We start from the raw sequence: 62,938 nt of genomic DNA, 5'->3' as shown, positions 1-62,938 counted from the left end.
GTTTGACTTTTAATATCTCAATTCTTAACTATTTATTTTATGTAATGAGATAAACATTCATAGATAACTTTGTTTGTTGGGTATCTCCTGCAGAAAGTTAATTTTTTTGCCATGTCTTCGTCGCATGCATATTGGTAAGGAAGTGAGATGCTACTTTAATAAAGAGTGATGGAAAATGCATTCAATTAAAAAAACAAGTTATAAGTATGGTCTTCTTTTTGTTTTAATCCATTTCAGAATTGATGGGTTATGGCCTATTACTAAGAAACAGGTCAATTTAGAGGACGAGGAAAAGGAGGAAGACAAGTGAACATGGTAATGGGTGCAGAAGTGGAACTGAGGGATAGCTGAAAAGCAAATGATAGTACCAACAGCAGACTTTATTCAGATCCAAAATACTGTTCTCAATCTACTCAGAAGTTTCCCCAGTTTCCTAGTCCTAACATCAGGAAATTTCCTTTTCATAGACCTCATTTTCTCTTTTCTTCTCCAGGACATATATACAGTAACTCACAAGTCTATAGAGTAGTTACGTAACACTGAGAACATAGCGAATCAAGGTCACCTCTATTATTAATTCTATATAACCTATTTCTAGGAACATTCAAATTCCTTTATGTTCTGTTTTTCTTTTCTTTCTCATCTCAGTTTTTGAAAAAACCTTAGTGAAATGTATAGTTTCCTATAGGAACTATAGGGTTCAAATCTATATGCAGTTTTTTAAAAAAATAACATGGTAATTTGGGAGATCATATAATGTTTGTAGATATTTTTGAAAGGAAGGTACATTAAAGATTTTGTCAAAGCTGGTGTCAGTGGTTCACACCTGTCATCCTAGTTACTCAGTAGTCTGAGATATGAGGATTGTGGTTCAAAGCCAGACCTGGCAGGAAAGTCTACAAGACTCTTATCTCCAATAAACTACTCATTAAACCGGAATAGCACTGTGGCTCAAGTGGTAGAGTGCTTGTCTTGAGCTTCTGAAGAGCTGAGGGATAATGCCCAGGCCCAGAGTTCAAGCCCCACGACCGGAAAAAAAAAAAAAAAAAGATTTTGTCAAGATAGGAGGCAGGCTATATAGTCATTATAGGTATAACTCTTAATGTATGTGATATCTTTAGTTTACAACAGAAACTTTGTTTATAGTGTTCCAATAATAAAAAGGAAAAGAGAAAGTATTTTGAAACAATTAAAATAATATACCACACCATCGCACACTACCCCATACTACCTCCAGCTCAAGAAAACACTGATGATCACAAAATTTAAATATTTATTCGTAAAACCTGAAAAACAGTAGAATATGCTTTACCTAAAAACAGTTTACAGGATTAATAACTATAATGAATAAGCATTACAATTTCTTTTTGTGATGCAGGGCTTATGTTGCAAAGTTTCATGTAATTAATTTACAAACTTGTTGCTCTTACTTCTACAAAAATAGCCATATAATCCATGGTATGAGTTGCGAAATTATTTCCAGAACTCTACAGATAACTGCTATTGAAACTATCAAGAAGGTGAAAATTTTTAACTGAACCATTAAGTCAAAATAGAATGCATTACCAGTAATTGTTACAGTATAGGCACCAATGAAAAAAAATAGCATATGACACTGCAACTTTCTCAAGTGTTTCTATTTGAAAAAAGAAGATGCAATGGCCACTTTGACTAAAAACTATACACTTCTAGAACATCTTCTAGTAATTGGCAACTATTCAGACCTCTTAAAAATAACTTGTGCAAAAACCAAATGTGCAGATCCAAATGATAAAACATGAACTATCAAAATTAATTAGTATCAATAATTCTACATCTACTAAAGTATAACACCAGCTGAGCACTTAGGCAGGCATTTTATATATATATATATATATATATATATATATATATATATATATATATATATATATATATATATATACTGCTCTTAAAGAAAACAGTATTACCCACTTAACAGTACCATAAATACAACTGAAAATTGACTGTACAGTCTAACTTACCTTTGAGTGGACAGAAATCCTCCTGTACTATGTTTATTCTCATATGTACTGGACAATGCTCATTTAAATACCCTTTCAAAGGTTAAAAACAATGCTTATGTGCTGATAATTATGAAGAACAAAAAACGTATAAATAGCTCATAGGAGAATTAACTGCCATATCAAAAAGATGCTTGTGAGCCAGGCATTGGTGGCTCACGCCTGTAATCCTAGCTACTCAGGAGGCTGAGATCTGAGGATCATGGTTCAAAGCTAACCCAGAAAGGGAAGCCCGTGAGACTCTCATCTCCACTAAACTACTCAGAAATGGCCGGAAGTGGAGCTGTGGCTCAAGTGATAGAGTACTAGTGCTGAGCAGAAGCAGCTCAGGGACATATCCAGGCCCTGAGTTCAAGCCCCAAGACTGGCAAAAAAAAAAAAAAGATGCTGGTGTTGAAATTATATTCATACCTGTTGGTCAGGTATCTAATTACATGACAATCTAAAGCTCTGAGAATCCCAGTATATAATAAATGTTATGGTTTCTTCAAGAACTATGAGGCTCCAATCTGTTGAGTTGAAGTTGAAGATGTAAAGAATGAAGCCAGACTAACTCCTGTAGTATAACTGAAAATTCATCCTTGGCTAAATGATATTGCTTTAAGTGTCTCACAGCATATTAAATAATAGTTGCCTCTTCCATCTAAAAGTGAAGATAAATACTGTGCACGAAGAGGTACTTGTATTGATGTGATACTCACTGAGGTGAGCTGCCTGGGTAGAAGTCAACACTTTTCTAGATTTCATTTCTAAGAGTGTAGTAAAAGCTTCTGTTTTTAGAAGGTATGACTTATTTCTACCTCCCTACAAATAGTCACTTTAAGAACATGCTTGTGTAAAAAATGCTGTTTGAAGTTTTATGGTTTATAAAAGATGAATATTAATGATGACTTTGAAAGACCTGTATGTGTCATGAGTATACAGTTAACTGAAATTTAAAGCACAAAAGGTATTCATACTAGTAACTGAAGAAATAATACCTAAAAGCCAAACTGTATCTCAAAATTTACTACATTACAGGTGAAACTATAGTATTAAAAGTTATTCCTTATAAAATAATCTCTTTAAAATATAAAATGATAAACACCATCACAAAATAGTCGAATGACTTCTAAATCTTGAATGTTGCAAAGGCACATGGAACTCATGAGTTAAACATCATTAAGTTTGAAGTAACTTTGGTGGGATTCTCTGATTTCATATGAAACAGAAGCCAGCTACAAGAAATTTCTTAGGAGGAATCTTCTGCAGAACACCTATGAAATGAAATACTTCAATTAGTTGTGTATGTTCATATTCATCACTTAAAAGAACTCTGCAGCCAGGCACCAGTGGCTCACATCTGTAATCCTAGCTACTCCGGAGGCTGAGAGCTGAGGATTATGGTTCAAAGCCAGCCTGGGCAAGGAAGTACCTGAGAGTCTTATCTCCAACTAGCCACCAGAAAATTGGAATTGTTGCTGTGGCTTAAAGTTGTAGAGTACTAGTTTTGATGTGAGGAGCTCAGACAGTGCCCAGGCCCAGAGTTCAAGCCCCACAACTGATCCCCCGACCTCCCCCCCCCCACAAAAAAAGAACTCTGCAATGAGAGTTAGCAAATGAAGTTCTTTTACTGAAGTCCCTTTAGTGTCTGATTTCACATCTTCCAATGGATTGGTCTGCAAACTGGATAACAGATGGTAGTTTCCTGTTCAAACATAGGGATTTTCAGAGGGCTTTAGCTTATGAATGCAAGGGGCTTTATTGGATAAAAAATTTTGGAGTTTTTTCAATGTTTGATTTTACATGCTATATAGCTTATTCATCTTGATCCCAGTTGGCATCATGAATACAATGAAATCTAAAGGTGCACTAAGATGATCACTTCATAACTACTAAGGTAAAGATTGAATATGTACATTTAAATACAAATCAAGTCTAGGAAAATAACTTTAAAATTATATGTGAGAATGGGGTTTTCTTTTGGTGCCAATACTGAGGCTTGAACTCAGGACCTTGTAGTCTCACTTGGCTTTCTTTGCTCAAGGATGGGGCTGTACCACTTAAGCCAAAGCTCTACTTCTGAGATTTTGTTGGTTAATTGCAGGTAAGTGACTCATGGACTTGCTGCCCAGGATGGCTTCAAACTGCAATCCTAAGATCTCAGCCTCCTGAGCAGCTAGAATTACAGGTGTGAGCCACCACTGCCCAGCAAATGTAAGAACTTTTAAAAATAAAACCAAACGAAATAGTTCGAGACAGCATAGAAATTGAAATTATATATAAGGACCTAAAAATTTAAAAGACAATTGAGATAATGTCAGTTACATAACTCGGGCTAGTCTAGAACTTAAGATCCTCCTCCCTCCACCTCTGAGTGTTAGGATTATAAGCATGTACTAACATGTGTGGTTAACTTTTTATATGCGTACCTCAGCTTTACAAATAGTGGCATTTCTATACTTGTGAAGACATTAGCAAGAATGTAATTATTCCTAAATTAAGCTTACAAGAGTTAGAGTAAGGATGTGATCTATTTCCCTACTAGCAGAGAAAGAGAAAAGCCAGGCCATTCTATATTATGCAAACCTATGTGTTATGTCGGAACATCAGAATTCAAAAACTAATGATTAAGGCAGACTTAAAGCCATTTTCAAGCACACAACTCTTTTTTTTCCTTCTTTTTTTTTGTTTGGTTGGTTTTTTTGTCAGTCATGGGACCTGAACTCTGGGCCTGGGCACTGTCCCTTAGCTTTTCAGTTCAAAGCTAGCGCTCTACCACTTGAGCCATAGCACCACTTCCGGCTTTTTTCTGCTTATGTGGTGCTGAGGAATCGAACCCAGAGCCTCATGCATGCAAGGCAAGCACTCTACCACTGAGACACCTTCCCAGCCCAAGCACATAACTCTTAGGAAGTGAGTTTGTACAAATAACTGAAATGATTGCATTAAATTACAAAGGACGATAAATTCACAGCTGATATAATACCAATATACTTTTTCTTGCCATTTTCTAAGTTCTGTTTTGATTTCCTTTTTCAAGTTTTTAAAGTTTTATAATACCAATATACTTTTTCTTTAAAAAAAAATGACACTTCAGGGTCTAGGAAGGTGAAAACAGATGAAAGCTAACAAGCATGAGGTGCTGAGTTCAAAATAACACAAACAGGGCTGGGAAGGTGGCTCAGTGGTAGAGCGCTTGCCTTGCATGCCTGAGGCCCTGGGTTTGATTACTCAGCACCACATCCACATAAGCAGAAAAAGCCAGAAGTGGTGCTGTGGCTCAAGTGGTAGAGTGCTAGCCTTGAGCTGAAGAGCTGAGGGACAGCGCCCAGGCCCAGAGATCAGGCCCCACAACCAACAAAATAATTATGAAAATAAATAAATAAATGACACTTCAAACTTACTTTTGAAATTTTTCAATTAATTTCTTCACCATTTTATCTGTGATCCCAGGACAGGTGGCTTCAGCTACAGCAATACTTTTCTCAAGTTCTTCAATTGCCTGATTCCTGGTTGCATTATTCTCATCCTGCTGTTTAAGCTAAGAAAGATTGATTGCATAACATTTAATATATTATACAACTTAAAATGCATAGCCAATGTTAAAGAAGCTACACTTACTTCAGCAAACGCAGGTGTGATTATCATGGACAAACAGCTCAGAGTCTGCACAAAATCTTGCTCCTTTAAATAAATAACACAGATTACACCCATGAAATTAAAATAATCATTCATGTTTTTCTTAGTTATTCTGTAACAAATGAGAACTAATTTGAATTTCCCTCTTCAAAGACCCAAGATAAGGCAAGTCTCCATTCTTTCTTCCTGTCACTAACTTCCATCCATCATCCAGCAGGGCCTCTAACTTCATGAATAGATTATCTATGATTACTTGGGCCTATTTATCTCTGTACAAAATGTACTTTGACAATATCAATGACCATTTAAATGACTTCTACTGGGGCTGGGAATGTGCTTAGTAGTAGAGTGCTTGCCTAGCAGGCATGAAGCCCCAGGTTCAGTTCCTAACTACCACGTACACAGAAGAAGCCAGAAGTAGTATTGTGGCTCGAGTGGTAGATTGTTAGCCCTGAGCAAAAGAAGCTCAGGGACAGTGCCCAAGCCCTGAGTTCAAGCCCCAAGACTGGTAAAAAATGACTTCTCTTATCTTTTCTTAATTAGTTCAAAACTAATGATAAATGAAGCATGTTATCTACATACTGAGTAAGTCGGACAGGTAGAGGTATTAAATTCTAATAATTTCATGTATCACAATCCCACTATAGTTGGGCAGCCACCTGTATTCTTAGCTACTCAGAGAGCTAAGATCAACTCATTCTAGTTTGAAGGCAGCTTGGGCAGACAAATTGAAGAGAATCTTATCTCTAATTAGCCAGCAAAAAGCAGAAAGGGAGGTATGGCTCAAGTGATAGAGCACCAGCCTTGAATGAAAAAGTGAAGCAAGAGAGTAAGGCCCAGATTTCAAGCCCTAGTACTGGACCAAAACAACCAACACAACTACCACCACCACCACCAGATAATATCATTACATAGTTTGCAAGAGTCTATCAAGAGGAAGTTATCAGGTCCATACCGCCCCATTCTGCAGTTTCTTTGGATCAGGCTTCTTTCGCACAGTGGTGAAACTCCATTCAGGATGAACATTACTTTCCTTGCTGGTGGATTCCCTAAAGAGATTTCCAGCGATATCTTTATAGATTCCTAAATAATTCAGCAAGCTAAAAGCACCAAATCAATGCAGGCAGTATCTGAAGGGATGATTATCTCAATGGTTAAAATTTCACAGTATAATTTTTAAAAAGCTTTGATCTCAGTTTCAGGGGGAAACTGCATTTTTCCAAAGAGTAGCTGCACTGGTCAATTCTAATCCCATATGGAGATCCCTACATATAGAAATGCCTCACCACTACCAATTCCCAGGGCTGAGTCAGGCTTTATTGGATGGCTTTCATAGGTAGCTATAGCTAACTATGAGTAGAACATGTATAAATGAACCTAATATATTTTATCCAGAGAAATGTTGGGCAATTTTTTAATATATGCAGGAATCTGAGTGTATTAGCTAAACAAATTTGTTATTTATTATCTTTGTTCCAGTTCATTTACTAGAAGAATAAGATCTGGCATAGCCTACAAACTCTTCTGGTCAAAATTAAGATAGGGACTGAGAGGTTGAATTATTGCTATAAATGCTGCCATTAAAACAACACTAACTTTTTCAGGTGATAAATACATATAAGTGAATATTTTTTAGTGTACCAGTCTATTCACAGTTTGATACATGGCCAAGAGGTAGGAAAAGCCTGTAGGTCTGTTCTCCAGAGGGATTATGCAGTTGCCACAAAAGTATATGAAAATATAGCTCCTCATTATTCATTGCAAACTAATATAACACCTTTAATCAAATCTTATTCCAAAATTTTGTAATATACTCAAGTATCCACTAGGGGTTAGACCAAGACCATTTAAAACTGGAGCCATTCAGTTTTCAAATTCATTGTATTCCACAAACGGTGACTGAAAAGGACTTTTACAGATTCTGAAACAGTGTGCTTTGCATTTTATGCTAGATTAAGCAGGCTGGATCATTGTTTAAAAGTGTAGCACATTAAAATGGGCTTCCTATGTTTAAAAAAAGAGAGAGAAGTAATTTATACATACGAATCAGAACCCTCAGAATCAGAGTCATCATCACTGTGTCCTTCTGCCTTCCATCTCTTAAATCGATCTATCAGTTCAGTCAGATAAGAAGTCTTCTTGGAATTTTTTACAATAAATTTGTGTTTCAAAAGTTCTTTAGCTGTGGGACGCTAAGGCAAAGCAAAATGAAGGTTATATGACTATTTCAAGGCTGTGATTGCAAAGGATGGGTTTAAAAGACATTTGAATTATTAAACTGCAAAATAGAAAAATATACCTAAAGGAATGAGAATAAGTAAAATGCTATAAGAAAATAGCTACTTCTAGCTTCAAAGTGTCTCAAGGCAATCACATTTAAATTTACTACTTTGGTACCCCAATTTGTTAAAGTCCAATGGGCAGAAGATAGCCTACCTGCCAGCAAGTCAGCAGATCAAGCTTTCTCAAAAGCAGAGATAAACATGTAAAAATATCTCAATACTTAAACAATTTTAGTGCATTTAATATAAATTGAAAAATATCACAAAACCCAGTAAGACTGTAGTTTGCTATCATCTGCACCCATTTTATGATCCCCTGCTTTCAGTATTATTTTCCTATGTCTTACAAATCCTACTTTATCAAGCATGTAAGTATAAATAGCAGACATTGTGGGGTGATTTCCTCCAGTATTTGATTATTATCAGAGTGTTTATTTTCAACTTAAAAATACTTATATTAAGCTTAAACAATTCACAAATATTTGTAGTCTCTAGAAAGTCATAATGTACCATCATTTTAACTACAGTAAAATAAGGATAAAAGTTCCCAAATAAATAAATAAGCTTACTAAACTACCCAATGTATAAAACTTCATGTTGGAGCTTCTAAACAATAAATAAAATAGTTAAATATAAACATAGCTTGTATGAAAAATAAAAAGGGATTTGATTTTTTTTGGGGGGGTCCGGTTGTGAGGCCTGAACTCTGGGCCTGGGCGCTGTCCCTCAGCTCTTCAGCTCAAGGCTAGCGCTCTACCACTTGAGCCACAGCGCCACTTCCGGCTTTTTTCATTTTGCTTATGTGGTGCTGAGGAATCGAACCCAGGGCCTCAGGCATGCAAGGCAAGCGCTCTACCACTGACAAGGGATTTGAAAAAAGTCATCGTGAATATTTATACAGGTACTTTAAATAATATAAAATAGCTCTCTCTGTTCTATTTTAGCTCTCTCTCTCTGTGTTCTATTCTAGCTCTCTCTGTTCTTACCTCTCTCTCTGTTTCTAGCTCTCTGCTCTTTCTGCTCTCTCTCCCTTTTCTAGCTCCTTCCTCTCTCTTTCCTCTCTTTCCCAGCTCTCTCTCTTTCCCAGCCACGTGGAGTGCCAACCTTGCCTGGTCCAACAGGTCTACTGAATAAACCTACCCTACAAAAAAAAAGAAATAAAAAGAAATAAAAAAAAGAAAAAGAAAAAAATAATATAAAATAAATTTCTTCAATCTTTTCTCCTTGAAAGAAAAAAAGAAATGATTAATAGATCAAACAGGAATCTAAGGAGCAAAAAAAATTGACTTAAAAGACCCTTCTCCTGAGGGGAAAGAGAAAAGCAACTAAGGATTTGTTTAAGAAGTCAATAGGAGGATTGGGAATGTAGCTTAGTGGTAGAGTGCTTGCCTAATATGCATAAAGCCCTTGGTTCAATTCCTTAATACCACATAAACAGAAAAGGCCAGAAGTGGTGCTATGACTCAAGTGGTAGAGTGCAATCCTTGAGCAAAAGCTCAAGGACAGTGCTCAGGCCCTGAGTTCAAGTCCCAGGACTGGCAAAAAAAAAAAAAAAGACGTGTCAATAGGAATACAGAAGGGAAGAGCAGGTTTGTGGATGGATCTTGGCTGATTTTCACATGCCCTGTAGGAAAAGCCACTTTTATTATAAGCAGATCTAATAATAGAAAAGAAAAAAAGAAATAGTGGTCGCAATATATACTCACAAATGATGGATCTTTATTCAGGCAAGCATCAATGAACTCCTTAAAGGACTTACTAAAGTCTCCAACAAGAGTTGGAGGATTGTTTTTGGGGATAAGAAACAGAACTCTCATTGGATGCATATCAGAGTTCGGTGGCTCTCCTTTGGCGAGCTCAATGGCAGTAATTCCCAATGACCAAATGTCAGCCTAAAGTAAAAGAAAGAGAAGTACATTACTTTGAAACTCTATTCCAGCATACTGGCAAAAGAAGATCTGTAAAAATGTAGTGTTAACAATTTTTAAAACGGGCCGGGAAGGTGGCTCAGTAGTAGAGTGCTTGCCTCGCATGCATGAGGCCCTGGGTTCAATTCCTCACCACATAAGCAGAAAAGGCCAGAAGTGGCACTGTGGCTCAAGTGGTAGAGTGCTAGCCTTGAGCTGAAGAGCTGAGGGACAATGCTCAGGCCCAGAGTTCAGGCCCCATGACCAATAATAATAATAATAATAATATTAACACAATTTACTTATAAAAAATGGTTGACCTAGGTTCTGGTGGCTCACACCTGTAATCATAGCTACCTAGGATGCTAAGATCTGAAGATCATAGTTCACAGCCAGTCTGGGCAGAAAACTCCAAAAGACACTTATCTCCAAGTAACCAGAAAAAAACCTGGAAGTGGAGATCTGGCTCAAGTAGTAGAGTTTTAGCCTTGAGTTAAAAAGCCAAGCAAGTATGTAAGGCACTACGTTTCAACCTCATGATTGGTACACAAAAGATCGACTTTTGTACTTTGTGCCAGACACTATTCTAGGCAAGGAAGATTCAAGTAGTAAATAAGGCAGACAGATTAATAAATATTAGAATGTCCAATGGCTAAGTTCTATGAAGGAAACAATAAGTACAGCAAGGGGAGAATGAAGAATAGGATTAAGAGAGCTATACATTTACATAGGATGGTTGTGAAAGACATCTCTGTGTAGACAATGTACAAGCAGAGACTTAATTGGGTGGAAGGTTATTTCAGACAAAGAAAGACAAGAACAAATGTCCTGTTTGGGGACCAACAAGGCCATTATGGTTGAAGCAGAAAAGTACAGAAGAACTTGCTAAGAGATAAAGTTGGAGAGGAGACTATGGTCACACCAGGTAGATCTTTGTACATCCCAAGAAGGAGTTTGGATATTATCCAAGTGGGATAGAAAGCCACTGGAATGAATAAGGTTCAAATATTACGGAGCATGAAGGGAATTTATAATGAATCAGCAACATATGACCAAAATTCTTCCTTAAAGACACACTCAAAAAGCAAGGAAAAATAGAGCAGGTTATTAACTCGGATAGCAGATGATTGTACCGATAAGAATAAAATCCTTTTTCCACGTGATACATTACCTTTGAGTCATAAGCTGACTGTTGAATAACTTCAGGAGCCATCCAAAATGGAGTTCCCACAAAGGTGTTTCTTTTAATTTGTGTATCAGTCAGCTGGCCAGCCACTCCAAAGTCAGCAAGTTTCACATCTCCTTGTTCTGAGAGCAAGACATTGGCAGCTAGAGAGCAAAGTACAAAGAAAAAAGAACCTTCAGTTTCCTCCATTGCATCTGTTTTTCTCACGTTTGCATTTGACTGCTGTGTACCTTTTATGTCACGGTGAATTTTCTTTTCAGAATGCAGATAGTCCAGACCTTTCAAAATCTCTTTTAGCATGGTAGCAATCTGGAACTCATCAAATGGACCAGCTCGCAGCTTGAAGAGAAAAACACACTTATATTTCAGATACACTGAAAAAATTGCAGAAATAAAATTGCAAACTGATAGTTTTACAATGAGGGCATCACTTAGATAAATAAAATCGCTGTTTATTAAGCTACCATTTGAACAAATGAGGAAAATTGTTTAAGGTAGAAAACAAAGCAAAACAGTTTTATCAATGGGCTAAATGAATGAGGATCTCAGGGATTAAACTTAAAAGTTAATCAAAGATCATACAAACCATTTTATTTTCACCAAAGAGTGAGGAAATATGGTAAATGATGATCAATTTACATATCTTTGTTTTAGGTGGAAAATAAAAAAGCAGCTAGCTAAATTCTGGGATTTGCTATTAAAAGTCACTACCTATTAGTCTGTTGTTAGTGGCTCACACCTATAACCCTAGTTACTCAGAAAGCTGAGCTCTGAGAATCATGATTTAAAGCCAGCTCAGACAAAAAGAAGTCCATATGACTCTTACTTCTAATTAACCACCAAAAAGCCAGAAGTGGAGCTGTGGTTCAAGTTGTGCACTAGCACCCCTGAGTGAACTAGCTAATAGCATTCAGGCCCAGAGTTCAATTCCCAATACTAGCTACTGGCCCTGACTTGATTTTTAGATCAGCAACAATTTGATCAGACAGGTCAACTAAACAGTTCTTGCTATTTTATATGTATTAATAATACTGTGAGGAACAGAGCCTTTTTAAGAAATACCCTTTAAATTATCCAGGAACGCAATAATTAAATGATTCAGACTTTTATTGTAAAAATTCAAATCATGGTGGAATGATTATTTTTCAAATAAACCTAACACATTTCCCTTCCTTTCCCTAACCCTTCCTGTACCAAAGCCAACAGTTCCAAGTAGAATACAAGGAAAGCAATGATTAGGTTTCAGAAGAACTTGTAATGGAATATCTGAAAAATCTCTCTTTAAAATAAATGGTTATTTTCAAATTCTGGTACCTCATAAAGCATACACAGTGGACTGTACAATATTATTACAGGAAAGGGTGGGAAGGGAAAGTCAGAGGTAGAGTTCTGTTTGCTGGAAGGAGGGACGAGGTGCTGAAAATCAAACACTGTCCACTCTGCCTCACACTGGGAGGGATTCAAGGCTCTTTGGCACCTTGTGTATTTCATCTTTCATGAATGCCATATTTATACTGAATAAAGGGCACTTTCATGTTGAAATTTAACAGCTTAAAATAGAACCTATATTTTAGTCTCACCATTTCATACTAACTGTGGTCTGGGTATACAGTATACTCCAGGGATATCTGTACTTCAATCATCCCTTTCCTAGGTAAGGTTATCTATTTACTTGCAAATCTATCAACTTCCACCCTAAAAGTTTCTATTTAAACAGTAGTGATTAAAAATCATTCAAAGGTGAAAATGAGACACGTTAATGATGGCTGGTAATGAAATTCTGAGGAAGTACCAAATAACTGATGCACAAACATTGTATTAATACTGGTATTTAGTATCACCTGATGATTAAATGTTAGCAGGGATCAAGGAGATATATCCTCGGTTACTTAAAAAAAAATGGGTGAGATCCACATAAGAAGCTTTGTTCTCAAAAGTTTGTAAATTGGCCTGGAAAAGACAGTGTATATACTACCTGATATAGAAAATTTTAAAATATTTAAGTTAAAACAAACAAAAAGGGCTGGCATGGGTGGCTCACGCCTGTAGTCCTAGCACAAAAGCTCAAACACAGTGCCCAGATCCTATGTTCAAGCTCTAGAACATACACTAACACAGAGACACACAGACAGACACAGACACACAGACACAGACAGACAGACAGACAGACAGACACACACACACACACACACACACACAGAAGATTCTTGAACTTGTTATAGTTTTAGTTTAAAATTCCAAATAAAATCTCCCCAAAGTGCTGAAAGACAATGGGAGGGAAGATTACGTGACAAGGCAGGGAAAGTGGTATAGTAAGGTTATCTGATTCTGTATCACACAGAAAATTGCCTCAAACCTGGTAGCTCAAATGTTTTCTTCAGCCTGCTGGTAGAGAGGAAAAGAATAACAAATGTTTTCATTCTTTGAACTGATGCAATTGTCCTCATAAAACTTTATTTATAAAAATAAGCCATGGCCTACTTAGTTTGTAAACCCCTATTTATCATTTGTGTGCTCAATTAATTTGCTCAACTTTATAAATTTCCTTTTCATCTTATTTTGTTATCCTTTAGATTTCTTTTTGCCTATTTTATTGGCAGTACTAGGGTTTGAACTTAGGGTTTCATGCTCCTTACATACTTGTTAGATCACTTGGTAAGGACACTGCCATCATAATACCATCAAACTAGGGATTAAGATTTCCACAGTGAATGTGGGTGGAACATATTCAGTTCATAATCATCTTTAGTGACAGTTACCCCAAATATGTGGTTTTGTTTTGTTTTGCTTTACCAGTCTTGGGGCTTGAACTCAGGGCTTGAGTGCTATCCCTGAATTTCTTTCCTCAAGGCTAGCAATCTACTACTTGAGCCACAGCTTCATTTCCTTTTTAGACTATCAGCAATGTGAGACAGCTGATGTACATAAGGTGTAGTGGTCCTAACGAAAGTGATTATTTAGCTGGCTCCAAAGAAAAATGTTAAACTTTGTGTGTTGGGGGAATGAGTGTTGTAATTGTTTAAAAATACTCACAAGATCCAGTGCTGAGCCTCCACCCAGGTATTCCATTATTATCCATAATTTTGAACCCTGTAAAGACATGAAGCAATTTAATAATTACAAACTTGATCCAAAATAACATATTTGAAAGATCATCTCAAATCTAACACCATGATTACACAATATAGATTTAAAAGTGGCTACAAGTACCTAACTTGGAATCTATCATATATATTTCTTTTGCCAGTCCTCAGGCTTGAACTCAGGGCTTGAGTGCCCTGGGCACTGTCCTTGAGCTTCTTTTGCTCAAGGCTAGCACTCTACCACTTGAGCCACAGCGCCACTTTGGCTTTTTTCTGTGTATGTGGTACTGAGGAATCAAATCCAGGGCTTCATGCATGCAAGGCAAGCACTCTACCACTAAGCCACATTCCCAACCCCAATATTTATTTTCCATAAAACTTTTCAAACTGGAAAGCAAAGTTCTGACTGTATACTCCAACAAATCTACTTAGCCTTTGCTATAGCTAAAAATATTCAAATACTGTTTACCATTAAACAGTATTTTTTATAAAACCAATATCATAACTTTAAATTATTATCTTAGAAATATTGAAAGGAAAAAGATAGTTACATTGGAGAATATGGAGGTAAGTGGACATATGTGGACATATTGCTTTCCAAACAATTTTTGAGGAAGACAGTAGATATTTAGCCTCATTTTAATTTGTAGCTTTCTGGGTTTTTTTTCTGTTATTACTGTTGTTCTTAGGAGTTTTTGGTGGGGGGATGGGGAAGAAGGGGAATCCTGGGATTTGAACTCCAGGCTTCATATGTGTGTGTGTGTGTGTGTGTGTGTGTGTGTGTGTGTGTGTGTGTGTATTATATTTGTATATGTATATATATAGACAATCACTTGAGTTCTTCTAGTCCTATTAGTTTTAATGTACTTTGCAACTTTTATCAGCAATAATTAATAGAAACTTCTGTGCATACATACAATCCAGAAAGAATATTGGCTTTTTCTCTCTGATATAAATGGATAAGAAAAAGAGTGTGTAGTTTAAAAACCATATGATCATTCCAAGTAAAATTAACTTCATTATAAGCTGAACAAGAGGCAATGGAACTCATAGGGGGTGACACATACACACACATTTTAAAACAAGTGTGGGCACACATAGCTGTACAAGATAAATATTGGAGGACTGGAATGTAGCTCAGTAGTAGATTGGTTACCTAGCATATATGAGGTCCTGGGTTTGATCCCCAGAACTGGCCATAAAACAAACACACACACACCAACCAATCAACCAACCAAATGCAACAAAATTCCCCTTTGGAACAAACCACTAACCTCCTTTTTTTTTTTTTTTACAATCATAGCTGAAATACTAGAGACACCTCTCCCTCTCTCCATACCATTTCATGAATGGCATTCCCTGAAATTTTATGAGACCACAGAGCTGACTAGAAGTGGAAAGGTTGGTTTTTACTACACTGGTAAAAGTCAAGTTGTGAATGAATTGTGTTCCAAGACTCGTTTGTAAGTGAAGATATTTGGATTTTTTAAAAACAATTATTTTCTTATAAAAGAATGTCTAGGCCAGGCGCAGGTGGCTCACGTCTGTAATCCTAGCTACTCAGGAAGTTGAGATCTGAGGATCGCAGTTCAAAGCCAGCCCGGGCAGGAAAGATTGTGAGATTCTTATCTCCAATAAACCACTCAGAAAACCAGAAGTGGTACTGTGGCTCAAGTGGTAGAGTGCTAGCCTTGAGCTGAAGAGCTGAGGGACAGGCCCAGGCCCAGAGTTCAGGCCCCACGACCAACCAAAAAAAGAAAAAAGAAAAGAATGCCTAGGTTCCTGATATATCTCAGGAAAATTTTAACATACGTATCCATAATACAGTTTTAGAGAAAAATCACTATAATTTTATACCTTAACAATTTTTCTAGGGTGAAAAATTGTATTCACTGTTGTTTCAACTTGTGACACCAGTAATACATTTCTGACATCTCCATCCCCAGGTGTGGAATGAAGAGTCTCAAACTACTGCTTGAGCCATCAAACTCTAAACTCCCTGGGGAAGTACCCAGGAGTTCAATTAAAAATCTCTAAGCATCTCATGGGGCTGGGCGTTTATCAAGGCAGTGAATGGCCTCCAGTGACATAATGAAGTACTCAGTACATGGTAGAAAGTTGAAGACACAGAGCTGAGTTGACATTGTGGGGGCTGGAGATATCACTTAAGAGTTGGGGGATGGGAAAGGGCAGCTCAGTCAAATGACAACAGGATTCTCCTTTCTAGATGCTGATACTGTGTAGGGTACATACTAAGAATAGAGGAAGAGGATTCCAGCACTCTGTTCAGTCTGTCTAGTAATCTTTCTTGTTTTGAGTCAAGGTCTTTATGTGTGGCCCCAGCTGACCTCAAACTTGCTACACTACCAGGTTTCTCTCTAAATTACAATCCTGCCTCAGTCTCCTGAGTGCTATGATTACAGGCATGTGACATCCATTTGTCCTACACTAGCAGACCAGCTCAAACAGAGGAACAAAGAGTTTAGAGTCACATGTCTAGAGTAGGAATGAAGAAGTATTCCCATGATAGTGGGGAGGGAAGAATTCTAGGAGCAGATCGTGTAACTTGTGTTACAATTCTGCACAAATGAAAGTGTTGGCTTTCCAAGTTACAAAGATAATGTGTGCCTTTCTGTGCGTACCTATTCAAAATACATACTTTCCAACTCTCCCAACAGTCACCAAAATTTTATATATATAAAAAAAGCTTGAGATGTAAACCATGAAAGCAGTACATATTGCTTAGTTCCAAGTAAGCAACTTCTAAATCTGAAAATATGTTTCTCTCTACCAGTAAACAAGTTATTCAGCATAACTAGGACTCATGTGAGATAAGATGGGCCTGATGGCTTTTCTGGCTGCCTCTTCTTGATCTCTACTTCTAGAGACAAGCATCAGGGAGAATGGGAACAGTTGCAGGACAGCAATAAGCCTAAAGCAAAGCCTAGGGAGCATCATAAGAATAGCAAGCCCAAGCAAGCTTAACCAAAGTCTTCCTACTGGTTGCTGGTCAACATCAGGATTCAAAGGCTCAAAGAAAAAAACACTCATCACAAACAAAAGAAATCCAAACAAGGAAGACACTATAATCCTAGGGTAAGATAGTTTTTAGCTTTGATTTCTGACTAAAGAGTTTGGGCCTAGTAGAAGGTAGTTAAGCATCATTTGTTTTTGAAATAATTTAAAACCCTATGATGGCCTCTGCATACTGGTTTACAATTCCAAAAGAGCCAAGGGAATATAAGCTAAACCATAAAGTTAGCACATTAAGCGCAGGAGCTCCCTGAAGAAAAAAAACCCACTTCTCAACTTACTAGAGAATCTCCACATGTGAACAATGGTAATAGGGAGTGAGTTTAAAGTACTATATTTCATAGGTGCCCAGGCAGGGAATGGGAAATTATTTCCAAATTCAAAACACCTAAATATTACCTGCACAAGTATACTATTTACTGGGAATAAGTTTGTCTTAGCAAATTACTGGTTTTTAAAGTGTCAGCTCTATTGAGACCTTGGAACCCAAATATTTTCTTCCCTAAAACAGACCTTTAGACAAAGTGGGGGGAGAAATACTAATGTGAACTTAGAATTTATATGTTCATACAAAAAAAACCACTTAATTACTTGTTCTACCTATTTGAGAGAAGGTTATATTATATTCATGTTGAATTAGGTAGGCAATCTATTAACCCATGTCAATGCTGTATAACTCTGCTTATATGAGATGTTCAAATTGATTAAAGTCATACACGGTAATTGTCAAGAAGAGAGGACTAGAGAGTTATTGTTTGATATTACAGTTTTAGTTGGTGAAAATGCTCGAGAAATGGTTAGTGGTGATGGTTGTACAATAAGGTAAATGTATTTAATGACAAGAACTACACACTTAAGAATGGCTAAAATATTAAATTATGTTATATCTGTCCTATCACCACTGAAAGCATAGCACATAACACTTGTAGAACCTAGAAGGGTACCAGTTGCTCAAGCCTGTAATTCTAGCTACTCAGGCTGAGATCTGAGTTCAAAGTCAGTCTAGGAAGGCAGGTCTGTGAGATTCTTATTTCCAATTAACCACCAAAAAGTTAGAAGTGGATCTCTGTCTCAAAGGGTAGAGCAGTAACCTCAGTAAATTTTTTTTTAAAACCCTTAGGGAGGGCTGGGAAGATGGCTCAGTGGTAAAGCGCTTGCCTTGCATGCCTGAAGCCCTGGGTTCAATTCCTCAGCACCATATAAGTGAAAAGAAAAAAGCTGGAAGTGGCACTGTGGCTCAAGTGGTAGAGCGCTAGCCTTGAGCTGAAGAGCTGAGGGACAGCGCCCAGGCCCAGAGTTCAGGCCCCACGACTGGACCCAAAAAAAAAAAAAACCCTTAGGGACAGTGTCCAGTCCCTGAGTTTGAGCTCCAGGACCGACCAACACATATAAACACACAGACACAGACAGACAGACAGACAGACAGACAGACAGACACACACACACACACACACACACACACACACACACACACACACACACACACAGCTAAAGAAGGAAAAGATTTATAGAACTTCCAAAAGGGAAGAAATTTGTTTGTAGCTAAATCCTTTATCTCCTCTCCATTGTTTTGCTCTAGTGTGGAATGTTCTGTCTATACTTATCCCACCAAACTCAAGACTTAATTCAAATGCTGCTCCCTGATTTTAGTGTTCATGCACTTGGGAATACTATAGCCAAAGGTAAGTGAAGCAAATTAGAAACACATAGTTGAGACTGAAGAGAGAGGCTGGAACCAGAGATGTCAATTTAGAAGCTGTCAGAATATAGTACATGGAACAAACCAGGGCAAATACGCAAAATATAAGGAACTTACTGCAAAATACTAGTGTGCTAAAATATGGGGCTTTGTAAGGGATGTATTGCATTAAGTTTAAAGCTGTTCTTTGGGAAAAGACCATTTCAGCAAGGCAAAAAAAAATTCATTTTCGATTTCCTTCAAGTTTTATAAGAAAACACTAGACAAATATTTGAAAGACTATGCCAGGATACTGAACATATACTGGATGTAAACACATATAACATTTCAATGAAAACTAATGAGAGAGCCACAAAATGTACGGGCTCTATTTTGAAATGTTTTACTTCTTCATTCAACTTTTTAAAAATAAATATTGGTGGTAGTGGTGGTGAGGGGTTGTGGGGAGGCAGTGAAATTTCCTTAATAAACAGAAAACTAAAGGCAGTTTCAACAGCAAATAAAGGCATGATTCAAATTCTACTCAATGCGTGAGTGAACTTCATTTTAAGATTTACATTGAACTAGCAAAATATTTAAAGATTATAAAAGATTCTTCCAATATTATGAGATCAGAAAGGAAGGGTTTGCTTATTTTAGCCCTCTTCATAAAGACTAACTTTGTCTGTCAAGAAATCTGCAGTGAACTCAAATGAAAGGAAAACACTGTGGTCACACTGATGTGTTTGTCTGGTTTTCACTCTTGTTTTTAAAAATGAAGTTATACAGTGAGCTCAGTCAAAATGAATACCTTGTACACGTTTGCATGTCTCAAGGAAATCACTACAACTGCATACAGTTTTAGAAAGCATATAATTTTCTCTCAAACGCAATAACCTTTTCCTCCTGCTGACAGTGAGGTCTTAGTTATGTAAGATGTCCCATGTAAGGATAACCTGAGAAAAATCCATGTCCTACATTGGTCAACTAATATGACTCTGACATCTAAAAGACAAGAATGGGTGACAATATGTATGGTAAGTCAGTTGACAAAGCCAGACCCAGTTTATATGAACAGGACATGCCCTAGAATTATGCTTTTTTCATTAAACAGAGTCCTGTTATATCTGATATGAATTTTTTAGTTTAGAAGATAAATAAATGTTAGCCCACACAGATTATGACTTAATGTAAGTGGAAAGTAAGAGTTGTCCATTTGAGAAAACAATTCAAATAAATAAGATTAAAAAATTACAAACTCACATGATTTTTCTCATTTTCTGTGTATATACATGTATCAACATATATATTAGTGTATACATACATAATATTGATTTTAAATTGATTCAGAATTCAAATAATATCAACCAGATGCACAATACTATAATTTTATAATAAATCATATTTTGCAAAGAAATGTTTTACTCAGACTTCAATTAGTGAAAGATAAAAGATCAAATTTATCTTAAGAATGGAGATTAAAAATATTTCAGTTTCTCCTTTTAAGAAATACCTTGGACAATGTATTATGTAGCTAATTGGTCTAAATATATTGCATAATCAAACTTTGAAATAAAGTAAAAAAATCTGGTTTCTATTTAAGATTAAGTACTGCATGACCAAACTACTGTGCTAGGCTTTGAAGGCATTTTTTTAAGTTGAAAAATTAAGAAAAACTACAGTGTTGCAATATATTTTCCATGAGAATACTGGTTAGGAATAAATAAAGGCTATAAGCAACCACTGAGAAAAGCTATATTAGTGTTGATTCTCAGTGTATACCCATTTTAAATAGTCACTCAAAAATAGTTCATCTGTTATAGGTGCATAAAAACTGGAAGGGTTCAAGTTTGTTCTAGATTAAGTCAAGAATTATTTGGATTCAATTCATAAAAAGTAAGCCTGAATGAGCAGACACACATAATCCTCATCAACCATAACAAACATAAAAGCAATTTCCTGGGATTGCCTACTACCAAGCCTGCTGGAAGAACAGAGAGGGTGCTATACAAATATTGAGATTGAGAGATGATATATATTGTATAATATATATTATAATCACAATAATTATATAATAATATACATAGGAATACAACCTTCCTGTATAGCTAACATAATCTAATTAAAAAATAAATAAACCTAGCCAGGTGTGAGTGGCTCATACTTGTAACCCTAGCTACTCAGGAGGCTGAGATCTGAGGATCATAGTTTGAAACCAATCTGGGACAGGAAACTCCATGAGACTATCTCCAAACAACCATCAAAAAGCCAGAAGTGAGCTGTGGCTCACGTGCTAGAGCACTAGCTTTGAGCAAAAAAGCTCAGAAACAGAGCTCAGGCCCTGAGTTCAAGCCCCAGGATGGACAAAAAACTAAACAAAAAACAAACTCTGCTAAATTACAGTTTTAGAAACAGTTAAGAAAAAATACACTATAAAGCACTAAAATTAGTAAAATATAGTAATATAGTATAAAGTAATAAAATAATTATATAATCCATTGTAATATACTATGTTACCATAGTATACAATATATAGTATATAGTAGTATAGCATCTAGAAAAAATAGTGAAACTAAATAGAAATTATCAGTATCATCACCTCTTCTTGGGAACCTTTCTGTCATATAACTCTTGCAAAAGAAATAACAAAATAAAAACAAAAAACAAAAACAAAAAGAAGAAGAAGAATACGAGTGACTACATGCTTCCTCACTCCTTTTTTTTCTTTTCTTTTTCTATTTTTGTCAGTCATGGGGCTTGAACTCAGGGTCTAGGCACTGTCCCTGAGCTCTTTTGCTCAAAACTAGTGCTGTACCACTTGGAGCCACAGTGCCACTTCTGGTTTTCTAGTGATTAATTGGACAAGAGTCTCATGGACTTTCCTGTCCCAGGCTGAGTTGAACCACAATCCTCAGATTTGAGCATCCTGAATAGCTAGGATTACTTGCGTGAGCCACTCACAGCTGGTTGGATTTTTTAAAGAAAAAAATATACATCTTCCATACGTGTGTATCCTCTATACACTTCAATCATAAAATTTATCCTTGTTTTATGCAATACTGGGCTGTGAGGTCCTGGCCTAGAACTTCTTGGTTCATTTTTATATCTTTAGTATCAAGCACGCTGCATGACAAATGGTGGCTGACTGTTTAAATATATCTTTTTACTGTGTATTCATCCCTATTCATTGAATTCATGCCATAATAAAATAAACCACCCTTTGATTTTTTTGTGGGTTTTTGTTTTTTTTGTTTTTTGCCAGTCCTAGGGCTTGAACTCAGGGCCTGGGCACTGTCCCTGAGATTCTTTTGCTCAAGGCTAGTACTCTACCACTTGAGCCATAGTGCCACTTTGGCTTTTTCTGCGTATGTGGTACTGAGGAATCAAACCCAGGGCTTTCTGCACGCTAGGCAAGCACTCTACCACTAAGCCACATTCCCAGCCTAAACCCTTTGTAAACAGGTGGTGAAATTGATGATGCTCTTCTATATCAGTATTATTATAAATATGTACAGGTCAAGAAAACAATTATAGCCAAGCATAGTCATGTCTCCCTATGATCCCAGTACTCAAGAGACTGAGCCAGGAGAATCGTGAATTCTAGCTTGGGCCATATCTGGAAAAGGGGGTGAGCAAAGCAGAGTAAATCAGCGAGAAGCAAGATGGAAGTGTGGGAGATAGTATCTTCAGCATTTACTACAACAAAAAAACAAGCAAAAACACTCATACACAAACCAAAATAACTCAAGGGAGGGGTCCAGGGCCCATTTCATGAGAAATGGACCCTAGAATGAATGTGAAATAGCACAGTGGAGCCAGAGAGTGCAGAATATCCTTACAGAAAGGAAAGGCTCTCAGGCTAGATCAGTAAACCTGAATTTGAGCCACCAGGAGACCTTAGGGGAAGAGAGAGGGAGGGAGAGGGAGAGAGGAAGAGAAGGATTGAGAGAGAAGAGAGAGAGAGAGAAAGGGGAGGGAGAGGGAGAGCGAGCGGGGGGGGGGGGGGGGGGGGGGCCGCATCTGTAATCGCCATCAGAGAGCAGTGGCTTGTTCCAGCACCAAGCAGAAATATTTATCATCTGTTGCTACTCAAAATCGACAGCCTCCCTCCAGAATCCTAGGTTGTGGAAGACAGGGAAAGGCGAGTTTCCGACCGCTGCTGCAGGAATGCCGGAACTCTGTGTGTCCAGCTCAGAATCCAGCTCTGCAGCTGTTCCATGTCCATCCATACGTCACACAGCTTGCACCCTGGCCAGGCAACATCTGCACACCAACTCTGTGAGCAATGAGAGCCACCTTGAACTCCAGACTCTGATAAAGTTCTGTTACCACACGGTAATTTACCATACCTCAGCCAACTGTTTTACCATTTTAGTATACTTCAGCTCTCCTGCCGGCACGGGAAGCACCAAAATGTCACTGCACAAGCGCAGACATGTTCAGCAGTTCAGGATGGTGTAGCGCGCCTAAGCCTGTATGATGGATTTGTCTGTATCGGCTGCTGCTTTTACCACACCTCACACACCTACTTGAGTATCGACATCATCATCTGTCTCACAGTGAGCCGCAACCGAGGCTTCAAGCTGTTTATTCTCTACACTTAATACGTACAAGTTCTGACACTGAACCCTGAAAGCCAAAAAACTCTTGGCACGTTCTCTCCAAACACTCGTCTATTACACACGCCTCCATTGGTTTCAACTTGAGGTGTCATGGTTCTGGAACCAGTACAAATCCAGTTTTGAAACTGGTTATGGAAGCACATGCCTTTATAATCCTAGTACTTGAGAGGCAGAGTCAAGGATGATCACAAATTCAAGGCTAGTCTGCTCTACACAGCAAGTTCAAGGCCAACCTATGATACACAATAAGAACCTGTCTGAAAACACGGAAAGCTAGAGATGTACCTTAGGGATAGAATGCCTGCCTAGCATGCACAAGGCCCTGTTTCCAATCCGAGCAACACAAAATGAGTAAATTTAGGCATATAAGCCCAACTTCAAGAGAAAACATTTAATTCCACTTAATTCCATTTTAACAAATACTAAGTTCACTATAGCTGTGGATTCTACATCTATAGACACAATGATAGGTCAAAAAATACTTCACAAGAATTCCATGTGTGTTAAACTGTACAATTTTCTTGCCATTATTCCCTATACTACAAAGTATAACCACTATATCATAGCATTTAAACTTTATTACTTACAGTAAGAAACCTACAGATGCAAATATTATGTCATTTTATATAATATACGTGTTCATTCAGTGGTTTTACAGATTTGAAGAAGGGGGGATGGAACCATTCTCCTGAGGATGGTGTGGATCAGTTGTACTTATCATGTGCTAAATATCTGCCATATTATATGCTAAGTAATATGAATATTAAGACTGGTTAAGTCTCCTACCATCAAGGACTTCACACCCTGATGGAGAAAGAAACGTGTGAATAATCACCATTATTCAATGGAGTAAGTTAGATCCTTATGTATGCCATCTATTTTAAGGTTGAGACAGACTGAACTGTTGAGAATAGTCTGGAAATCCAGAGGGACATTTTTCCCTGACAGAGACAATGTCTTAAGACCACCTGCACTTTTGGTCTCCTATCAACTCAAAAGTTTAGATGTTAAAAACAGTACATTGGAGCATTGAGATCGACTCAGGATAAAGGTGTCCAATTGAACAATGGTTTATTTGGTACTAGAAATGCAGCTAGAATCTACCTAGAGGTCAAAGACCACCAAATCCTCTTTTAAGACATCACCTCTCAAAAAGCTAGAAAAAAAACACAATGAAAATGCCTTATGATTTTGATAATACAGTACATATTTTACCTTTAAATATGATCCATAGTATTTTGTTACATAGGAACTGTCACACTGGCTCAGAACTGTTATTTCTTGCTGAATGTCTTCTATTTCATCCTCGGCTTCCTCAAGGTCTATGATTTTAATGGCAACCACTTGCTGAGTACGATTATCAATGCCTTTGAAAACTTCTCCAAATGAACCTTTCCCAATGCGTTCTAATTTTGTGAACAGTTCTTCAGGATCAGCTATATTATTCTGAGAGAAGAAAGAAGAGAGAAAGAACATGGTTTGAATCAAAAACATTTTTAAGGCAAGAAAATCAATCACTTAGGACAACATTTCCACAGATTTTCAGTTCATTCTTATTTTCAGTTGTATATACTTATGAAGAATCATGTGATCATTTGATTTATGTATATTCAATGTACCATGATCACATTAATTCACATTCTCATCTGCTTAAACATGTATTCTTTGTTGTTGTTTTTCTAAGCATACAAATTCCTTTGACTCCCTACATTTGCTTTGTGAGAACAATTATGATCCTGAAAAGTCAGCTAGTCTGTATTCTATTGGACCACCCACACTAAGGAGGCTTAGCTGTTCCTGCTGCCCAAACAATCCCATGGAGCAAATGTTGTTGGTGAGGCCTGCCAAAGGCTTGGGCACTTCTTTAAAAATAAAACAGCTGATTATACACAGTTTGTACATTAATGCAAATGTGGCATTAATGAAAGAACACATTGCTTGGGCTAAGGTGAAATATTGAAAAATTCAAATATGCTTCCACTAGTACCTTTAAACTCTTCTTCTCTGTCTCTAAGATATGTCAGGTACCTTACATATGCTTTAAATAACCATTCTAACAACCTGGAATCTGATGGAGAGAGAAATGTGTGAATAATCACCATTATTCAATGGAGTAAGTTAGATCTTTATATATGCCATCCATTTTAAGGTTGAGACAGACTGAACTGTTGAGAATAGTCTGGAAATCCAGAGGGATATTTTTCCTTGACAGAGACAATGACTTAAGACCAGCTGCTCTTCTGGTCTTCCATCAACCCAAAAGATTAGATGTTAAAAACAGTACATCTGGGGCTGGGAAGGTGGCTCAGTGATAGAGCGCTTGCCTTGCATGCATGAGGCCCTGGGTTCGATTCCTCAGCACCACAGAAGAAAAAAACCGGAAGTGGCACTGTGGCTCAAGTGGTAGAGTGCTAGCCTTGAGCTGAAGAGCTGAGGAACAGCACCCATGCCCAAAGTTCAGGCCCTACAACCGGACAAAAACAAAAAACAAAAAACAAAAAACAGTACATCTGAGCATTGGGATAGACTCAGGATACAGGTTTTCAATTGATGGCTTATTTGGTACTATAAATGCAGCTAGAATCTGCCCACAAAATACTCAAAGATTCAAACATTTTTTTCTAAAATTGGGATCTTTTCTGTGTGTAATGTTCTCATCAATAGCTGAAGTAAGATTGTATGCCTTTATTAAGAACTTTCACTTGCCTGGGCATGGAGCCACATACCAGCATTAAGGAGGCTGAGGCAGGAATATTACAAGTTCAAGAACTACACAGTAAGACTGTGGGACCAGGAGAGAGAGGAGGGAGAGGGAGACAGAGGAGAAGAGAGACACAGAGAGAGACAGAGCATACTTTAAATAAAAGCAGAGGAAACAAAAGCAAAATGAAACATAGAAAATACTTGCAACCATTCAGCAGACCAAAGGATTAATATCCAGTATATATAAGGAACTTGAAAACTCAACAACATAAACCAAGTAATTCAATTAGAAATAGGCAGTGGGTATGAATATAGACACTCCTAAAAAGAAGAAATACAAATGACTGACAGGTTTATGAAAAAATTCTCAGTATTATTATATCATTGGCCTTTAGGAAAACACAAGTCAAAAACTATAATCAGATACTCTTAGGGGCAATGCCTATGTGCCTGTAATCATATAAAATAATATTTATTAAAATGAACTCCAGGAAATGGGGGAAACCACCATAAGCAGGTATCTAACCCCAGTTAGATAATGGCCATTATTATTTTTTTAAATGTTGCCTAGGGTGTAGAGAAAAGCGAATTCTCCTACAGTGTTTGTGGAAATGTAAATTAGTTCAGCCACTATGGAAATCAGTATAGAAGTGCCTCAAGAACCTAAAAATAGAACTAATGTATGATCCAGGTAACCCACTCCTGTGTATATACCTGAAGGGAATTAGGTAACCATATAAAAGACACACCTTCACACCATGTACGTTGCTAGTCACAGGAGGAAAGATGTTGAATCAGCCCAGGTATCCATCAAAAATGTGACATATTCTAGCTTATCGGGAGACTGGGATCAAGCACGATGTACAAGTGCATAAGTAAAAGAAGGAAATACAGGGTCTGGGAAGGTGGCTCAGTGGTAGAGCGCTTGCCTTGCATGCCTGAGGCCCTGGGTTTGATTCCCCAGCACCACATAAGCAAAAAGAAAAAAAGCCGGAAGTGGTGCTGTGGCTCAAGTGGTAGAGCGCTAGCCTTAAGCTGAAGAGCTGAGGGACAGCGCCCAGGCCCAGAGTTCAGGCCCCACGACGGACCAGACCAAAAAAAAGAAGGAAATACAGTATAGCTAGGCCCCAGTGGCTCACACCTGTAGTCCTAGCTACTCAGGGGGTCTGAGATCTGAGGATTGTGGTTTGAAGCCAGACTGGGCAGGAAAGTCTGTGAGACTCTTCTCTCCAATTAACCACCAAAAAGCCAAAAGTGAGGTGTGACTTAAGTGGGAAAGTGCTAACTTTGAACAAAAAAGCTCAGGGACAGTGCTTAGGCCCTGAGTTCAAGCACCTAGACCAGCACCAAAAAAATGAATTGGAGAATATTTGAGACGAACAGGAACTAAGCAAAAATTCTACTCAAATTCAATTTTCTCTAGGAGATAAGACTATAGCACAGAGAGGGAGGGCATATAGCTCAGCAGCAAAGCTCTTGTTTAGAATGCTTAAAGCCTTGAGTGTGATCCCCAGCACCACAAATAAATAAATACAATAAATTGTTCAAGTTAGTTAACTAGTTAACTAGTAGCAAAGCTCCAACTTGAACCCAAATTTCTTGATTTTTCTTGTCTATAATTCCTTTTGTATAGCTTAGATCTACTTGTAACTTAAGCACCTCCCTTTTGCTTTGAAACAAAAGCTATTTCCATTATAAGCAAATAACACAATTATAAAATGTGTATTTTGTTTATCCTAATGTTTACAGAAGTTAAAAAATTGAACTTCCTAGAATTTGAAAACTGTATATATGCTTCTTACAGAACACACATTGCCTCATTATTGTGGTAGAATATTTAACATTGATTCATCATTTTTTAATATTAAAATATACTATTAACTGTAGTCACCATGTTGTAAAACAAATCTTTTGAACCTCTTCCTCTTATGCAACTGAAATTTTGCATCCCTTAACCAATCATTTGTTTCAGCATGGAGAAACTGGCAGGAAGTGAAGTTAAAGGATATAACGATACATACTGCATGATCTCATTCATATGTGATATTTTGAAAAGTTCATCTTATAGATGCCAGAGTTGGGGGCAATTGGATGTCAGAGAAAAGTTGGTCCAAATAATATATCATCATTTTGAACCATCATGCAATTGACTGATACCTATACATATGCACAACAGCCACACATCTCATATTAGAATCTTAAATAAAAGTGATCTGTAAATAATCTTGACTTTCTGTCAAGGACACTATACTTGGACCATTTTTTTCCATGCCAGTTAACAAAGCTGGAATGGGGTAGTCCTCTACAGTGTGGGAGGCAGAGTAGCAATGGTATTCCATATCATGATTCCCATAGGATCCCACGTCAGCATGCCAGCAGCTCCAATTCCAGCTACATCAGTGATTTATTGTTGACTTCAGTAACCCTTTAATAGTATGGTTTCCACTTCCGTTCATAAAATAGAATTAATGGATATGACCCAAAATAAAAAAACTAATATTTGCTGTCAATTGTTAAGTCTGTGTTAGGTTTTCTGTAGGTCGAGAATTGTTGAAATGACCGTGTGAATGTTCAGATTATTATATTAATGAAGAAGATAAAACAAATGCCCATAAATTCTTCTAAATTCTTGAAGAATGGGCTGTTAGTAGAGTATTTCTCTACTTAGCACAACCTCAGTCTCATATTACAAGTATCTGATAAGATTTTTATAGAATCCTTACGAGACCTCTGTGATTTATAGTTCTGAAGGAAAATACTTAGCTTTACTATATTTCATGGATGACAGAATAAGAACTCAGATAAAAATTAAGTATGTCTGTATGTGTTTCAAATTAAACAAAGAATCTTGGCTTGGGGTCAGATTCCTTTAGGTGGGCACTCACTCAAATTTGTATTTCCAGGTTTATAAGAACTCACTATATTAAACTAAATGTATAAAGAAAAGTTTTTTGTTTATTTTTATAATATGATTGTATTTTTATGTCTCTCTCAGAGGTAATTATAACTTGCTTGTGGGACATAAAATTACACTCAAATTGTGAGATTTCATGCGTGTATATATCATGAGATAAATGAAATGTAGTTCAAAATGCCATTACAACAAATCTGTCTTCCTTATGGTCTTCAGAAAGCATTTTATCAGCTCACAGTTGAGTCCCTTTCATTACCCACACACTTAAAAGGCAGTTTTGAGATGGATGAGGTCAGCACTGCAACTCTGTATTTCTGTGGCAAAGCAAAAACTCAAAGATCCCACACAATACTGTTCAGCACTCTTAAGGCAACCATTTAAACTTTAAGTAATATTGGACATAGCACCAAGAAAAATGTGCTCATAAAGCAGAAATAAAATTAAACTTATAAGTGCTTTTTCATCTTCCTTCTATTATCTCTTTTTAAGTGCATCTCATTAACACAAATACTTAGAATGCAAATATTTTGGTAAAGGATAACTTCGTTAAAATCATTATAAAAGGTTTTGACATCACTGCATGAATAACAGCACTGTGAGGAGTGTCTTCTGATTAGCAATTGTGACTGTACTTTATCTTTAAGAACAAAAGAATAATTGATAATATTCCTTCATCTTAATTCCTCCTACTCAAGAGAAGATAGGAGAAGAGCCTCCTAACTTGCAGTTTTTCTCTTTCTGCAGGCTCTGATCACAGGGAAGGAACAATGAAGCATGCAGAACACATTCTGGGTGGTGAGGAATGAAGTTCTCTACATATGTTTGTAAGACAGTTCAATTCACAGTGCTGTAACAGGGAATGAGACATTTCTTTTGATTCTATTGTCATTTTTTACCACATACTGCTTTTTATCTAAAGTAAGATAAAATATAAAAGGAATGAGAAAAATTTAACCATACCTATCCTTAAGAAAAAAAAAACCAAAGTCATAAGAGGCAGCACTTTTGTTAACTAAATTTCCCAAATATGGAGGTCCTTGTACTTCTGTTATTTTAATTGAGGGTAGAAATTTCAGATTATTTTGTTTGGCCAGGTAAATCATCCTGAGCCTAAGATATCTTAAATGAAAGGAAATAACTAATTTTATCTTTTTTTTTTTTTTTTACTAATTCTAGGATCTAAAGTTCCCTTAAACCTTTAATTATATCCATGGGTAAGGGGAAGAAAACATCCTGCAAACAATCACGTTCTTCTCTCAATAAACCAAACTCAAGGCTATCATCACAATAAATGCTGGATGTAAATTCCATTCCATCATTTAGCTTATTTCTCTCTGACCTTCCAGCCATTCCAAAGGAAAAAAAAGAGGTCTGGTTTCTCATAAGTACTATAGAGGTAAAGAGAGCAGAGAGGTCAGGCAAAATTGGCTTAATTTTGCTTAGCCTGGAAATTACAAGAAATCCACGATTAAATGTCAGCTTCACCATCTGTCTCATTAGAGAAAGTGGTGGCCTCGATGAGCTCTCAACTCCTTACTGTTTTGAGCCTGTGTGACTCTGTGAAGTATTAGAAGCCAAGTGCCTATGTTCTCCTTTCTTTGTCTCTTAGTCTTATCATCCTTGTTTTTGAAACAAGCTAATGGATGAAATAACTTGGACCACAGAGTCAATTCGACAACAGTACACAGTGGCTGAAATGAAGAGTATTTAATAACCCATTAGGCAGGGAAAAAATCAGAATCACTAGTAGGCCACATGCATGTCCCAACTCTGGTAAAGTCATGAAACCAAGCTAAAAGCCCAGCAGAATGAGTCACTGTCCATATGTGTCTCATTGCGACCATGTCCTAGAACGAGTAATGATTCCTAAAAGAGTTGAATGATGGCCAGGAATTCAACAGAGACCGGATCTAAGAGTCTGTTTATTCTTCCTCTGCTTTGTGATGTAAATTCATTTAGAAAGCTAAATATTCAGAAGGTAGCATTGTTATATTTAAAACATAAATAGAATGCAAATATCCAACAAAGCAGACTGTCCGAAGAGACACTCAAGTCCAGTGCTTCAGTAGGTAGTAGCTTGGACATCCAAACAAATGTTCTATTAGGGAATGACTCCTTTTCCTCATTTCTGAGCTTTGACTCATGCAATTTTCTCAATGGATTATATCCTGCCTCTCTTCCATCTCTAGATATCCCTGTATCTTTAATTAAAACAACATAACAAAACCTTCCTAATCCACTAGAGAAATACATTGCTTCTTTCTCTGCCCTCTCATACATTGTTCTTTATGCCTCCATTATAGCACACTTTTGATTAAGCTTGCAATAGCCTTCATTGCTATGACCTTTCTATTTTGAACATTAAATTCATTAGGCAAAACTCTGTGTTACTCAGCACTAGGGACCTTCACAGTACATATTTTATCCATTGTAGACCTTGGATATTCACTGGGTATTTAGCTGAGGAACCACCTAGAATGAAGTCTTTGGCCTGAAATTATCTTTCATTTACCATTTTTTGACTTTTGGTGCTAGGGAGATGATAGTCAATAAACTGAAAGATGTTAAACTAGGTAAGACATTTTTAAGTCAATCCCTATTCTCCTATGCAATTAACATAATAAAAGCTTCCCAAAATGGATATAATTTTAGTTCAGAAACAGCAGATTTTGAGATAATATAAAGATACACGCAAAGAAACCTGACAGTAGCCACATACACAAGGATGCCCATCAGTAGGGTATACAAATGTGACTGGATGTATATCTGTAATCACAATTAACTAGAGCACATAACTATTGCATGTCCTGAGGCAGTCTTAAATTTCATATTTGAATGTTGAGATTAGAAGCCTCCAAGAGCCAAATGTGCATTATCACTCACAGGTCCACCTCTTTTAATTTAGTTGAATCAAACACCATATAGAAACACACAATTCAAAAATTGGTCAGATTTAACCATGAGCATTAGTGTTAAAATTAGAGGGATTATTACTGACTAGACAGGATGTTACATAAATATGTCCTGGGATTGAGAATAAGCCCTCACTATAAAATATTCATTCAGAAAGGGGGAAAAAGGCCATACAATGAAAGGAAGACAAAGACTCTATTAATATATAAGTGGTGAAACAGGTACCCTAATTTATTCAGGCTATTATTTAATCAAACCCACACAGAGCACTTTAAAATGATAGACAGTGAGAGCCTCATTTATGCTATCCATATTAGAGGTAAGATAAAAGGATGCCACTCTAGTACTCTTAGAAATAAGCACCTTTGGTGAGAATCTAAGGCAGCAACCCATTATAGCAAATATCGAACTAAAACGGATAATGTTATGGTGAAATCTTTAGCACGCTTATTAAAATGCATTGGATTAAAACAAAATTGATCTGCTCACTGCCTATCTGCTTTTAGATGCAGAAGTCCAATTAAAATCAATAGGTTTGAAGCTGGTAAGCACAGCACTAAATTATTAACACCATGAGTCCTTTTAGAAAATTAACACTGATTGAAAAAGTGGAATTTTACACAGACTTACCTTTTTATTCTTCATGAAAAAATGGCTGCAGAATAATTTCCCTCCTTAATCAAATCTAGACTCTGAACGAATTTAATCAAATAATATTTCTGAGGAGTTAGCCAATGGAATTTTAGGACTAAGGAAAATGATCTCTTGGGCCCTGCTGGCTTTAGCATCCTCTGATCACAAGAAAGTGATACTTGATGGCATGTTGGCATCAATAGCAAATTATTTTAATAATCCTGGCAGGAAGAATGGAGCTGAGAAGAGATTATAAAAGAATGGTCTCTAATGTGATAAACTCCTTTCATTTTCCCATCATTAGGAATGTCATCAGCATGTGTTATTTATGTGTGCACATGCATGTGTAGGGTTAAAAGAATGTGTATTGTTATTTCTGAAAATCTAAGCTAAAAAGAACTACTACAAATGAGCATAAAGGGTAGCTCTGCAATGGATACCTTAAACTTGTATGAGATACTAGAGAGCTTGTTGGAGTACCTCACCCTCAATGATGATACTTAAAATTATTTCCTTTGTTTTGAATTGAGATACCATTCTTCTCCCCCTCTCCCCAAATCGATCTTGAGGCTTGAACTCAGGGCCTGAGTGCTGTCCCTAAACTTTTGTGCTAAAGGCTAGTGCTCAACCAGTGGTTATCTGGTATCACGGACTCACCTGGTTGTACTGGCTTTGAACCATGATCCTCAGATCTCAGCCTCCTGAGTAACTAGGATTACAGGGGTGAGCCACCAGCAACTGGCTCCATTCCTTTTTTTAAGCCCTAAGTATTGTCATAGTACTACAATTTAGAAAGCTCTTCTATATTTTTGTTGTGAATTAATCTTCTCTAGAAGCTTCATATTTCCTGAACTTTTTCATACCTACCTTTGTCCTTCCCCAAGACCCCTTGCCATGATAACCAATAGCAATCTGAATGTTCTAATTGCTGTCCCTACAGGTACACAGGCTCCACTTTTTACACTCATTGATCTTGATGCCATTGCTGCCACCTGTGCATATTTCCAAAGCACAATTGCAACTTTTAACAAATTAAATATCTAAATAAAAGGGGAAATGCTTCTTAATTATGAGTTATCTACCAATGAATTGAATCATTTCATTGTTAACAATGATCATAAACATAAAGCTGATTCTATGTTTTCTAGTCACATCTGACCAATATATACCAATGTGAAAACAAACCATTTTATCAGTCAATATTTACAGCCCTGGTCTATATAGCCATCAATTTCACAGAACTAGGATTCCCCAATAAGGATAATCAAGATTTGGCGCCAAATTTGCATACATATAAAATTGGATTTTTTTTTCTTTTCAAAAAGTGTTATACAACCTGCACTGATGGCTGGTACCTGTAATCCTAGCTTCTCAGGAGGCTGAGATTAGAGGACTGCAGCTCAAACCCAGCCTAGGCAGTACAGCTTGTGACACTTTAATCTCCAATAAACCACCCTAAAGCAGTAAGTGAAGTTAGAGCTTTAGTGGTAGAGCTCTAGCCTTTAAAAAATAAAAAAATAAAAAGCTCAGGGACAGCATGCAGGCCCCAAGTTCAAGCCACAGGACAGGCACATGTATGCACATAGACAGACATGCACATACACATGCTATCTAGGAACTTTAAGAATCATAATGTTTTAGACCTGGATATGTCCCTTGTAAAACATCTGGCTTTTATGATTTTACAGTGAGTGATTTCTAGCTGAGGTTAAGCAGGGGAGGACAATGACAAACAAGTAATCTTAGGAGAGACACAAATCACAATGTTTCTTAATTAGTTCTTGAACTGCTATCTCCAAAGTAAGCTTGATGACTGATTCAACATAATTAAAATGCTGTAAGCATTGTCTACTCAAAAAGGTCTGTGATCTACAACTTGAGCTGACTTGTACCCTATCATTTTACAGCCCTAACTAGAGAGAAAGGACCATTCACCAAAGAAATCCTCACTGCCCAATCCAAAATGACTTAAAAAAAAAAACATTGCGAAAAATACAACTCTCTTTGTTCATTCTGGCCAAGGCTAATTTCTTTGCCTCCCCTTGTTGCCATTTTTCACACCCAGTCTTTAAGTTTGCTCAGTTACCCAGTGGGTACATTCCTGGCAATCTCTTTGCAGCCTAGCTTCATCCATCTTTCCTCAGGATTTCTACTCAGGCTAGTATGGAGTCACTGACAGCTTTCAACAGATGAGTGAGAGAATAAATTCTGTGCTTCAGGTAATTCCATCATGTCTGCACACAGCCTTGAGTGTACTTAGTGACAAAGGCCAGAATGACACGATAAAAGAAGGGTTGAGGCCTGACACTTACTGAGAAAAATTGCTGATAGAACTTCATGATTAAATGTGGAAAAAAAGGAAATCAGCACCAAGTTACAAATAATGTCTGCTGGCCTTGATAATTTTGTGATTTACCAATATATGCTTTACAGCCGACAGCACCTCCCTGGTTAAATCAAGGAGCTAGGTGGCATTTGATAGAGCTTGATTATTTCCTATGCTATGATCTAATAATATAAGTGCATTTTTGATTATTATTCTCCTTATTGCTGACAAGGTACCTGAGATGATAATTGTAGGGTGAAGACACTTATACCATGCAAGGATGAAACAAGTGTGATTGTATTATACCATGCAAGGATGAAACAAGTGTGATTGTATCTGACACTTATTGTTGGCCATTCATATCCTTCTGTACTAGATACAGCCATTTAGCATAAAATAATGATAAAAGCAATTAATGCTCATTCCTGCTTGCCCTTATTCCTTTATGAAATTCACCCTTTTTTTCTTTCTGTAGAAAATAAGAGAAATATTTAAATGTATCTAATACACAAATCTATACAATTACTTATCATTATCATTAGCAATATATCTTTCCACATAATTTAATCATTAAAATTAATTTTGAAAAAGGGTGAAAAAATGCAGTCATGGTACTCAGTAAACACTATATAGAAAATGATCTATGTATGCAACTGTAGACAGGAATGCAACAGGGAAACTGGGAGACAGTAAAGGAACGGGTGACATTGCCCAAAAAGAAATGCACTCATTATCTGACTTATGAAATGGTAATCCCTCTGTTTATCACCCTAATAATAATAATAATAATTCTAAATTTATTTTTAAAAAGCAAACAAAATGTCTGTATAATTACCATAATGTGAGGGCCTTCCTTGAAATCAGCATTATAATAATGGTACTAATATATAATGTAGTTGTCTTAGTAAGAGAAAAACTTTTCTGATAAATCCCTAACCTCGGTGTCATACCAAATCCGTAACTTCAGTAAAAATACTATAAATCTTTATCCTTCTTCTGGGTATGTGCATGCCTGCATGGTGTGTGTGTGTGTGTGTGTGTGTGTGTGTTTGCTGGTCCTGTGTCTTAAACTCAGTGCCTGTGTGTGTGTGTGTGTGTGTGTGTGTGTGTGTGTGTGTGTGTGTGTGTTTTCTGGTCCTGTGGCTTAAACTCAGTGCCTAGGCACATCCCTTAGCTGTTTCCACTCAAGGCTATGCACTCTACCACTTGAGCCACAGCTCCGCTTCTGTTTTTTTTGTTTTGGTAGTTAATTGTAAATAAGAGTATCATGGTTTTCCTTCTCTGGGTTGACTTTGAACCACTATCCTCAGATTTCAGCCTCCTAAGTACTTAAGATTACAGGCATGAGCTACCAGCTTCTGTCTAATCCTTTTTATAAATCAGCAATTCTTGATGGGGTTCAAGGTCCTAAGATAGATTTGGGAAACTGTTTCTGAAGAGGTCCACATAATAAATATTTTAGGCTGTGTGAGTCAAGCACATATTACAGTTTCTAAGTGTCACTACTACTACTACTACTACTACTACTACTACTACTACTACTATTACTACTAACAATAACACTTCTTTTACTTCTTCAACTCTTCAAATAAAGTATGTAAAAAGGGCTGGGATGTAGCTCAGTGACAAAAAGTACTTGCCTTGCAAGTTCACTGTCCTGGGTTCAATTCCCAGTACCAAAAAATAAAGAGAAATAATACAGTTTTTAAAAGTGTGTAAAAAGTATTTTAGTTTGCCAGTACACAGATTGCAGATATAATTTAGCCCTTGGCTATTTGCTAACTGTTGCCTGAGGGCCACATTGTATGTACTAAACTAACTCAACTGCATGGAACTTCAGTCTTAGTTATATGTCTTTCTTAGGAAAATTGAGAAAAGAAGAACTCAAACCATTTTCTTAATGTTACAGTTCATATAGACAGCTTCAGTTGAGAAAGGCTACATTAGATTAACCACGCTTCAAAAACACTATTGAAAGAAGGTGGGTGATTATTATGCTTTAAAAAGACACTCTGCAGCAGTGGTACTCACTAGACACTACATTGAAAATGAACTGTATAATTTGTGGGCAGAGATGGGTGGGAAAAATTGGGAGAAAGTGAGGGAAGGAGTGACACTATCCAAAAAGAAATGTACATTTTACCTGACTTATGTAACTGCAACCCCTCTGTATATCACCTTTATAATAACAAAAAGAAAAAGAAAAATATATACAGACACTAAAAAGTATTAACCAGGGGGAATTTAGACATCTAAAATTGTAAGCAAATATCCTTTTGTCCAAAGCAGAAGGAAAACATTATAGCCTTACTATCTCTTAGTAGAAAATTAATTACACAGAGTCAAAAGATAAATTGCACATTAATTCCCTTGGTAGCAAAGGAATTATGTTTAATTCAAAAATTGCTTGTAATGAGTAGCCCATCCCTCTGATGTATAAATAATTGTGCATATCCTAGTTTTACAAATAATGCCCTGGTCCTAATTCCTGATGAGGATGTCACAATTTAATGGTTATCTATGCATTCTTCTTACTTTTCAGCTGAGGACATGCTTGGGAGGCATTACTTTATAGTACAGTGGAATATATATATATATATATATATATATATATATACATATATATATATATATATTACATAGCATCCTTCATCTTCATAGGTAGAAGGCAATTAGTACCTTCCTGGGGAGCAAACATTCTCCTGCTTGCAAAACACTTGGCTATATTAAATAGCAATATTCATTCACAATGAACATACTATCTTTTCAGAGAAAGTTTTTAAGGCTAACACACTGTACCTTATCATTCAACCACGATCACCCCTTATACTATAATTGCATGTCATACTGTCATTAAAAATACACACATTAGAGGAATCAAATTTAAATGCTTCTTGCTATTGAGATTGAGTCAGATCCCAGACATGTAGGTGGACAATAAGACAGAGCTGCTTGTATTCTACAACGTGAGGAGTGGGCTGCAATCTCTGGATAGAAAGCAAGCAGTGGATTTTGAGGTATTTTATTTTTCAAAGTATGAAGACATTTGTACTTTGTAAACTAGTAGAAAGTTAAGATCAGTAATAGAAACCAGACAGTATTTAGAATCTATCAATGTTCTTTGAAAAAAGTAATTAGACTATTACTACTACTGAGAAATTTTCCCTCAGCCAAAAACGTAAATCAAATTGGTGCTAAAAAGTCATCAGGCAAACTTATTTTAAAGTAAATCTGAGATGCTACTCAACCTTGGAATGCTCTAAAGAACTATTTTAATCATTCCCCGAGGGAGAACTTTAATGCCAGAACCTTCTGTAAAAGAAACAACAATATTAAGTCCAGTCATTTGAAAGCAAATCTCCTTTCTCATTTGCCTTTCCTCCGCCCCCCACCCAAGCAGTCTGAATTAGCCAAATAAAATCCAATGATATTCTGACATTTTTCCTTGCTAATAAAAAGTATTCCTTTAGCTACCAAGGAGGGGGAAAAGGCTACCCCAAAGGATTCCAAGTGTCCAGAAACAATTTACATACCACCCAAACTGCACATGTTAAATAGAAAAACAACTGAAACTAGAATGCTTAAGTCACTATTCAGCCTTCTCAGCTTTCACCAGCTTCTCCTAACCCAAAAAGACACTTTATATTTTTAACTGTCACCATAACAAATTAATTATGCAAATCAGTTCTATTACACAAGTCATAAGCAACAGGAAAGAAATGAATTACTATTACCTCCCCAATTTCCTTTTCTGTTAGCTTTTTCTCCCCTCTGCAGAAAGTAGAGAAATTTCCCATTCTAAAATAATACAGTGAATTCTCAATCTTTAAAGCAAAAGGATTACTTTGCCCTTTTCTTGGAAATAATGTCTTTCTCTTCTTCCAGAGTCCAGCATTTTTTCCCTCACCTACATTTTCAGGTTGCTCATGAGGTAGCAGTAATCCTTGGATATTATGAAATTCTACCTTTCCCAAGCACGGTTTACCCAGCAGACTCCCAAAAATGATGCCTGAACCTCAGCAGATAGAAGATCCATAGCAACCAGCCGTGATAGTTTTTCCCCCCACTTGCTATTACCAGAAATCACAGTCCAAAAAGACGACCATGGAGGTGTCACCTATGCTAAAACCTCAAAATTGATTCATTACTTAACTACTTGAATCCCACGTTTTCATTTTATGTGCCCTTTGGGAAGCTTGTGACATAGTAAAAAAGATCTTCAGTGACAGTCACCATTTTTCATAAAGAGATAAATAGTTAAAAGAAAAAAGCAGCTCTCTGGGTGCAAGATTTTGTTTGTCACTAAAACTGACTTCAATGCTTGGTCCCTTCGATTCTCTATCAGTTTAGAATCTATAGTGTGAAGGACGTATAACAAATTTCGCTTCTAAATCAGAGTGTAGATAATGATAGCAAGTTTCTGTTAACTAGAAGTCATTTGTATACTGCTCAATATCTCTGATCTTACTAACGGCTAAATGGATTTGTATTTATCAAAGGCAGTTTCTTTGATGCAGTGATTCCCTGTAAGACTATTTATTCCATGGAAAAAATTAAGCAGCCCATTGGAAATCTTGATAAATGTAATCCTACGTAATGATCAATTCTAGTTCACTAAAACTGTTTAATACTAATATTGAATTCCATTAAAAATTATTTCCCATGATTTGTATCCTGTATAGAATGCACTGCTGTGGATTCAATTCAAATATCAAAGGCAGAAAGAACAATCTTGATAAAAGTGCAACATGTGTCACAATAAAAGTGCATGTAAAATCCTCATAACCTTCTTATACATTTGCACATAGGTAAATGTACACCTTTTACCTTAGAGCAAATACAGTCAATGAGTGATTCTATATAACTATATTTTTCATATAACAAAAATATTTAGCAACTCATGAATCTCACATTTTTTACTGAAAATATAATTTTTACACAAATTTTCTTTTATGCAGATTTTCTGCATAAAATCATATCTTTCTGCATTTTGGGTCATCTTTCACCAATTTTTGACAACATATTTTCATATTTGTAAAAATGTTATATCTGTAATTGGTACAGTTAAATACTCATCAAACAAAGGTTGAGCTTTAGCTTTGTTTTTTGGAATAGATTAAATGTGTTTACAAGTAGAAAATGTACTTCATGTGCAACACATTGTGTGTGTGTATATTATGCATACATCCATCTGTCCCTCCAGTCATTTATCATTTTCATCAATAGAAACTTCTGTTTTCACAAAGATGAAAAATGGGTGACAAGACTAAATATCTCAGAAAACACCAAAGAAAGCTGAAGTGTAAGGTAAGCACACTTTACTTTTCACATCCAAACAAGTTTTATGCTCTGAAGAGGAATCAATTAACCTAGTGATTCTAAGGATTTATTCTAGTGATAAATACATAGCTTAAAACATTTTAAGAGAAAAAGGCTGGGTATGTAGCTTAGTGATCAAGCATGCACAAGGCTCTAGGTTCAATCTCCAGTAACACTCCCCCTTCAAAAATAAAAATAAAAAATAAAAGTAAAAGCTGAGTGTGGTGGTGAATGCCTGTAATTCCAGAACTCAAGAGTTGAAAGCAAGAACATGATGACTTTGAGGCCAGGCTAGATTAACATGGTCCCATTCTCAAACAAAACATAATGAAATCCACCAAAGTGAGGGAAGAAGGAGGAGAGCAGTAAGAATATAGTTGAAGTGAGTTTACTAAAAATACATGGTGTGCATACTATGGAAATATCAATATAAACCCCCTCGTATTACAAATATATCTTAGCTTAAAAAAAAATAAAGTGGGCTGGTAAGATGGCTCAGTTGGTAGAGCGCTTGCCTTGCATGCATGAGGCCCTGGGTTCGATTCCTCAGCACCACATAAGCAAAAAGAAAAAAAGCCGGAAGTGGTGCTGTGGCTCAAGTGGTAGAGTACTAGCCTTGAGCTGAAGAGCTGAGGGGCAGCACCCAAGCCCAGAGTTCAAGCCCCACGACCGGACCCCCCCCCCACAAAAAAAAAGAAATAAAATTCAAATGTTTTTTAAAAAAATAAAGTACCATGCCATTTGCTGATAGCTCACACCCATAATCCAACCTACTCAGAAGGCTGAGATTTAAGGGTTACAAGCTAGCTAGGGCAAGAAAGTCAGTGAGACTCTTATCGTTAGTTAAGCACCAAAAAAGCCCAGAGTGGAGCTGTAGCTCAAGTGATAGAGGGTTAGCCTTGAGCAAAAAAAGCTCAGGGATGGAGCCCAGGCTCTGAGTTCAAGCCCCAGGACTGGCACCAAAAAAAAAAAGTGCCAGGTGGTGGATCACACCTATAATCCTAGCTACTGAGGAGGCTAAAATCTGAGGATTGTGATTCAAGGCCAGTCTATGCATGAAAGTCCCTGAGACTCTTTTCTCCAATAAACTAGCAATAAGCCAGAAGTGCAGCTAAGGCTCAAATGGTAGAGTGCTAGCCTTAAGCATAAAAGCTCAAGTGGTAGAGAACTAGCCTAGAGCATAAAAGCTCAGGGATAGAGCCTAAACCCTGAGTTCAGGATTAAATATTGGTAAGAAAAAGAGAAAAAGAAAAGATCAAGTAGTGATGTCTCACGCTTATAATCCTAGCTACTTGGAAGGATTTGATGATTGTGATTCAAGACGACCTGGTCCAGTCGTGGGGCCTGAACTCTGGGCCTGGGCACTGTCCCTCAGCTCTTTAGCTCAAGGCTAGCGTTCTACCACTTGAGCCACAGTGCCACTTTCGGGTCTTTTCTTTTTGCTTATGTGGTGCTGAGGAATCGAACCCAGGGCCTCAGGCATGCAAGGCAAGCGCTCTACCACTGAGCCACCTTCCCAAACGCTCACGCTGAAATTCTTGCTAGCAGGATGTTAAAATCTGAGGATCTAAATTCAAACCCAGCTCATACAGGAAAATCTCTGAGACTAATCTCCAATGAACCAGCAAAAAGCCAGAAGTGGAGCTGTAGCTCAAGAAGCAGAATGCCACCCGTGGTTGAAAAAGCTAAGAGACAGAACCTAGGCTCTGAGTTCAACCCCAGGACCAGCATACAAAATAAAACAAAAACAACTTAAAACTTTAAAAAAGATTGAGATCATTTCTACACATGCTCTTGAATATTCTCATTGATAACAAGTCTTTGTGAACAATAGATCCTTTTCTGTTGTCTCTGTGTTCTTTTAGCCTTTGAATAGTGATCTGAATACTAGGCCAGTAAATGAGGTGAGCAATCGAGTTTGTTCACATTGTTTGATGTTAGCAAACTCCTCCAATATTTGCTTCTCTTATTTTCAGTCCTAATCCTTTGTTTGAACTGAACTCTTGAGTTTTCCTACAGGTACCTGTTGGTAAATGCTAATATATTAATCTGCAAGGTGTAGGGAATGTTTTAGAGAGCAAAGAGGGCACTTAGGAAGTAGTTTATTTCCTTAATGATTCAGAATTAACTTCCTCTCTCTTGCAGGAATTTACATATGTAATCATAAGTTTGCTTCAGAATATCATGATTGTGAATGAGTATTTCTCATATAATAGCCCAGAGATATGAAATTCAGTTTGTTTGATTTTAGGGGAGGAGGAGTAGTAGGGGAAGGGCAAGAAGAGGGGGAGGGGAAGGGATTGTGAATAAGAAAAAGTGCTGAGATGTATCAAATTTAGAAAAACTCTTAAGAGTGCTAACTGGGAAGCCAGGCACGGGTGGCTCATGCCTGTAATCCTAGACACTCAGGAGGCTGAGATCTGAAGGACGCAGTTCAAAGCACCTGGGCAGGAAAGTCCGCGAGACTCTTATCTCCAATTAACCACCAGAAAACTAGAAGTGGTACTGTGGCTCGAGTGGTAGAACACTCGCCTTGAGCTGAAGAGCTCAGGCCCAGAGTTCAAGACCCATGAGTGACAAAAAAAAAAAAAAACTAACTGGAGGCAAATTTTGCCATTTATTGGAATTTAAGATGTTGACACTTTAATTCACTTTAGGCCAAGTTGCATTTCTCTTTGTTTTAGTTTTTATTAATTGTACAGAGGGGAGGATTTTCATTGTGATCTTTCCAAACATGTGTACACCATGTCACAATCAATTTTAACCCCTCTATTTTCCTTCCTTACATCCTGCCCCCTTCTTAAAACAATTTCTTCAAATTTCATTGTTCTGTTTACATCTATGCAAAGAAAACCTTTGTACATCCTCCTTCATCTCCCTTGCAAGTCCAAGCCCCTCCTCTGATACCGGCTCCCTCCTAACAAAGCCTGTTAATCACTCCCAAGTTGGTTTTTCAACTGTACGTATAAGCAGATTTCATGCTTATTTTGTGTGTGTGTGTGTGTGTGTGTGTGTGTGTGTGTGTGTGTGTGTGTGTGTGTGTGTGTGCGCGCGCGCGCGTGTGCACGCAAGCCAGTGCTAGAGCTTGAATTCAAGGTCTAAGCTCAGTCCCTTAGCTTTTTTGCTCAAGGCTAGGACTCTGCCACTTGAGCCACATATCTACTTCCACCTTTCTGCTGGTTAATTGGGGATAAGGATCTCAGACTTCCCTCTGCAGACTAACATGGAACTGTGGTCCTCGGATCTCAGCCTCCTAAGTAGCTAGGATCACAGACATGAACCACAGCACTGGGCTAGATTTCATGTTCTTACTAAATGTTCACATTTGACAGTAAGGGCATTTACTGAGCTGTATCCTATAGTAAACACCCAATCACACTGAACACAGTAATAGAACTCCATAGAAATTTCTATTTGTAAGAATTTGTTATCTACGGGCTTATTACAAAAGGGAAAAAAAGATGATAGAGACATAGACAGACCTACAGATCAAAGATTGTGTTTATATCTCAAAGACAAGCACCAGGTCTTATGTCCTAGCCAAAATAAACCTTTTAAACTGGGTGTGAAGGTATACACTTGTAATCCCAGTTCTGTGGAACCCATGGAAGGAGGTAAATTCTAGGCTTGCCTGAACTACGTAGCAACACATATGCACACAAACAAAGTAAAATAGAACCCAAAAATGGGCCTTCAAAACTCAGCTGCTAAATTTCTAAAATGTCATATTCAGTTATTTCGAGGACAAGAGAATCTGATCAAAGTATATTATATACATGTATGGAAATATCACAATGGAACCCTGACATTGTACAAATAGTAATTTCTAATAAAACATTGTGGGGAGAATCATTAAGCCTAAGTCACCAGTGTCAACTTGATAAAGTCCAATATCTTACCGTTTACTGACCAGTACATAGGAAGGCTCAGCTCTAAGTTCAAAGAATTTTTTGACTAAAACTAGATAAGCAAATAGGACCTAGTTAATGAGTTTGCTAACTGCTGTTCCCAAGGGGACCAGTAATATTAAAAAGCATACACCTAAAGCATGCTTCTTTCTCTGAGGCTGGCAGACACATGGAATATACAGTCTCCTCAACCACAAGAGGTCAAAGTTCTGTATTCTATCACCATACTTAAAAGCAGGTGGGCATTCTTTACCGAGTGGATTCTTTTGTGCTTCTGCTTACAAAGTTAAGGCAGGTGGAAAGCAAATTGAGAGCAGGGATGCCAGAAATTTTCCCAGTACTTGGGAGCCACAATATGATGTGGCAGGCTTTGGAGAAGAAATTCTAACTTTACAAGCTCTATTGGTCCAAGTACTCCAAGTTGTCTTTCATTAATAACAACTTACGCCCAATCTGATTGTCTGTGTTGCACATCCCCCATGACCCCCTACTATAGTATTTATATTATTCTGCATCAAATAGTTAAGCCTAGCTTAATATACATACTGTAAAGTGATATGTCCCAAAGCCAATGGCTTAATGGAAATCTGGGGGAGGGGACTACAAATGCACTAACAGAGCAACTCAAAAATGCATTTTCAAAGACAAATCTGGACGCTTTGAGATGTCCTTGAAGTATTTCCTCCACCTGCCAAAAAATTCACTCCTAGGATTATGTTACCAGGCACTACTGAAATCTGGTAGAGTAATTCACTCCTATGCTTGGAAATGTCCTAACACTTCTAGTGTCATATGGATTTCAAATCTAGTAAAACTTCATTAAGGAAGCTGTTTCTATAATCCTAAGCAACTGTTATTCTTTGGCTAGACACCCTATTGTTCTGTAATAAATTGAAAAACAATCACTGATGGCTGATTTGAACCCAACTTCTTCCAGCCTTTTGAATTTTAAATTCATAGGGCTTTATAGATTTTTTATTCCAAAATTTGTTTTTGTTGTTGTTAAATAGGTGAATGGGAGAGAGGGGGAAAATACCACCAACACACAGTCTTTGTTGAAAGGTTGAAAATTCTGTAAACCTTTTTTTTGCATGAGAAAAATGCAAAATGACAAATGTGTTAAGATTTCTCAGCAACATATTTTTCATGTTACTTGACCAAACCAAGAGGAAAGCGAACACATAAAATAATAATTAAGAAAATAAATAAATAATAAAAAATAATTAAGGGCTAGCCATAGAGCTCATGTACTAGATCCTGTGTTCCATCCCCAGCACTATACACACACACACACACACACACACACACACACACACACACAAATTCTTTCACTTAAGCAGTCTACAATTTTGTTTACTCTGAGGCTCAGTAATTATGGGCCACAGTTTTGTTCTAATTTTGCCATACTAGCCAAAAGTATGCTATACTAATGGCTAATCTGATATTTGGGGATATGAATCACTCAGGCCCATGATCTAATGATAAATGAAATAAAAGGTCAGCAGGCTGCTGTCAGAGGAATGCTGGAGGAAGACCAGAAAAAGCTGAGGAAGAGTTCTGGGCAGCAGCTTGTAGCTCTATCCCAAGTATAGATAATATTGATAAGGGATGGGGGAGGACTAGAAAGAAACAGAGGATTGTGGCAGGATATGCTCTATACATAGGTTTCCTGGGTTTTTTAGTGTGTATATCGGGTGATTTACCTGAGTAATAATGTTTAGAGAGGAGCAATCAAGGACTAATTCAATTTTGAAGCTATTTTCTTCTCTAATCACTCTTCCTATCTTATAGGAGGGCTAAGAAGAATGTTAATACCTAACAAAATATTTGATATGGCTGAGCACCAGTAGTTCACATCTGTAATCCTAGCTACTCAGAGGATCACAGGTCAAAGCCAACCCAGACAGAAAAATAAATTCCTGATATTCTTAGGCAGCAAAAAGCCAAAAGTGGAGGTATGGCTCAAGTAGTAGAGCACCAGCCTTGAGCAAAACACAACTATGGGAAAGTATGAGGCTCTGAGTTCAAGCTCTAGTACCAGCACAAAATATTTTATTCACCTAAACATTTAATCAAAAATGTGGTGCTTACTACTATCTTAGTCAAAATGGTAGATGACCAAGTGAGAAATGTACCTAAGATGGGGTCAATTTTTTTATTATGTGCATTTTGTTGACTTCTGCTTTAAAATGAGAGGTTGGAGATGTAGCTTAGTGGTAGAATGCTAGCTTGCATGCATCACAGCTTGGGTTCTAACCTCAATACTTCAAAACCAAATGAATAAATAAATGTGAGGTAGTTCATGCCATTCCTCCAAACACATTGTTTCATATGTTTGGGAGATGGAAAGTCTTTTGAGTGTTAGTTACAAGAAATGAAAAGGACTTTGTTGCATAACACTTAATAATAGTGATAATTTTTGTGCTCCCAACTCTATTTTTTAGAAACAAACAAAACCAGTTAAACTAGAAGTCTTTCAGAGTACACAACTCAGTCAAAACATGATGTCAAGAGAGCTGAAATTCTACCATTAGATTTCCATATATGAATGAAATTGTCCGATTCAAATGTGATAGCTGGAACTAAGAAAGAAATTTGAAAAAATTGGTTAGGAGGAAAGGGGAGGACAGTGGGAAGGGACAAATGGCAAGTTGATCTTAATCAGCAAGGAGAAACCCTTGAAGATTCAGTAAAAACTATACTTAAATAAAAAGAGAAAAGAAGATGTGAAGGGAGAGGATGGAATTTCTCCTAAGGACACATGTTTGTCAAAAATCAGCCCTGGTTACTAAGAAAGCAATAAGAACCTCAGTATGTGGACAGCTGATTAATTCACAGGCTTATTGTGCTAGATATTTTAAGTAAAATGCATTAAAATCACTTTTATAACTATGGAAAGTCTCTATGGCACACATATAAACTAGTCTTCATGTGCCACAGATTGATAGCATTACTACACAACATATTTAAATAGTGAAAGATGAAAAAAGTTAGGAAATCTAGCCTATAGTACATTATTGGCCAATCTGTGATTTAATTGTCCATGTGTAATGCACATATAATGATAGAAAGAAAAGTAAAATATGTGGCTTCTGCCTTCAAGAAATTTAAAACCTAGTTTTCGAGACATGCATATCATATATATTTAGAGAAGGTCTAAGTTTGGTATAAAAATCAATGACCATCTGCTGATAATAATAGATACAAGCACTTGAACATGGAAGAGGTTTCTATAGCCTGGAACGTTCATAGGAAGTTGTTGGGAAATGAGATGGCAACCTTAAAAGTCATGTAGGATTTGGCCAATCAATCATTACTGAATTGTAACCAACATGGTAGAGCAAAATGATTTTCTAGTGGGAAAGTAGTGAGAACCAAGCTTAGATCTATAAGCGAGATGCCAAATAACAGAAACTATGGAAAGCTGAGCAGAGGGCTTTAGATGTGATTGGGCACAGAACTGGGTTTCAACAGAAACAATATGGGTTATGGAGCAGGAGATAGATGAGATAGTGACTGTTTTTGTGTGATTAGCCTGACATCGTTTCGTAGTAGGAGCTCAAAATACATCGTCCAGATGATAGTTAATTCATCATAATAACCTCTCATTGAGGAAAAGGAAATGTAGCTTCTATTATTCCCAATTTTACAGATGATCCCTGAAAGGTCTCTGACTCAAAGAAAGGCAGAATAAAAAAAAATAGAACATTGCAATGTTCAATGATTCCTAAGAGGCAGCTAAATTGAATTCTTTTATTTCTGTGACTCAGGTAAGGGAAGTACACGATGGACCTTTGGGCTCAAGTGCTATTTCTAGCCCCCCCCCCCCACTGCACTAATCATGTCCTATCATGTGTAATCCTACATGCCCTCCCCCACAGTGCCAGCCTATGGCTTCAAACCTCAGCAATACCCTCTCCACAACGGGGACAATGGTTACGTTGACCAAGGCAATGCTATTCAGATTTTTCTACCTCAATTGCAAATGTGATTAGAGGAAGGAGTAAAGGAGATAATAAAAACATAGCTGATGATTTTTTTTAATTTTTGAACATATTTGTTATCATGAGGGAATTTTATTGGGACATTGAATACATGCACATTGGTGCATTTTAAACAAATTCACACATACCACCAATATTCCCATTGTTCTCCCTTCTTTTCAAAAAGCATTTGGTGGGTTTCATATATGCACTCAATATCCACATATGTATATAAAGTCCTTCAATTGTCAAGTTTAATATCTAGAATAAAGATCTAGCTAACAGTGCACAGAAGTGTGAATGGTCAATAAGTGCATAAAGACATGCTCAATATTCTTAAAACATGAAGGAAATGCAAAACTACACTAAAATGAGAATGACAATCTTCAAGAAAACAAAACAAACAATAATAAATGCTAGTGAGGAGGTGGGGTCAGGGAGAGGGATGGAAATGCTCATATACTGTTAGAGTATAAACTACTACAAGTATGGAAATCTATATAGTACATTCTGGTACCACACATAATCCTTCCAATTTAGGTTTCTTGATGATAGTTAAATGAAGAACTTTCCCAGACAGGCACTGGTGGCTCACACCTGTAATCCTAGCTACTGAGGAGGCTGAGATCTGATGATTACAGTCCAAAGTCAGCCGAGGCAGAAAAGTCTATAAAACTTTTCTCTCCAATTAACCACCAGAAAACTACAAGTGGTGATATGACTCAAAGTGGTAGAGCACTAGTGTTGAGCAAAAGAGCTCAGGGACAGAGCCCAGGCCCTGAGTTCAAGCCCCATGACTAACAAAAAAGAAAAGACATATTTTCCTGAGAGAGCAAGGGAAGGGGTAATATTGTCGAAAAAGAAATGTACCCTTCTTCTGACTTATATAACTGTAACTCCTCTGTATATCAACTTTATAATAACAATACAAAATAAATGTATTGTTTAAAGAAAAAAAAAACAAAAAAAAACTAACGAAAAGAATTTGCACAAGTTAATTCCTCTTGGCACATTTTCTCATTCTCCTTATACATCTTGTTTTCTTTTTTGGCAGTATTCAAATTTGAATTCAGAGCCTCATGCTTCCTATGCAGGTGCTCTACCACTTAAGCCATGCCCCCAGCCTATTTGACTGAAGTTATTTTTCAAGTAGGGTCTCTCTTGTCTGCCCATGCCAGCCTTAAACCATGATCCTCCTACAGCAACATGGAGGCCTCCCATCTATCTACCAGATTGCCATCTGCTTATCTATATACCTATACCTTTGCTCAAGGAATTTGCCCTCCACCAAATAGAACCTAACAATACTTTGGGGCAAACTTATCTTTTGGAAACTTTTACTTCTTCAGGTCAGCTACTTCTATTATACTAAGTTCACAGATTTGTAATCATTTCATAGTTCTTTTTTATCATTTGATATTTCATGTTCCTTTTTTTTTTTTTTGGGTCCGGTTGTGGGGCCTGAACTCTGGGCCTGGGCACTGTCCCTCAGCCCTTCAGCTCAAGGCTAGTGCTCTACCACTTGAGCCACAGCGCCACTTCTGGCTTTTTTCTTTTTGCTTATGTGGTGCTGAGGAATCGAACCCAGGGCCTCAGGCATGCAAGGCAAGCACTCTACCACTGAGCCACCTTCCCAGCCCTTTTTTTTTTTTCATGTTCCTTTTTAAATCCAAGAATATTAAAAAAAAAACAAAACAAAAAAAAAAAAAACCTTTGGCTGGGTACCAGTGGCTCACACCTGTAATCCTAGCTACTCAGGAGGCTGAGATCTGAGGATTGCAGTTCAAAGCCAGCCCGGGCAGGAAACTCCTTAAGACTCATGTTTCCAATCAACCACAGGAAAACCGGAAATGGTGCTGTAGTTCAAGTGGTAGAGTGCTAGCCTTGAGCTGAAGAGCTGAGGGGCAGCGCCTAGACCCAGAGTTCAAACCCCATGACAAAAAAAAAAAGATTCACCTCTAAAGGTAGATCATATAAATGTACTTCTGTATTTATCCAAGAACTCGGTGCTAGGTGCCAATGTTAGGCAATGTTTTCTACCACTTAATTAAACATCTCCAATAAAGTGTTGATTCTAAATTTAAAAGTAGATGAAAACGAATTTAAAAATTCTTTAGTAGGAAATTTAAAAATTCTTAATGTTTAAAAGAGAGGCACAGAATAAAATGCAACCAATGTGAGTCTGGTGCTGGTGGCTCACACCTGTAATCCTAGCTCCTCAGGAGGCTGACATCTGAGGATCACAGTTCAAAGTCAGCCAAAGCAGGAAAGTCTGTGAGACTTATCTCCGCTAAACTACCCAAACGAGCCAGATGTGGCACTGTGGCTCAAGTGGTAGAGCACTAGGCTTGAGCAAAAATAAGCCCAGGGACAGAGCCCAGGCTCTAGGTATAAGCCCTAGGACCAGCACACAAAATGAAAACACAAACATAAGAACATTTAGTGCTCCACCTTTATGTTATAACAGATTTAAAACTTAATTGAGAATATGTTTCTCACAAACACTAATATAAATATCTTAAACTTTTCAGTATGTTTTTAACTGAAAGTCTCAAAGACAAAAATAGGTTTTAAACCACTAAAAAAGTAAATATTTATGTGAAAAGAAAAAGGGTTGTTGGTTTATTATATTTTTAAAACTGTTCTTTAAATGTTGTTCATGAGTTCAGCTTCTGGGATGGAAATTTCCTTTTAGTTCAACATTACAAAACTAAGCACAAATTAAGTACAAAAATTCATACCTTCAACATGTGGTGTAATAGGGCAAAAATGTTCATTACCACAATATTAAGAAATATCAACAAAATGCATTTGAGTAAGTAATTCATAAGGAAGAGTTTGAGTTGGACCTAATCCTGGATTTTCTTTCTTCACTCCAAGTTTCTTTTCTATTTTAAACCAGTGGCAACAGAAATTTCTTTGTTTGAAGGTCAGGAATGCTGAAGTCTTAAGTGATAGAACAGGTAGCCCAGCTTCTGCTTCAGGCTTCTACTTAGCATCTCTCCTCACAAGGAGAAAAACATTGTGGATAAAGTCATTTTGTTTTTAATTTCTGTAAAAACCCTTTTTCCTCTAGCAATCTTCATAATTCTCTAAAATAAACAGTTGAAAAGCTATAGGTCAGTCAGTCACTTCACCCTGATTTTTGGAAATACGAAACATTTATGCCAAGAACACATGGCTAATTTATGTTTTCTTGCTACTCTCTAAGGCCTAAATGTTGCTTGCTCCTAAATTTAATGAAACTGGGATAACTGTTATGGTTGAGTGATATGTTTCTTCATCTCATCTGCAATAATTTCCCCAAAAGAATGGCAAAATAGATGAGGCTCAAGGGTCACATGGCATGCTGTGAAGTTTGTTTTTAAGGTATTGTACAAATTCAGCTATGGAGAAAACTGTATCACAAACAAGTACTTAAGAAACATGTCTAGAGGGGGGAAAAAGTGTGAATAAGAATTTAGTATTTCATTAAGATGGAGAGCTATGGGGTGGTTCGCGTGGTTAGAGTGCTTGCCTAACAAGCAAACAAGGCCAAATGCCACCTTGTGGGGGGAAAAAAAGCTGGAGAAAATGACAAATACTGTCCTTTCCGTTTTTCACTGAGATGCTGGTCTTATGCAAATTAGGTTAGACACAGTAATCAGACTTTTCAGAGTATTCAGTGCCAGGCAAAATTTCTAATTTTAAAATTCTAACCCACCTTCATTAAGATTTAAAAATTCAAGCGATAGCCAAATCAGATAATTAAACAAAGCAGGGAGCAGTAAGAAATACTGAATAGCAAGCAGTTCCCAAACCATATAAATCAAATAAAGTCAAGACAAATCAAATAAAGACCAGAGACCACATAAATCAAATAAAGTCAAGACAAATGAAATAAAGACCAGAAACCATTTTCTCCTCAGCACGCAGTGTTCCCCAGAATCACAAACTTGATGAACAGGGAGGCACCCCTGATGTGTGCATGCACGCACACAGGCAGACCCAGGCGCGCACACACAATAGAACTAGAGACACATGGAGACATTCCCTTCAGCGGCAAACTTTCTATGTGGAGCGATCTCTTTGCCACTTAATGGAAAGCACAGTGGTGCAACCTCATGCACTTTTTTGCAGATCAGAGGAAGCAAAAGTGTAGTTAATATTGTAAAGTCCTAATTCTCTGGATAAAATCACAGGCAGAACTGAATGAATGGAGTGTGGGGCAGGGTGGATGGGGGAAAGGGAGCCAGGGAGCAGAGCAGGGAAAAAGGTTGAGAAGAATGATCAAGGCTCTTGGCAAAACTTGAATGGATTAACCTTTAACAAAAAGCCCTACTATTTCCGATTTCACATTTCCATTTCTTCCTGCTCCTCTAATTTTTTTGTGAAATATACACAAACTTCCTGGGACTAGAAGCAGGCTTGCGGTAAATACAATTTAAAGGCCTGGAGCTAAAAACATTCCAGGAGTCGAAGGCTAGATATGTATCCTATACAGAAAGGATTTTTTAAAATCGCTTTTGTGCTTAAAATACATAAAATGAGACCGACTTTTAAGGAAAAAGATGAAGACTGTGCATCAATAAATAAATTCTGGCTCTAAGGCACGGTGCTTTTGCTTTTCTACTAGAAATTCAAGTTCTATTACTGGTTGAAGTAACAATGGTACTCTCCATGTATATAATTTTTTTAACTTGGAAAAAGTTTGTTGTCACATTTTTAGGTTATGGAGGACTGAGGCATTCGTGGTTTTAATCTCTAACCTCTTTGTAAATGAGTTGTTTAGGCTGAAGGGGGAAAAAAATACATGCTTTGCAAAGTTACGCTGGTATGAAAAACAATGCAATGTCTCTCAACATCCCTTTTTCTTTTAATAAAAATAAAAATACGAAGGCAGAGTTGAGTAGATTAAAAAGTTGGGTCGTGTACAGTAGTCTCTTGAACTGGACCAAAAACAAAACAAAACACAACAAAAAAAACACCTTCGTTCCACTACAGGTAGCAATCATATTATAGGAAAGGCAGGGAGAGGGGGATGGGAAGTCATTTCCTCGGCCAGTGAGAACACGACCCTCCATTTCTCACGCTACTAAGGACCTGGGCCAGGTCGGGGAGAGAGATGTAACTCCTCTCCGAAGCAGCAGCACCGCAGGGGAAAAGAAGTCATCTCGCTCTTCGCTCTCTCAACGCGCACAGGAAGAGCCCAATTCAATGTGACTGTCACCACCACCACCCCTTGTGTTGCTCCGCCCCAACTTGTTGGGGGGTACTAGTTGCACATTACCCCCACAAATTCTAAGACATCTCAGTGTATTCCAGGTTGTCTCTCACCCCCGCCCCCTCCCCAATCTTCAACCTTAACTAGGCTCACGAAGTGCAGGTGTCTGTAGTTCTGGCCTATTTTTATACTCCTGCCCCCCCCACCCTCGAGTCATAAACCCCATCCAGTTGTACGCCCCAGCCTCTCGTGCAAAGCACCATCTTTCTTCCTCGTGCAAAGCACCATCTAAACCTAGATGGCAGGAAACACCTCTAGCTCAACTCCAGGGTCACCTGGCCAGAGGTACTGGCCCTGCCGTCAGGGGATCTTTGGGGCTGCCCGCCAGTGGTCCCCAGTTGTTTAGCTCTGGGCGCGATCGAGTTCCCAAGCAGTCACGTGGGCGGCAGGGGTGGCCTGGGCTTCCTCACCTGCATCCCGGGCACTTGAACAGCCACTGGTGAGTGGGCCATGGAGGCGATGGCTCCCTGGCACTGATCCTGCACTGGCGCCTTGAGCTCAGACTGGCTCCTCCTCCGGGGGTAGGTCGGCGGCCCTCCCAGGCTTTTCGATCGGGGCCTGAAAGAACACGGAGAAGTGGGGTTACTGAGCTGATTGATGGCTTGCCGCCTCGGGCTGGGAAGGTGAGCGGATCGTGGCTCAGCGCGGCTCCGTGGGACTCAGTTTACCTTTCTGTCACCTGCCCGCCGCGGTGACTTCCGATGCCGCTGCTGCTCCTCTTCCTGAATGTAGGGCTCAGTGCGCGGTGGCGGCTGGAACCTGAGCTCGAGTGATGCCGCTCTTCTGCGCCCCGCCGCTTTAGGAAGAGGAGGTGGAGGCACCCCAGCAACCCGCCAGCTCGCCCTGCCTGGGAGGCGGTTGGGGGCGGTCTTGCCGTTGGCCCTGCCCCCGCCCAGCTGCCGGGCAGTGTCTGAAGAGCATAGGCTCCAGGCAGCGAAGAGCTTTGGCTAGGGTTTCTGGAGCCCGACAACTGGGACACTCTCCTGGCATGCGGGGAGTAGCCCCCCGAGTTTGAGACACTGGGAAAACGGCCGGGCCTGGAAACAGAAAGAAAAGAATTGGGGAAAGCCTGGGATTAGGAGGGCGTCCCACAAGCGGCCACGTTGCAGGCAGGCATGCGAGTCTGGAGCGCGTGCAACCTCCCAGACGTCCTAACTTGAAACTGGGGGAGTGTTGGAAGTTTTGCTTGGCTCCCCCACCTGGCTGAGGGTGGGGCCACAGAGAGCCGCCAAGTTGTTGGATCCCAGCTCCTTCCCGTTCTCCGGGCTCCCCAACCACACGCCGAACCACTGGGTAGATTCATAGCCAGCTCTCCTGCTTTGGGGCTTCGTCGCGCCCAGACATGCTTCAGGCAACTTCAACCTAAGGCTACCTCTACCTCTTGGACCCTCAGGGAGAGAATGTCCCGGTTCGGGGCTTCTTTCCAAAGTTCTGCACGTGTAAAGCACAGGGAAATAGGAAAACAGATGGTATGACGGCAGAAACTTAATGAGGGTAATAGAGGCGAGGGAAATGAGATTGGATCATTAGCAGTAGGTCTTATTGAATAGAGCAGGCACCGCCTCCCACACAATTTCAAGTTCCACTCCTGGAAACAAACTCTTTTGAGAGTCCCCTAATAACAACAGTAACAATTATAATAGCACTTAGAACAATCTCATTAGGAAAGCACCTTGAGGGAACACCAAAGAGGTTAATTACATTTTGGAAAAAAAAAAACTATAAGTGCTTCATTAAAATGAGAATGAAGTTCCCTACCTTGCAGTTTGTTAGAGGCCTGTGCACCCAATATGCTCAATGTGGCTCCAGAAGACTCTATATAAATGTGACTGCTTTTTTATGTTTCTCCAAGAATAGCATCTGATTATTATCAATAATATTATTAATGGATGTCATTGTCTTTGGGCCAGGGGCCGCCAAGTACTTTCTATGCGTTATCTTATTAGATCGAGCTTGATGAACGCCTTCTGGGGTTGGACTGCCTGCCCCCATTTAACAAATGAAGAAAAGAAAAAAAAAAACGCTCAACCAAGTATATAATTTAACTCAAATCTGACACAATTAAACAGTAGAGCGACAAATTCCAACCAGATTCATTCACCTGGTGATCAGCTTACTACTTATAGTAGTCTCTGTCTGATATTAAAGATTATAAAGGATACATAATAGTTTCCTTACTCTGCCCTTACCTGGTGGGAATCCCTAATATGGTCTCTATTTCTCTCTCCCCAGCCCAACACACACAATCTTCAGTGCCATCTAAACTTTAATGTGCACACAAATCTCCAAGGGTGTCTTACAATGTGGAGATTTTGATCTAAGTCTGAAGGGAGCCAACAGTCTGCACTACTGACAAGCTCCCAGGTGGTCCATATACTGACCATCCTTGAGGCCTACATTGAGTTAGCAGGGATCTAAATCCAGTTCCAGCATTTAAGACCTACGCAAGTGAGTCCACTGAGTCTTACTAGCCATTCTAAGCCTGCCTTTGTGCTCCTTCTATGGCTAATAGATAGAGGCATTGTACTGCTTTTTTCTTATGCATTGTATGTGATTTGTCCAAGATAATTAGGTCCTTCAGACCGGATGTTGGAAAACTATTCAAGTAGAATACCACCTCTCTGAGACCAAGGTTTTCTTCTCTTTTTTCTTTTGTTCTAGTACTGGGACTTGAACTCATGGACCTTAAACTTTTGTTTGACTTTTTTTGCTGAAGACTGGTACTCTACTGCTTCAGCAACAGCACTTTTAGCTCTTAGCTTGTCAATTGGACATAAGAGTCTCAGGGTTTTTTTTTTTCTGTCCAGACTAGCCTCCAACTGCCAGCCTTATAGTTCTCAACATCCTGAGTACCTAGGATCACAGGTGTGAACCATCCACCTGGCTAAGGCAAACATCTTGTTCATTGTTGTATCTCCAGAGCCTAGGCACCGTGGCATATAGTAGGCCTTAATAAATATTTATTGAATGAATGAATGAATGTACAGCCTTTGAATTCTTCACTAAGGTTTACTAGGTATATACTAACTATTCTGTTTTATTGATGCCGGGCTGAACTGCTAGGCAATGATCTTGCTGACCTTTGAAACTGGTCACTTTACCAGCTGTTATACTCTTATTTATTTTTGTCTCCTAGATTCTTTCCAGAAAATTTTAATTTTACAACTATTTAAGAGCCAGTCATGTGATTTTCCCAAAAGACACTGCCTAGTCAAATTTCTTACCTTATTTGAGTGTACTAACAACCATCTGTTTATTGATAGAAACCATTTGGATTTTTACATGGGTTTCTTTGTGGGTTTGCTTATGGTTTATCATTATATGTGTATATATGTTGTGCATGTAGGTGAAAAATCTTGTGAGACTGTCAGCATTTGAACACAATTAAAATTTCAAGAGCAGAAGGAACTCTTCTCTCTGCCCTTTAGACTTCCGTACAGTTCAGATTCTTTTTTTTTGTTTGTTTGTTTGTTTGTTTTTTGGGGGGGGGTCCGGTCATGGGCCTGAACTCTGGACCTAGGCACTGTCCCTCAGCTCTTCAGCTCAAGGCTAGCGCTCTACCACTTGAGCCACAGCACCACTTCCGGCTTTTTTTTCTGCTTATGTGGTGCTGAGGAATCGAACCCAGGGCCTCATGCGTGCAAGGCAAGCCCTCTATCACTGAGCCACCTTCCCAGTCCACTAGCTCAGATTCTTAATGTATATAAAATGATAAAAAGCAAGTATCCTCTGATTCCATGCATGACACTTGAATATTTTGAAATGCTAACTCAATCTAATAACATAAGTTGAATATGTCTTAGCTGAAATATTTGAGACCAGAAACGTTTCATATTTCAGAATGTTCCAGATTTGAGGCTTGCTGCATAGGTTACTTATTGAGCATCTCTGTTATGAAATAGCAGATATAAAATAATCCAAACTCCTAAAATAATCCAAAATCCAAAATGTTTTAAGCATCATATTGGAGCTAAGGAAATATTACATTTCAGATGCTTTGAATGTTTCATTTTCATATTAGGTATGCTCAACCTATACATTCAAATACATTTCCACATCTTTATGTAAAAAGTTCCTTGAGGAAAGACCATATATCATATTCTTTCTACGAGCCTCATAAGGTATAACATAGCATCTTGGATATAATTTGGTACTTGCTCGATTCATGTGAGCTCATTGGCTATGAATACTTAATAACTACATAAATAAAGATTATGCACAGTTTAAGCAAAATCAGTGAATTCTTAGTACCCCAACAATTTATCAACTTAATTTTACCATCTATGTTTTAAATTTCCTGATATTTATCATGCCTGCAATATTAAATATTTAACTTTATCCATGTTTATAAAGATTTAATAAATGGATGGGTTTACAGCAAAAGTGTAGGTAGAAGGAAATGGTCAAACTATAATAGGGAGAATGATAAATTGGGCACAGTGGCTCAGGCCTATAATCCTCACTACTCAGGAGGCTGAAATCTAAGGATCAAGGTTCAAAGTGAACCCAAGCAGAAAAGTCCATCAGACTCTTACCTCCAACTTATCACCAAAAAGCTGGAAATGGAGACGTGGCTCCAGTGGTAGAGTGCTAGCCCTGAGCAAAAAAAAGAGCTGAGATACAATGCCCGGACCTTGATTTCAAACTCTAGTACCAGGAAACACAAACACACACACACACACAAACACACACACACACACACACACACACATATGCACCCACACACACATGTGCATGCGCACACACTAGGGACAATGGTGAGATAATATATTTAGGCCATAGTTCTCAATCAGAAGCAATTTTGCCTTCTGGAGAACATTCTTGGGTATTACAAATGAGGAGGGGATGCTACTAGTATCTGATGAGAAGAATCCAGGAATGCCGATCATACTGCACAGGACAATCCAGACAACAAAGCATTACCTAATCCAAGGAAAGACCATATATCATATGCTTTCTGGTAGCTTCATAAGGTATAACATGGTGCTTGTATTTGACCACTATGCTCTACATTCTTTGTATTAGAGTCAGTCTACTAAACCAGAAACAGAGTTGGGAATAATTTCTTTAAGGATTTTCAACTCAATTTAGTATCTATCTATGGTGGAAAAAAAAAGACCTACAAGACACTGGGCCATATCAAGTATTACTGAAAATGAAGCAATATTTTTTTTGCTACTTTTGCACTAAATCATAAGCCACGTGTCCCCAACAAATGAATGTAATGACAAGAAAAGCTAGGCTTTTGTTATCCACCCCCACTCCTCCTCATACACAACAGGCATTTGAATGTTTTACTTCAAAGTAATATTGAACAGAAAATAACTTTAAGGAAGAAATTGATTGGCTTAAACAAATAGACTCTGAGTATGTGCTAATGTACCAGGCATTACCTAAGAGCCTTCAAATATGTTAACTCATCAAGATAAATGTGACCTCTTGCTCTGCTTTAGAGAATGTAAAGGTAAGGGTTCACATTTTGGGCTTCCACATTTTAAGCTTAATGGCGATATTGAAAAACAGATAATGTATAAAATATAATGGCAAATTCAGGCAATGATGTGAATTTCGTTTTATTATTCGAATATTTGAAATGAAGGGAAATTATCTGGGTAATTCTAGAGTTATACTATCTACTAACAGGAATATCTTGATTCTGATTCTGTGCTGATACACAGAAGTACAACATTCGAGGATTTTTTTTTAATAAAAGCATATGTGATACCTCCAATCTCTACTCTCTGTGGGTATCAAATTGGAAACTGTAAAATAATAGCTCTTGCAGATGTTGTATCCTTGCTATGGTCCCAGAAAAGCATCTCCAGCAAAAAAGCCTATTGAATCAGTTCTTAGTTGGGGAACATTAAATCTGTATAATTGCTGAATTCTCTGGAATAATTTTGTACCTTTTGGGGTTTGCAGGCTACTCTACCGCACTGTCATTTATAACAGAAACTATAGCATCTACAACTGCACAAGTGAACTTTCTCACGAGCTTTACTTCCTGACACTACTGAGGGGAATAGAGCACCAGAGGAGGTGGGTGGAAGCAGATGCTGCTTAAGCAGTTTCCTGCTTATAGCAAGCCTTTACATATACACGTACTTGCTTTGCAATGACTGCATTTAGGCACTGAAAGACTGAAGCTCCTAATTTCTTGCTGACATCAATTGGTTCCACAGTGGAGAGGCACACTTGTGACCTGGGCATTCGTGCACAAATGTAGAGGTAGGTGAGAAAAGCTAGCATGGTCCCAGCTCCTTTTCTGGTTCCAGGGATGCTTGCCTGCCTCAATGCTGTTACAATCACCCTGCTGACCTTCAGTTACTGAGCTCTGAAGGTGAAGGCCCTCAGAGCCTACACTGGGCTCCTGTTCTCACCTTCCTTGCTGTGGAAAAAAAAGCACTCCATCAGTCATCCCATAATGACAGTTTTGTCTTCCCACATGGGTAAGTGAAGAAACTTTCTTCTGGGCAGCAGCTTGAAGGGCGTTTCTCTGGAGAGCTTTGAGAGACTGACTTAGTTCTTTGTGATGAGGTCAGGTAACCTTTCTGACTTCCCCAGGGTATAGTTTTGAATCACAGGAGAGCCTTTTCTTGGGTTACCATGAAACGAAGCTTTACACTCCATCTAGGTGATATTCTCCCCCCCCCCCCCCTGACTTGACTTTTAAAAATGGCTTCAATTGACCATTTGTTCTTTAATTCAGACTTCTTGAGAGCACAGTTCTAGTTAAAGGTGGCAGTTTAAAACAGGAAAAACAACCGGCAGTTGAGACCAAATAGGAAGTGACTATGCCATCAGCTCACACGGAGGAAAAGGAAGTTGGTGCCAGGACCTCTAAGAAAGGCAGTTGTGTAAAATGACCACCCATCAACGGGCTTCACTGAGCCCTGTCACCCTGTGGGAAAGCTCCCATACTTGTTACTGCTGTGCCCTAGAGAATGTGAAGACAGTACAGGAATGTCAAGCACTGCTTACAGAACTGTTATCAGGGACTACCAGAAATTTCTGGGGGACAGAATATAGGCAAAGCTCCCATCCTACTCCCTTTTCTTGGGCTGTATTGTATTTTAAGATTAGTTAGCATTCAGTGTGTTATTTGACGAACTCCCCCATGATAATTCAACTGTACAGTGTAGCAGAATTTTTGCTGAGACACACAAGACAGAATGTCTTCTCTATACTGTATCTCTTTAAACTACATTATCTTTCCTTTTTACTTTTCCTATCTCTGCCAGCCCTTTCTATCTCACAAGGCTAGGCAGTGGGCTCAGTGCTGGGAATGCAAAGAAATGCAAGGAGTTTGTTTTTCATAGGATAACACCCTGAACAGTAAGGAACATTCAGGATAATAAGAGATTATGGTAGCAGACTGTTAAGAACATTCCCATAGCAAACACCAGAGAGCAATTCATTTTAATTGTGTAGGTCCTGGAAGGCTTTCTAGAAGGGGTGGTATTGGCCTAAGCTTTGAAAGGTAAACAGGAGATAGGTAGAAAATTGAGGGAAGAGGGGAGAGAAGAAAAGCCATTCCAAAAGAATGGCTTGAACAAATACCTACAACCAAGCATGTGGAATGGTTGTCACCCATGACCCAGTTCAAATAATCAGTTTTGCTATCTATTCACATCCCACCTGTGTAGTTTTCAAATGTGGAAAGGGCACTTGTATTTTAATTTTTAAGTTCTTTAAAAAAAGTAGCTCGGGGCTAGGAAGGTGGCTCAGTGGTAGAGCGCTTGCCTTGCATGCCTGAGGCCCTGGGTTCGATTCCTCAGCATCACATAAGCAAAAAGAAAAAAAGCCAGAAGTGGTGCTGTGGCTCAACTGGTAAAGTGCTAGCCTTGAGCTGAAGAGCTAATGGACAGCATCCAGGCCCAGAGTTCAGGCCCCACGACCGGACCCAAAAAAAAAAAAGTAGCTCAAACCTTTAATCTGAGGATAACAGTTTGAAGCAAGCTTAGGCAGGAAAGGCCGTGTGGCTCTTATCTCCAACTAACCAGCAAACAAACAAACAAAAACAACCAGAAGTGGAGCTATGACTCAAGTAGTAGAGTGCAAAAGGCTAAAAAACAGCCCCTAGGCCCTGAGTTAAAACCCTAGTACCAACACAAAAAAAATACCTTTCTTAATAATAAACATCAACAATGATAATGTGTACTCTTCGTTAAGAAAAACTAACTTAGAGAAATGCTAAGGTTTCCTTAAGTTTATATTTGAACAGGCACAACACAGTCCATTAGAAATCCTGCAATGAGGATAGCAGGTAAGTAAAGGACACACTTTGAGTCTTGTATGCCATTCTGACAAATTCAGAATTGATCCCATAGGATCCTATAAGTCTTGAAGGGTTTTAGGAAACAGAGGAAATCTGAGCCAGATATCTGTTGTTCTTTCTTTGTTTTTGAAAGAAAACTCTGTTTGACCCATAAAGACTAAATAGGATATGGGAGAGACTAGAAACAGAGGACCCTATTAAGAGCCTGTCAGCACAATCATCATAAAAGTAAAGAAGAGAATGCCAGGTGTTGATGGCTCACATCTGTAATCCTAGCTACTCAAGAGGCTGAGATGTGACGATCAGAATGCAAAGCCAGCCTCGACAAGAAAGCCTGGGAGACTTATCTTCAATAAACTACCCAGAAAAAGATGGAAGTGGTGATGTGGCTCAAGTGGTAGAGTGCTAGCCTCTAGAAAGAGAAGATCAAGGACAGTGCCCAGGCCCAGTTCAAGCTCTAGGACTAACACACACACACACACACACACACACACACAGAGAGAGAGAGAGAGAGAGAGAGAGAGAGAGAGAGAGAATTTAACTAAATTCATAGCTGTGACAATAAAGAGGTAAAAGGTAGAGAGGAGGGGATAGATAGATTGCAAAAAAAAAATTGAAGGTGGAATCAACAGCAATGAGTTGATTGGATGTAGACAGGACCAGAGGGTGAAGTTTAAGTGCTAGAGACTGCTAGCTTAGGAAACCAGGCAAGTGATGCCTGCAAATGAGCCTGGACCTCTAGAAAGACTGGAGTGGGGGAAAGATAAGGAAGATAAGGCATTCAATCTGGTTATGACTAACCAGAGTTTAAGGTCCTGTATGATAGCTAAGTGGACAGGTCCAGAAGGCAGCTGAAAATAGCAAGAGGTCCTATTACAAATATAGATTTGACAATTGCCAAGATGAGTTCTTTGTAACTTCATGGCAAAGTGTCAATAAAGGAAAGTTAAAAAAATAGAAAGCAAGTTCACATCCCATTTGGAAAGCCACTCCTTGAATAATTAGCCTTGATTTGGGCCAGTCAAATGCTGCCTGTATCTGTTGGCCTCATAGCTATCTGCAGAATGTAAACTGTCTTCTTCAAAATAGTAATTGTTAATCTCATGTCCACGAGATTATATTACTATTTCTTTGGTATACTTACATGCATGAATTGCTCTTTGAATGCATGATAGTAGCAGTAAACAAAGGAACAGAGTATAGAATAGAAATGATGTGGTGATCTGAATACTTTGTTGCCAGTT

At 38.1% G+C, this 62,938-nt stretch overlaps 1 protein-coding gene and 1 long non-coding RNA gene across 3 annotated transcripts in view; one reads left to right on the top strand and one right to left on the bottom strand.

Annotated features, from left to right (window-relative positions):
• Positions 1-2,360: 2,360 nt before the first annotated feature.
• On the bottom strand, positions 2,361-54,221 carry Stk26 (serine/threonine kinase 26). Of its 2 annotated transcripts, XM_042665802.1 has the most exons (13): positions 54,085-54,221; positions 53,827-53,974; positions 24,670-24,900; positions 14,072-14,128; positions 11,269-11,377; positions 11,024-11,181; positions 9,652-9,837; positions 7,771-7,855; positions 7,707-7,740; positions 6,619-6,712; positions 5,646-5,708; positions 5,429-5,565; positions 2,361-3,298 (listed from the first exon to the last, which is right to left on the bottom strand). In XM_042665802.1, exons 2-13 carry the CDS (start codon positions 53,866-53,868, stop codon positions 3,274-3,276), a joined length of 1,221 nt encoding a protein of 406 aa, XP_042521736.1. In that variant the 5' UTR covers positions 53,869-53,974; positions 54,085-54,221; the 3' UTR covers positions 2,361-3,273. The 2 variants fall into 2 exon arrangements, with proteins under 2 accessions (XP_042521736.1, XP_042521735.1); XM_042665801.1 differs by having other exon boundaries at positions 7,707-7,855.
• Positions 54,222-59,530: 5,309 nt separating this feature from the next.
• Positions 59,531-62,938, top strand: part of LOC122095394 — a 4,384-nt gene continuing 976 nt past the window's right edge. Inside the window, exon 1 of the long non-coding RNA XR_006145118.1 lies at positions 59,531-59,644. This is a non-coding gene — a long non-coding RNA (uncharacterized LOC122095394). The remainder of the gene's footprint in view (positions 59,645-62,938) is intronic.

The sequence above is a fragment of the Dipodomys spectabilis genome, unplaced genomic scaffold (assembly GCF_019054845.1).
Source record: "Dipodomys spectabilis isolate Male_0828 unplaced genomic scaffold, ASM1905484v1 ptg000347l, whole genome shotgun sequence".
NCBI classification, from domain to species: domain Eukaryota; kingdom Metazoa; phylum Chordata; class Mammalia; order Rodentia; family Heteromyidae; genus Dipodomys; species Dipodomys spectabilis.
Note: the sequence above shows the minus strand (reverse complement) of the source record. Positions and strands in the feature narration are given on the sequence as shown.

Coding starts and splice junctions, on each gene's coding strand:
- Stk26 (XM_042665801.1), bottom strand. CDS start 53,868: ATGGCCCACTCACCAGTGGCTGTTCAAGTGCCCGGGATGCAG. Junction 14,129..24,669: donor ACTATGGATCATATTTAAAG/GTAAAATATGTA, acceptor ATGTCTTTACAG/GGTTCAAAATTATGGATAAT. Junction 3,299..5,428: donor TTAATTGAAAAATTTCAAAA/GTAAGTTTGAAG, acceptor TTCATTTCATAG/GTGTTCTGCAGAAGATTCCT.